Source organism: Petaurus breviceps, unplaced genomic scaffold, assembly GCF_028583685.1.
Source record: "Petaurus breviceps papuanus isolate PSGF00001 unplaced genomic scaffold, PetGlider_PUasm1.0 208, whole genome shotgun sequence".
Lineage (NCBI taxonomy): Eukaryota > Metazoa > Chordata > Mammalia > Diprotodontia > Petauridae > Petaurus > Petaurus breviceps.
In genome coordinates, this window is record NW_027185852.1 from 30,957,690 (window position 1) to 31,029,126 (window position 71,437).

At 46.9% G+C, this 71,437-nt stretch overlaps 1 protein-coding gene and 1 pseudogene across 6 annotated transcripts in view; both read left to right on the forward strand.

The window, feature by feature from the left end:
* The first annotated feature begins 13,621 nt into the window (after window positions 1-13,621).
* Window positions 13,622-14,912, forward strand: LOC138165223 (putative leucine-rich repeat-containing protein DDB_G0290503; annotated as a pseudogene).
* Window positions 14,913-41,739: 26,827 nt separating this feature from the next.
* The window catches only part of LOC138165421 (sodium- and chloride-dependent glycine transporter 1), a 53,645-nt gene continuing 23,947 nt past the window's right edge, over window positions 41,740-71,437 (forward strand). For 4 of the 6 annotated variants that reach the window (XM_069093757.1, XM_069093763.1, XM_069093760.1 and 1 more), the window contains exons 1-5: window positions 41,740-42,009; window positions 45,464-45,620; window positions 61,057-61,213; window positions 61,593-61,724; window positions 61,945-62,215. In XM_069093757.1, coding sequence (XP_068949858.1) covers window positions 45,591-45,620; window positions 61,057-61,213; window positions 61,593-61,724; window positions 61,945-62,215 — 590 coding nt within the window. In that variant the 5' untranslated portion in view covers window positions 41,740-42,009; window positions 45,464-45,590. Of the gene's footprint in view, window positions 42,010-43,650; window positions 43,856-45,463; window positions 45,621-61,056; window positions 61,214-61,592; window positions 61,725-61,944; window positions 62,216-71,437 lie in introns of those variants that run through there. The other 2 variants (XM_069093758.1, XM_069093759.1) reach the window with 2 other exon arrangements.

Consider the following 71,437-nt stretch of genomic DNA (forward strand, 5'->3'; position numbering starts at 1 on the left):
ATCACTTTGATGGCTGAAAGGAGGATGGATTGGAAGGGAGAGAGACTTGAGATAGGCAAACCCAGCATCAGACTATTGTGATAATCCAGGTGTGGGATGATAAGGGCCTGCCCTAGAGGGCCAGCAGTATCAGAAGAGAGAAGCGGACATATTCAAGAAATATTGCAAAGGTAACGTTGACAGGCTTTGGTAACAGATTGGATGTGGGGGTGAGAGATAGTGAGGAATCCAGGATAACTGCCAGACTGTGAGCCTGAGGGACCGGAGGAGTATGTTGCCCTCTACTGTAAAAAGTAAGAAAGAGAGCAGTGGATTTAGGGGGAATTATTATGAGTTCTGTTTTGGACATGTTTGGTTTAAGATGTCTACCAAACATCCAGTTTGAGATGTCTAAAAGGCAGTTGGAGAAGTGAGACTGGAGGTCAGCAGAAAGGTTGAGTCAGGATGGGTAATTTGAGAATCATCAGCAGAGAGATGGTAATTAAATCCATGAGAGCTGATGAGGTCACCAAGTGAAGTGGTATAGAGGGAGAAGAGAGGAGGGTCCAGGATAGAAGCCTGAGAGGCACCTGAAGTTAGAGGGCGTGATCTGGAGGAGGATCCAACAAAGGGGTCAGAGGAGGAGGAGCAGTCAGAGAGTTAGGAGGAGAACCAGGAGGGGACAAAGGAGATGTCCTGAAAACCTAGAAAGAAGAGGGTATCATAGAGGAGAAAGTGACCAACAGTGCCAGAGGCCACAGAGTGCTCAAGAAGAATGAGGATTGAGGAAAGGCCATTGGTTTGGGGAGAACTAAGAGACCATTGTAACTTTGGAGAGAGCAATTTGGGTATGATAAATGATAAGGTCAGAAGCCAGATTGTAAGGGGTTAAAAAGAGAGCAAGAGGGGAGCAAGTGAAGGCACCTAGTGTAGACGTCTACCTTTTCAGCTACAAAGGGAAGGAGAGATACAGGATGACAGGGAAGGGCCCTTGTTCTCACATAGCGGAACCAATTTTCTCATTAGAGTTTTATTTTCAACATCAAACATCTATTAGAGAAATTTGCTACAAAATTTTTTCTAGTTAACTACTTCCCTTTTAATTCTAAGTGTGTTTATGTTTTGCATGACTCCACATGTATGATGGGTATTATATTGCTTGCCTTCTCAATAGGTGGGGGAGGGATGGAGAAAATTTGGAAGTCACCTTTGTTTTTTTAATGAATGCTAAACGCATTGGATCATAGCACCCCAAAATTTGGGAGGTGGAACGGACCTTAGTGACTTTTAGCTAGCCCATACTCAAAAGAAATCTTTAATATAATCAATCCACATCAATGAGCTTGGCACACCCTCCTTGCCAAGTACATTATTAAGGACTTAGGATACAAAGGCAAAACCAAACAAAGCAGACTCTGAGCCTGCTCTTCCTTAAGAAGCTTACATTCTAATAGTAGAGACCACACGTAAACAATCGAGTGCATTCCATATATAGGCAGGATAATGTTCATCTCAGAGGAAAGATTCTAACCGTGGAGTGATTAGGAAAGGCCTCATGAGGAAAGTGGGGATTTGAGCTGAATCTTAGAGGAAACCAGGGAGTGGAGGGGAGGAAAGAGAGCATTCTAGGAACAGGGGACTTTTCCCAAGATGAATGAGACCAGTGGGGCTGAGACAAGGACTCGTCCAGAAGTGATCCTGAAGAGAAGGGGATGCAGGATGGAGTCTTGGGAGATTTCTACAGTTAGCGGGCAGCTAATAGAACATTGTAGTTACAGCTAGAAGACCTGAGTAAAAATCCTGCCTCAGCCACTTACTGTGTGCTGAGAGCAGGGGGGAGCCCTGGGCAGGTCATTTAATTCTCTCGGCCTTATTTGAAAGCTGGGTTCAACCTAGATGAAGGTTTAACAAGAGAGGGAAAGTAAAGGGAATAAACATTTGTATAGCACCTTCTTTTTTTTTTTTTAAAGCAATAGGGGTTAAGTAACTTGCTCAAGGTTACACGGCCAGTTATTTCTGGGTGTGGTGCTGAGTATCTGAGCCCGGATTTGATCCAGGTCATCCTGACACTGGAGCCGGTGCTCTTACTCGCTGAGCCACCTGGCCGCCCCTCGTATAGCACCTTCTAATGCAAGGAACTGTGCTGAGTGATTTTCATAAATATTATCTCTTTTGATCCTCACAAATATCATGTGCTATTACTCTCCCCATTTTATAGTTGGGGAAACTAAGGCAAACAAAGGTTAAATGACGACTTTCTCAGGGTCACATAGCTAGTAAGCATCTAAGCCTAGATTAGAACTCAGGACTTTCTGACTCCACTGCATCACTAATGATAGGAAGGATGGTGGTAAAAGACAATAATGGGGGAGTTTAGAAGGGGGAGGGTTTGGAGAGAAATATAATGAATGCATTTCTTTTTTTTTTTTTGCTTTTTGGAGGACAATTGGGGTTAAGTGACTTGCCCAAAGTCACATGGCTATTAAGTGTGTCAAGTGTCTGAGGCCAGATTTGAACTCAGGTCCTCCTGACTCCAGGGCTGGTGCTCTATTCACTGCGCTACCTAGCTGCCCTCTAATGAGTTCATTTCTGAACACATTGAGTTTAAGATGTTTACAGGGTATCCAGTTGGAGATGTCTAGTAGATGGAGATGCAAGGTGAAGTCAGGAGAGAGGTTAAGGCTGGATAAGTAGATATAAGAATCATCAGCATTGAAATAATTGTTGAGTTCATGGGAGCTGATGTGATTACCAAGTGAAATAGTCCAGAGGGAGAAAAGAAGGCCCAAGTCAGAGCCCTGTGGGATGCCCAAGGTCAATGGGTATGGTCTGGAAGGAGATCCAGCAAAGAAGACTGAGGAGTGGTCATGTAGGTAGGAGGATAATAAGCAGAGGAAACTAGTGTCTTGCAAACCTAGAGAAAAGAGAATGGTGGATGGGGTGAAATGCTGCAGAGATGTAAAGAAAGAGGAGAATTTGGGGCAGCTAGTGGTGCAGTAGATAGAGCACTGTCCCTGGAATCAGGAAGATCTGAGTTCAAATCCAGCCTCAGACACTATCTAGCTGTGTAACCTTGAGTAAGCCACTTAACCCCAATCGCCCTGCCTTCCCTCCTCCAAAAAAAAAAAAAAACAGAAAAGAAAGAAATAGGAGAACTGAGAAAAGGCCAGGTAGAGGGTTTGGTTCCCTAAGGAGAAGGGCCATATTTTCACATTCAATGTAGGTGAAGAAGGAGATAGTATCAGAAGATATTTGGATGATGTGAAGTGAGGAAGAGGGGAGAAGGGGGGAGCTTTGGCAACTTGATTTGTATAATACTGAATCTATAAATTAATTTATGAGATCTTTTTGATCCTAATGACATGGCCCATCTCAGAACAATTAACATCTCATTGAGTATTTTCTGCCCCTTTTTTACTGTTAAGGGTGTTTTGTAATCATATCCAAATATCAGATGCTCCCCCTTTTCCCATTTGGGCAATTTTATCAATAGAAAAGGGAAGAAAGAAGGGCAGTTATGCTAGCCACTGAAAAAAACAACCCCTTAGAGTATCCTCTGGACATCAGAGGATCTAATTTCTATACAACTGACATGAGAACTTTAAAGATTGATAGCTGGGGCGGCCAGGTGGCACAGCAAGTAAGAGCACCAGCTCTAGTGTTGGGAAGACCTGGGGATCGAATCCGGGCTCAGACACTTAGTACCCACCCAGAAACACCTGGCCATGTAACCTTGAGCAAGTTACTTAACCCTGATTGCTTTAAAAAAAAAAAGATTGATAGCTAAGAAACACTAAAAGCTAGAACTGTTTGGGGCCTATGAGACAATTATATATTCCCTAGTTGTAATGTCCACAGAAATGTGGATTTGGGTTTTTTACCATAACATAGAGTTGATTCATTTCACATAAAAGACCCTGTTTTAGATATATATGCCTTGATAAAGATCAGACCTCTGAATACATTGGAAAAGGGTTCTCAGAATTGGGTCCAAGAATTACTGCAAAGCTGGGTCACAGCAAGACTTCAGAATTTACATCGTCATCTGCTGCTTGAAATAGTGGATTAGAGGGAAAGTTCTGCTGCTTGGCCAAGCTGATGAGAGGAGAAACTTTGCTGTTTGGAAGAGGGTGTCATGGAGGGGTAGAAGTCCTATCATTGCTTTTCTCTTCACCTTCAACTATTTCCTGAGATGTGGAAATCCCTTAAAACTCAGCCAAGGGGCAGACCTGGAAGAGCTCTGCATATCCCAGGCTTAGGGGAACTACTTTCAGCTAACAAAATATGTTGCCTCAGAGTCCAGGCAAGGGAGACTTGTAGTCCAAGGCTAAAGGCTCTGTTTTTCCTGTAAGAGCTTAATTTAAAGGCTTAATACAGCCTTGGCAGTGAAGAAAAGGAGTGGAGTGTTTAGTAGCCCTGGAGAAATGGCCTGGAAGCCTAGCAGGAGAGTAGAGAGGCCCAGGAGAGTGGTTTCATTAAATTCTTGTTTAACTACAGTCCAAAGTCATAGGTTACTGGGACTGGACATATGTGACCCTGCCTCTATGTCTCCAGGCTTTTGTTTCACAAAACTGTAATCACTCTCTCCATGGACAACGTGTGTATTACTCACTGGGCTGACTTAAGCAAGTATCTTGGAGTTTTTGTAGACTCCTTTCAGTAGTATATGACTCTCTGTGACCCCTTTTGGGGTTTTCTTTGCAGAGATACCAGCATGGTTTGCCATTTCCTTCTCCAACTCATTTTACAGAGAAGGAAATTAAGGTGAAAGGGTTAAGTGTCTTATCCAAGGTCACACAGCTAGTAAGTATCTGAGGACAGATTGGAACTCAGAAAGATGAGTCTTCCTACCTCCAGGTCTGGGCCTCTATCCACTAGATCACCTAACTGCCAAGTCCCCTAGTAGCTTAAATTAAGTTCTGGAACAAAATGAGATACTCTAGGTCATTTTGTAGTTAACAAAAGGAAATTTACCTAGGCATTGCAGACGAAGCTGCCGTTTGTCCTTCCTTCTCAAAGAGGACCATGACATCAGGGAGGTGATGCAAGGGAATTGGACTTAAGTAAGGTAGGGCTGTACAAAGTCAACAGCCTCACTTTCTAGAGCCATCTTGGTCCATTGGCAAGATATACGACAGGCTGGAGATGGGCCCCTGCAGGAGAAGTAATTCATCCTTGGAGAATGAGACAGTTCTGTGGCCAGGTTGGAAGATAGGACCCAGAACCAAGGCCAGGATCTAGAACTGCCTGACTCCCGGCAGATTAGAGCTAGCCTATGCTGGGCACAGGAGACCTTCTACCTCCATAGCCACCTGGGGCCAAGAAGGGAGAAGGTAGGAGGTGGGCCAAGGAGTTGAGATGAGCACCCCTCCTGGTGCACATACAAATCAAAAGTGGCTGCCCATTTGGCTTCATCATCCAGCCCCTTCCCCTGCTCCCTGGTCATTATGGAGGGATTACTTCAACTGTAAGCCCAAGGCCCTGAGGAGTTGGCTACAGTGTTGGGTGTATTAACTGATACAGGAAGAAGGACAAGATGGCAGAAGATAGGACCCACAGAACCCACGGTTTGGGCCTTTAGCCCATCTCTCTCTGACGATGAGAGACAAGGTACTCCTGGGCACAGGGGAGTCACCAGGATGATCAATGAGGCCTCCTTGAGTTGAACTCATGTTGTGATTTGCCAGCTAAGCATCTGAGAGGCCGGATAGCTCCTCAAGGTTGTCTTGTACTCAGGAGATGAGAAAGTCACTTCAAGGTTGAGTCCTTAGTCCCCTGATCCAACCAAGTGTCAAGGAGGGTCTCAATACCTCAAAAGAAAAAAACTAGCTTCACTTGCATGGGGCAGAGAAGGGTTAGGATACTGCTTTTAGGAGAGGATTCTGGGAAGATGGGGGAGTAGGTCAGAAAATTCCAAGCTCTCCAGATTTCCTTCACAAACAAGACAAAATAATGCCTCAGGGTGAACGGAGAGCAGCAGAAATAAACAAGAGTTGGGGCAGAACAGTGGTCCTCCCAGAACAAGCAGAGAAGATCTGAAGAAAGATCCCAGGACTGAGGTTTGGCCCCAGTGAAGTGTAAACACCCACAGACTAGCTCCATGAAACTGCAAGCAGCAAGCCCTGGGGCAGCTGAGTTGGGTGGCAGCCTCAACCTCAGTCACAGGAATTTTCACCTCCTGGACAGGGTGGGGAGTTGAGAGACTGAACATGGGGGGAAGGGATGTGGCTGGGAGGGGGGGGAAGGAAAATTGAGGGAGCCTCTACTGACAAGAGTTGCCAGGCCTAGTCATGCTGCCGAGACATGGTCCTGGGCAAGAAGGAACCAGCACATGCCTGATGAGTGCAAAAGCAGTGGGGTGGGGACGCTGCTATCTCTGGGCTCTCACATAGAGCTAAGTTCTGGGTCTTGGTTCCAGCCCAGCCAGGAAAACTGAAGGTTGTAGTCCCTGGAGGGTTCTCAGAGCAAGAGCATTTCCAACCTAGTGTGTCAGAGGGGTGCTAGCTGTGGCTTGGAGGAGGAAAGGAGTGTGGAAGTTAGACCCAGGACAAAACTCAAAAAATAACAGTAAGAAGGACCTGAGGCCAGAGGCACCATCCCCCACTCTCCAAGACTAGACGTGATTATAATAACAACCTGCTTTTTTTTTTTTTTAATGAGCAAGCAAAGGAGAAAGAATCCAACCACAGGCAGATACTATGGGAATAGAGATCATCTTCAGAGAAGGGTTCTGAAGCAAAAAGCTTCTCCTTCTCCAAAGAGCTATGTCAAATGGACACCTGCCTGAAAAGAGTTCAAAGAACTCAAAAAAACCTTCAAAAATCAAATAAGAGAGATTAAGGAAACTTGTTTTTAAGTACGAACAATCCAAGAAAAACACGATTATGAAAAGAAAGTCAACCCATTGGAAAAGGAGATCCAGAATCTTAAGGAAGAAAATGACTCCTTGAAAATTAGAATTGGGCAAGGGAAAGCTAGAAAAGTTATAAGAGACCAAGAAATAAGAATGCAAAATCTAAAGAATGAAAAAATAGAAGAGAATGTGAAACATCTTAAAAGAAAAACAACTGGTCTGGAGATCAAGAGAAAATATAATAATTATTGGATTACCTGAAAGTTATGATCAGGAAAAGAATCTTCATACAATAATGCAAGAAATCATGAAGGAAAATTGTTGTGAAGTGTTAGAACAAGAGGGGGAAATAAAAATAGAAAAAATCCACTGATCACCACCTGAAAGAGATCCTAGGAGGAAATCCTACAGGAATATCATAGCCAAATTCCAACACCCTCAGGTTAAGGAGAAAATATTCTGAGCAATAAGAAAAAAAATTCAAATATGGCAGAACTACAACAATAATTACACAAGACCTAGCATCAGCTACATTAAGAGACTACAGGTCTTGGAACGTTATGTATCAAAAAGCAAAAGAACTGGGATTGTGGCCAAAAATATCATACCCAGAAAGTGAAGCATAATCCTGAACAGGAAAAAAAAAAAGGTGATTCAATGCATTGGCAAACCTTCAGTATTTTATTGCAAAAAGACCAGAACTTAATAAAAATTTGGCAAACAGGATCCAAGAGAAATATAAAGTAAATATCAAATACTAATTACAAAGGACTCAATAAGGACAAATTTTTTACTTTTTGTATGTGGAAATGTAAACCATATGTCTAAGATTGTCATTGTCATTGGTTAGCTCAAAAGAAAGAGTGGAATAGAGTTGCATAGGAAGAGATTGTAAATAAACAAAATGGTAGGAAAAGTTAAAAAGAATAATTATCTAGTACAAATGAGGTGTAAGAGGAAGAACTGATACAGAAGGATTAGATCGGGGAGGAGGGTGGGTAGGTCTGGAAGCCTCCTCTCATTGGGAATGGGTTAAAAAGTGAACAATATTATTATGGTTCATTCCATTGGTTCTAATTCTTCTTTACAACATGACTAATGTGAAAATGTTTCATATGAATGTATATGTAGAACCTATATCAGATTGTACCCCTTCTTGGAGAGGAAGGAGGGGAGGGACGGGGAGAAAATTTGAAACTCAAAAGCTTGTAGAACTGAATGATGTAAATTATAAATATTATATTATAAATAAATTATAAATAAAAATTATAAATAAAAATGATGTAAATTATAAATATTATATTATAAATTATAAATAAATTATAAATAAAAATTATGTAAATTATAAATAAATAAAAATAAAAAGGGAACCATACAGATATATCTAGAAGAGCATAAAAGTCTCCTAAATTCAGAAAGGAATAAAGGGATAGGGAGGAGGGAGAGAATAAGGAAGGGATGGGGAATAGGATAAGGACAGGTATAGAAGGGCATGTAGATTAACGGGAATGGGATAAAGAGGGAACGACACACACGTATATGTATATATATGTAGACGGGTACAAAAATCTCAATTCAGAAAGAAATAAGAGGGCAATTGGAGTGGGAGTGGGTTAAGGAATAGGAGGTCAAGGTAGCCAGTAGAAGTAGAGGAGTGAGAAGGATAGTGAGGAAAACAGGAAGGAGGAAAATATACAACAAGTAATTATAGTTTAGAATGTGAGTAGAATGAATTCACCCATACAATGGAAACGGCAGATTAAAAATTTGAATTCAACAATATTTTGCTTTCAGGAAATGCTATAAAAATAGTAGAATTTATTATGTAAAAAACAGGGATAGTAATCACGATCTCAGAAAAAGTAAAAACTGAAATCAGATGTAATCAAAAGATAAAAATAGGGAAAACACAGTCAGCCATATTAATTGATAGTTTTAGACCATATAAAATAACTAGCCAGTATGAAAAAAAAAGAGAGCATACCTGCCAAAACATACACAGTAACTATACAAATATAAAAACAAACCACCTTTTATACAAACAAAGTTATATCTAAATAATAAAGGTAAGTTTATTGTGCATGAGTAGGCAAAGCTAATGTAATTTTTATAATGACAATTTTATATATCTATTTATGTAATGCCATCTCAATTAAATTACTAAAAAAAAATCTTACTGAGTCAGAAAAAAATAATAACAGAGTTCATTTGGAAGAGCAGAGGGTCAGGAACTTCAAGGAAACTGGGGGGGGGGGGGGAAGGGGGAAGATGTGAAGGAACTACATTCAGCACCAGTCTTGAAACCATATTATAAAGAAAGAGCAATGCTAAAGTGTGAAATAGATCATTTAGATTATTTTAAATTAAAAATATACTGTATAAACACCTGGCCGTGTAACCTTGTGCAAGTTACTTAACCCCAATTGCTTAGGGGTGGCCAGGTGGCTCAGCAAGTAAGAGCACCAGCCCCAGTGTCGGGATGACCTAGGGATCGAATCCAGGCTCAAATACTTAGCACCACACCCAGAAATAACTGGCCATGTAACCTTGAGCAAGTTACTTAACCCCAATTGCTTTAAAAAAAAAAAAAGTCCTGTATAAATAAAACCTATGTAGTCAAGAATAGAAAGAATTCAGAAAATCGGGAGGAAATGTGATTGGGTTGGAATATTGTTGTAGTATAGGAAATGAGTTAGTGGATTTAGAAAAATATGGAAAGACTCAGATTTATGAAGGAAGATGTTATCTACCCTCAGAGAAACAGAAGAGAAGTGGAAATAAACATAATATGGTCTTACATATATGTGTTTGAGTGTATGTTTATATATGTGTGTGTATGTTTATGGATATCTATGTATATGGATGCATATATTGTATATATGTATGTATATATGTGTGTGTACATGTGTGTGTGTATCTGCATTTAATTGTAGACTTCTTGCTAGGGGCAGGGAGTAGAAGGGGGAAAAATAAACTAAAAAGTGCACAGCAGAGGACAAAAGGAAACATACAGGGGGCAGAGCTAAGATAGCAGAGTAAAAGTAGGGACTTGCTTGAGTTCTCTCCTAAAGCTGTCTAAATACCTGTAAAAAATTACTCTAAACAAATTCTAGAGCAGCAGAACCCACAAAATGATGTGCAAAAACAAATTTCCAGCCCAAAGCAACCTGGAAGGTCGACAGGAAAGGTCTGTTGCACCAGGCTGGGAGAGGAGAGCAGTCCAACATGGGCTGCGCTGGCAAAGACCTGGCTCCCCGCAAACCTGGAGCAGGACTCAGGGCACTGAATCACTGGCAGCTGAGACAGTTTCCAGACTTCTCAACCCACAAATGCCAAAGTTAGTAGGAAAGGTTTGTCAGACCTGGGTGAGAGAGGAGTAAGGTCAAGCCCCAGCCCTGGGACAGTGGAAGCAGTGGCTGCCATGATATTCTAGAACCAGAGGGTAAAATAGAAATTGGAAGAATCCACCTCTTGAAAGAAATCCCTAAAGGAAAATTCCTAGGAATATTGTAGCCAAATTCCAGATTTCCCAGGTCAAGGAGAAAATAATACAAGCAGCTAGAAAGAAACAATTCAACTGTTGTGGAAACACCATCAGGATAGCACAAGATTTAGTAGCTTCTACATTAAGGGGTCAGAAGCCTTGGAACATGATATTCCAGAGGTCAAAGGAGCTAGGATTAAAACCAAGAATCACCTACTCAGCAAAACTGAATATAATCCTTCAAGGGGAAAAAAATGAACATTCAATGAAATAGAAGACTTTCAAGCATTCTTGATGAAAAGGCCCAGAGCTGAATAGAAAATTTAACTTTCAGATACAAGAATCAAGAGAAGCATGAAAAGGCAAACAGAAAAGAGAAATCATAAGGGAATTATTAAAGTTTAACTGTTTACATTCTTACATGGAAAGATGATATTTATAACTCGTGAGACCTTTCTCAGTATTAGTGTAGTTGGAGGGACTATATATGTGTGTGTGTATACATATATATATATATATGTGTGTGTGTGTGTGTGTGTATGTGTGTGTATGTGTGTGTATGTGTGTGTGTGTGTATACACACACATAGAATACACAGAGAGAGAAAGGGGGCACAGGGTGAATTGAATATGAAGGGATAATATCTAAAAAACAAAATTAAGGGGTAAGAGAGCAATCTACTTGGGGAAGGAGAAAGGGAGAGGTAGAATGTAGTACATCATCTCACATAAAAGAGGCAAGAAAGCTTTTACAACGGAGGGGAAGAGGAGGGAAGTGAAAGGGAATGAAGGAATGTTACTCTCATTGGATTTGACTTAAGGAGAGAATAACATACACACTCAATGGGTATGAAAATCTATCTTACCCTACAGGAAAGTAGGGGGGAAGGGGATAAGAGAGGGGTGATGATAGAATGGATGGAAGATTGGGGGAGGGGGTAATCAGAAGTAAACACTTTTGAGGAGGGACAGGTCAAAGGAGAGAATAGAATAAATGGAGGGTGGGACAGGATGGAGGGAAATATAGTTAGTGTTTTACAACATGACTGTTATGAAAGTGTTTCGCATGACTACACATGTATAATCTATATTGAATTGCTTGCTTTCTCAATGAGGGTGGGTGGGGAGGGAGAAAGGGAGAGAATGTGAAACTCAAAGTTTTAAAAACAAATGTTAAAAATTGTTTTTGCGTGCAACTGGGAAATAAGATATACAGACAATTGGGTATAGAAATCTATCTTGCCCTACAGGAAAATAGAAGGGAAAGGGATGGGGGGGGGATGATAGCAGGGAGGGCAGATTGGGGGGAGGGATAATCAGAATGCATGAAGTCTTGGGGTGGGGGAGGAGAGAGATGAGGAGAAAATTTGGAACTCAAATCTTGTAGAAGTGAATATTGAAAACTAAAAATAAATGAACTAATAAAAAGGAAAAAAAGAAAACATACAAAGAAGCAAAGAAAAGATGGACAGCTTTGAAAACAATGTGGAGTATTTATTATACAGGTTTTCTTGAAATGGAAATATGTATATTGAATCCTTTCTTATGTTCTGCTGTGTATATGATAATTTTTTTCTTTATTTTTTATTTTTTCTTTAAATTTTAAAACTTAAAAAAAAGAATAGGGAAAAAAAGATATTGCTTCCACCATAGTATGCCCTGGTGAGACAATCATTTTTTGAAATTTTAGTCATCTAATAAAGATTGTGTAGTGGATAGAGTGTTGGGCCTGAAGTCAAGAAGACTAATCTTCCTGAGTTCCAATCTGGCCTCAGACACTTCCTAACTGTGTGACCCTCCACAAGTCACTTAATCCTGTTGCTTTAGTTTCCTCATCTGTAAAAAAGAGCTGGAAAAGGAAATGTCAAACCACTCCAGTATCTCTGCCAAGAAAACCCCAGATGGGGTCATGAAGAATTGGACATGAATGAACAACAACTTCAACAAATCAATTGATGAAAAATAGTTAGTTACAATAAAACATATTCATTTTTCTCCCAGTTACTGACAAGAACTATATTAATGATAAATGTACTTAAATTTCAATTGCATATGGGTTTTTTTTGTTTGTTTTTGTCTTTTTGGAGGGCAATTGGGGTTAATTAACTTGCCCAAGGTTACACGGCTAGTTTTTTTGTGTGTGTGAGTGTTGTGTCTGAAGCCGGAACCAAACTCGGGTCCTCCTGACTCTGGGGCCGGCACTTTACTCACTGTGCCACCTAGCCGCCCCCAATCGCATGTTACTTCATTTTTAACTTACATATAGCCTAACTTTTGTAAGGAAAGAATCTCTTCACTCGTCTTTCTTATCTTCTACCACTGACATACTGGCTACACTCTCACAGATATTCTACTGAATAACAGACCAATGTTTCCAACCAGTTAATATGAAAATCCACCAGAGAGAAACACAAACACCTATATGCAGTGGAAGGCACTGGAAAAATTCTTTCACTGGTCTTGACCCAAGGGAAGAGCCTTTGATTGTCCAGTCCTGTGGTCTCCATCCCCAGACCACATGGCTAGACCCATGGCCAATAGCAAGGAACTAGTATAGATGAAGATCTTCTCTGCCCATCCCTCAAGGTTCTCTCACATGCTCACTAGCAGCCTAAAGTTCAGCCCACTAAAGGGACTTTCTAGCACCCCTACTCCCTAAGGTGCCTGCTGTTACTAGATCAGTGGTTACTGAAGTCAAGTTGCATGTGCCTATCTTGTAGCAGATGGAACTATCAATTAGTCAGACTGTTCCTCAGGAACCATGTCCTTATAGGTGGGAGCCCTTTGAGCTAGCAGAGGAGACAGGGTTCCAGGGTCTGGACTGAAAGTCTTTCTCTCTGGCATAGTCACCACCTGTTTGTGAAGAACAGTAACACCAGAGTGACTCAAGTAAGCATGATTTCTATATACCTTTTCCATTTAGCAAGAGAAGCATCCTATACTCTCTCCATCTTGTTTAAGGGACTATATTACATCACTCAATCCATAATAAGCGACTCTGGGAAAAGGGTGAATGTATGACCCAGTGCCATTGTGTTCGGTTGTAATTAAGACCCAATAAGAAGCAAGCACCTACTTTTCAAAACTGATGCAATGAGTGTCTACTCTTGGGAACTTGGAGTTCCCCTGTATTTCTAGTATGACTGGGGAATTATGAGTAAAGAAAGAATCCAAACATGGTAAGGGAGGGGTCAAAAAGAGCAGAAAAGAAGGGGAATTCCCATTTTTCGTCATTTAGGGATCATGTACAAGATCAAATCTCTAGACCTTTAGGAAACATACAAAGTGAGGCCTCAAATTACAATTTAATTGGAGGCTCACTTTGAGAAGAGTTGTATGATTTGGCCAGATGAGAACCTGGGCAGCCGTTGAGCCCCCTGGCTTTGAAAACCCAGATGTTGGTGCTTCCCTCTCTGGTAAGTAACCAGAAGAGACTACAAGACAATCTGAAACGTTTAGATGAAAATTTAAAAGATGTGAAGAAGCTAGCAGTTGAGGAGGAAGAAATACCTCAGACATGGGCTGTGGTGTGAACAGAACAAGTGGATATGTCAAGAAAAGTACTTGAGGAAAAATTTCAGGAAATAAACGAATTTCTAAGTGATGAAGAAGAGGATGTACAGAGTCTTGTGGAACTGGGTGAGGAGGAAAATGAGATGTTCCAGAAGCTGATGGATCATGAAGCCCAGGAAGAAATCAAAAACATCCAGAAAAAGAACAGGAGCAGGCTTCAATTTCCCTGACGTAGCAAAGACCTGAGGGAGATGGTGACAACGTTGGAAGAAAAGTCTCAGATGTCAGAGGGGGACCTGTTACAGAATCTCGACTGCCCCATATGAATTATCAGATGATAGGAAGAGGACTTTCACATTTGCTGATATCTCCTCAGGACAGACATATGTTGTTTACACCTCTGGAAGTATCCACTACATGACTGAAAGAGAATTATCGCTTAGATCACGGAACATAGATAAAATTTCTCAAGAGAAACAAGTACCACCCATCTTTGTCTGTTACTGCTTGTCTATTGAAAGGAATATCTTACCTGCTGACCTCTTTGTTGAGTCCCAGTAGAATAGCATCAGGTACACTGACCACACTGTTCCAGAGTGTTTAAGGATGATTCTGGAACTCTATAATGCCATGTGTGTGAGAAGGAGCCTCATTGAAGGAGAGTGTTGGGAGCTGTTTTGACCTCTTTCCTTAGGTACATGTTAAGTTTATTTTGTTTTTGCTATGAAATTTGTAAACATGGTAGCATCTTTCATTGTCTACATTTCTTATCTATGTCTGTGATGATATGATCTGCTTTGGAAAATTATCTGTAATGACCTACTTCTCCCTGTCCTCCCCCAATCTTTGACATTTCCACCAAGGTCACCATCAATGGGAAAAGGTTAGACTTGGAGTGAAAAATCTGTTGTTGAAATCCTACCTATCAAATACCCATTAACTATGTGATTATAAACACACACACACATATGTTTGAGCCTCTGTAAAGCTTACCACATTATATATATTTAATAAATATTTGGATTGTAGAGGGTAAAAAAAATTACAATTTAATTCCTGTGTGTATTTGCTAGTAGGAAGTGTGTACGGGGGGAAGACTGTGGAGAGCAGAGAATGGGAGAGCAGCTCCTAAAAAGAATTAAATGATTATTTCTAACTAAAAGTCATTGATTTAGAAATAGCAAACTATTAAAGTCCTTGTGAGGGTCCTAATAAAACTCCAATAGGCATTTGAACTTACTTCCTCTAAATTACAATTCTATCCCTGCATCTAACCTTTTACCCCTAAGTGTTAAACCCAATGAAAACCACCTAGATTAATCTTGGGAATGTACAAAAGCTTCTTGACCAAATCTGTTACTCAGAGTTCCTGACAAACTCTCGTTGCAACTGCATGTAATACTAAATGGTGATTCTCCTAATCCTAAACACAAGGCAGAGATTTGTTTCTTTGAAAAACTGCTATTAAACTTGGGGGAGGGAGGAGGGTCACTATTGTCACACTTGGGCTCAGAAGAGTCGTAGGGGAAGCAAGCTACTCATAGGTACTCAGAAAGCCATCTTGTGGCCAAACAATGCGTTACGCCCCTTATGTTGTTCAGTCACGTCTGTCTCTTCGTGAGCCCAGTTGGGGTTTCTTGGCAAAGATAGTGTGATTTGCCATTTCTTTCTCGAGCTCATTTTATAGATAAGAAACTGAGGCCAGCTGGGTTAAGTGACTTGTCCAGGGTCACACAGCTAGTAAGTGTCTGAGGCTGGATTTGACTGCAGGCCTGGTGCGTTATCTGCTATGCCATCTAGCCTGCCCTAGGCCTACTGCATTCTATAAAGGTAGAAATTGGAGAAAGTTCCAGGTCTCTGGCACATCACAGGCATCTCCAATACTCATCACCCACATTAATTATCATAGTTATAATTTGCAATAATATTATGAATGTGATGAGTGGCCTTGTTTTCCTGAGTTTCTCAAAATGTGATGATATTGATAATAACATTGGTACCACTTTGTTTGATAAATAAAAATTTATTTGCCCTTAGCAAAAAACATTATAATATTTTCCAGTTCAACCATTTTCTGATATACTATCACAAGATAAGTCTACTAATTTTTTTTTTGTTCAAATGGCATAAGACCAAATTGCTGTATTTGTCCATGCCAAATGGATTCCTTATCCATTGCTATATAGAAATATCTGGGTCTTTAAAATAAACAATCTACACAATAGCTTCTGTAGATTAGTTAAATAATCAAAAAACAGATCTTAATTTTTTTCTGTCTCATTTTCATGGCAAGTATTTTTTTTTATTTTTGGAAACTATATTCTGCAAATTCATTATCCATAGCTATTTCCCATAAATGTCATCATTTTATCTTTCTGAAACAGGGTGTGAGTGTGAGGACCTTGTATTAATTTATTTATAGCACACCATTTTTCAAAAATATACAAGTTTCAGGGAAGAAGTTTTGTTACGAAGTTGATTTGTGTCACCTTCACTATTTTTACCAAGAAAAATGCCAATTTATTCTTAGAGCTCAAACATCCTTTGAAGTTCTTTGGTATGTGAAAGTCAGTGTGTTCTGTGAAAACATAGAAGTATTTTCTTCTTTGCTCCTACATTGTCACGCAATTTCACGAAGAACTTTTATTTTAATAGATTGCTTTTGGAAAAGTTGACTATTCCTGCATCAACTTGAAAGACCATGTCCTTAAATAAATTTCTCAATTCAAGAGAATGGGCCCACAGTCCATAGTCCATAAGGGGCTACATTGTTAACTAGTACTTATAGCCCCTGTTTCATCCCAACACTGAATGAATTCCATCACTACAGAGTTCAATGAAATTTACTTACATTATATAATTTTGATCAAATCTGTCAATTATATTAAAAATGTCTTGATGAAGTTTGCAAAGTAACAAATTTTCTATAACATCAATGAAGCCTGGGTTTTCTGAGGCCCAGGAAGATTCAAAAGGATTCCTAGAAATCATAGACTTCGGAGGACCAAGGATCAGGGAGACTTGGTGAGCTAGAATGGAATTTCTTGTGGAAGTCCCTAGGATTCCAGTTCTTTTGGCCTTGAAGGACTTATTCTCAAGACCATGGATATGAGCAGCAAAACAGAGAAGAAGAAAGAAGTGATCATCCATCTTCAGAGAGAGAATCCCTCCCCCTGAGTGTGGCAGAGAGCATGAGATACCCCTTAGATTCAGAGAAATGCAAAGTATCAACTGAAATCTCTTTGCAGATAACACACAGTGGTACAGAGATGAGAACGAAGCAAGAGCAGACATGTATCTGGAGTGGCCTGGAGAGAGCCAGGGATGGTGGAGAGTGTCTGAGGCCACGAATGCAACTGTTCCTGTTGGTGAAATCAGAATCCAGTTCATAACTTTTTTTTCTCCCCATTTTCCCAGAGTGCTGTGCTTTGGATATTCCTGCCCAAGGTAAATCTCGGTCCCTTTCCTTTACATTCCTCTGAGACCAACTAGCTTGAGGAGGAAAGAACAATCCAATTCTCATAGCACTGCATGTGACTAGGAGCATTTTTCCTTTAAATGTCTATTTCTACATTTTATGTTCAATAAATTAATCAATGAGTATTTTGTTAAGTATCTGCTTTGTATCAGGCATTGTGCTAGATGCTGGAAATAAAAGTACAAAAAATTAAACAAACTTTACTGAAAAGAAGCTTAAATTTTATTAGAGGCAGATAACATGAACATACATACATATATTTGTATGTACGTATATATGTTTAAATATATAAAATAAAGGCACTAACAATTAAATATTACAAGGCTATAAGCAATGAATTATTGAATCCTATGAATTAAGGTGACTGAGGTTGAGAAGAGCCCTGGGATAGATGGGAGTTTGAGTTAACTGGAGAGAATTTTGTAATTTTTTGTAATTCTTGAATATATTACAGAATATGATCCCTAGGCTACCAGTGAGTCTGGAGAAAGGGGGTAAATAGGAGATGATCAGGGAGACGGATTATGTGGGCATCTCCAGATACCTTTCAACTCAGAATCACTGCATTCAGCAAATGTCTTGATGAGTTGGCAAAATAACAATACTTCACTCTCTATTACATCAAATTCAACAACATGCCATATCTTTTAATCTAATAAGCATCTTTAACTACATCTGCTGCTTTATGCACTTGCAATGTAAAATGGGAAGCTTTTAGTTTTTCAATTAATTGATTGCATAAATCTCTTAGTGTTTATAGACAACTCTGTTTCCCACTATATTGTCTACAAGAATAACCATTTGAAATTGCTATGCAATTGACTTGCCAAGCATTACTTTGACTATATTGATATCTGCAGATAACATCAATGTTTCTGCTGCCAAATGAAGCTATATATCTTATTACTACCACTACTGTTTACCAAATTGCCAAGCAACTTTATATAATGCAAAAAAAATCATTTTGCTGTCACAGGAATTTTGAATTGAATCAAATAATTTTCTCTGGAAAAAATCCTGTTGTTGCGACAATGGATTCGGCATGCCCATTTTCAAGATGTTCCCATTTATTAGATTTCATGCTACTTGCAAACATTCATACAAAGAAAATGCGGGGATCTATACTCAGTATCTGTAATTATGAGTCTTTTTAATAGTCTTTTCTTTTTAAGTTTTGAGGTCCAGTCTCTTCTTTGCTCCCCCACCCACTGAGAAGGCAAACAATATGATATCAATTATACATGTGAAATCATGCAAAACATTTCCATATTAGCCATGTTGCAAACAAAAAAGTAAAAAAAACAAATTAGAGAAAGTGAGAAAATTATACTTTAATTTGCACTCAGAGTTCATCAGTTCTCTCTTTGGATGTGGATAACTTTTTATATCATGAATCTTTTAGAATTGTCTTGGAGCATTTTATTGATCAGAGTAGTTAAGTCTTTCACAATTGATCATCATTACAGTATTACTGTTACTGTACACCATGATTTCCTGGTTGTCATTTCACTTTTGCATCAGTTCATATAAGTCCAGGTTTTTCTAAAACTACTTACCTCATTCTTTTTTACAGCACAGTAGTAATCCTTCACAATTATACACACAACTTGTCCACATGAGCTTCATACTTCACTCTCTATTTCATCAAATTCAACATGTCATACCTTTTAATCAAATAAGCACCTTTATTTATATCTGCTTAGTCATTCCCCAACTGAAAGGCATCCCTTCAATTTCCATTTCTTTGCCACAACAAAAAAGAGCTGCTATAAATATTTTTGTACAAATAGGTCACTTTCCTTTTTCTTTAATCTCTTTGGGATATAGACCTAGTAGTGTTATTGCTGGATCAAAGAGCATACACAGTTTTATAGCCCTTTGGGCATAGTTCTAAATTGTTCTCTAGAAGTTCACTACTTGGGGTGGCCAGGTAGCACAGCGAGTAAGAGCACCGGCTCCAGTGTCAGGATGAATTGGAGATCGAATCCCAGGCTCAGACACTTAGCACCCACCCAGAAACACTTGGCCGTGTAACCTTGAGCAAGTTACTTAACACCAATTGCTTAAAAAAAAAAAGTTCACTATTTCACCAACAATTCATTAAAGTGTGTATTTTCCCTTCTCTCCTTAGCATTTATCCTTTCTGATAGGGGTAATGTGGTACCTTAAAAGTACTCAGTATTTTTTAAAATTAGTATTCCTCTAACCAGCAGTGGTTTATAGCATTTTTTTCATATAACTATAGATAACTTCGATTTCTTCTTCTGAAAACTGCCTATTCATATCAATTTATCAGTTGGGGAATGACTATTATTTTTATAAATTTGACTCAGTTCCCTATATATTTGAGAAATTAGGCCTTTATCAGAGAAACTTGCTGTAAAATTTTTTAATTTTACTTAATTGTCTATGGTATTTTTTTTTTTAGCAAAATGTAGTTCCCCTGATTATTTCTTTTAATTAGGTCTATTTTTTGCTTTTCCTTTGTCTTGAGACCTGATTGCTATCCCAACATTTTTTACTTCAGCTGAAGTGTAATAGATTCTGCTCAAGATCTTTATTTTAACTCTCTATGTGTCTTTCTGTTTCAAGTATGTCTCTTGCACACAACATATTGTTGGATTCTGGTTTCTGATCCATTCTGCTATCCACTTGCATTTTTTGATTAGCTTATCATATTTGCACTTACAATTATGAGTACTGTGTAGTCATATGAAAAAATTATCCAAATCACTAACAATTAGAGGAATGTAGATTAAAATAACTCTGAAATATGACTTTATACTCATCAGATTGGTTAAGGTGACAGAAAAGGAAAATGACAATTACTAGAGAGCATGTGGGAAATAGGGACACTAATGCATTTGTTAGTTGAGTTGTGAACTAGTCCAACCTTTCTGGAGAACAATTTGGAATTATGCCCAAAGGACTAAAAACTGGCATCTTCTCTGACCCCAAAATAACACTACTAGGTCTATACCCCAAGGAGATCAAAGAAAAGGAAAAGAAACAGTACGTACAAAAATATTTATAGCAGCTCTTTTTGTGGTAGTAAAGAATTGGAAGCTGAGGAGATGGCCATTAACTGGGGGAATGACTAAACAAGTTGTGATATATAGTGTTGACCCGGAAGTTTGATTAAAAGAAGCAAATAGACTAGGTAATATATAAATTCATATTGTTTATTCCCTTAAAGCTAACAGATACATGTACATGGAGTCAAAACTTAAATTCTTACTGTCTGATAAAAAGAATGAGAAGTCTTAAATACATTTTAGAACAATCCCAACTCAGAATGTCTATGTCACTCAAATTTATGATCTCCATATATGTTTAACCATAATATGAGAAAAGAATTTTCTTAAATGAATAGGTTGTAAATACAATAAGATAAGAGAGTTAAGAGTGTGTCAATTGAAATTACAGCCCAGAATATCTGTGTTTCCTTTATCATTAACATGACATAACATAGTATATGTCCATAAAATATTAAGATAAGAAAAGTCCCATTATTCAAGATAGTGTCTTGGGTTAAGGACCTCAATGGTCATAAACAGAGAAAAATGCTCTTAGTCAACTCCATCTGGCCTTGTAGTTACTGGCACAGGAAGAAGCATTCTCTGGGTTTACTCAGAGAAAAAAGGTCATGTTAGGCCAAGGTTCTTCTTCTGGTCGATTACCAGAATCAACCAGGCTTTGGTTCTTATGGGGGTTCAGATGATCTTAAATGATCATCAATAGATATGAAAGAATACTATTATGCTATAAGAAATGATGAAGGGGATGATATCAGAAAACCTAGGAAGACTTATATGAACTGATGAAAAGTAAAGCTAACAGAGCCAAGAGAACAATCTATACATTAGCAGCCATTTTGTAAAGATTATCAACTATTGGAACAGCTAGGTGGCACAGTGAATGGAGCACTGGCCCTGGAGTCAGGAGGACCTGAGTTCAAATCCTCAGACACTTAACACTTACTAGCTATGTGACCTTGGACAAGTCACTTAGCCCCCTGCCCTCCCCCTTCCAAAAAGCAAAAAAAAAAAAAAGATTATCAACTATGAGACTTAGTAACTCTGATCAGTTGAATGGATCCACCACAACTGCAAAGGTTCATGATGTAAAATGTTATCCACTTCTATCCAGAGAGAGAACCAGTGGTCTTGGGATGTTGTTGAAGCATATTTTTCCTCCTTCGTTTTTATTCCTTTTTTTTTTTTTGGAACATGGCTAATACAGAAATGTTTTGTATGACTTCATATGTATAGTGGGTATTGCATTTCCTGTTTTCTCAATGGATGGAACAAGGGATAGAGGGACAGAGAGAATTTGGAACCAAAAGTGAAAGTAAAATTTTAAAAAGGATGTAAGTTCCTTGAGAGCAGAGACCGCGTTTCTCTCTGTTTGGATTTGTATTCCCAGCACTTAGCACTTTACCAAGCACAAGGTTAAGTGTTGCTTATTGACTTGACTGGACTTGAATGTTCCATGTTACTGCTACTTAAACAGTCTCTACTCTCAAATAGTCTCTACGTTTACACTCCTCAGCTGTTCCAATGAGTTTTCTCTTCAAACTGCTTATATGTTTATCCAGCACAAAATTATATTATTTTATTTTTTAAAACTAGAGTTAGTTAAATTTTAAAATAATTAAATTTAAATGTAATTTTTGAAAATTCCCAATTATTATGTGCAGCCATTTTTTGAATTGTTTCCATTTTTGAAAATTGCAGTTTTTTGGAAACTAGCTGTAACATTAAACCTACCAAAATGAATGGTGTTTTAGAAATATATGAATAATGGCAGAGTAGAAACAGGACTTCCACAGGGTTCCAGCTTCCGCCTCCCCCAATTCATGTAAAAGGGGACTCTGAACAAATTTTGGAGCTACAGAACCCACAAAATGACACAGAGAAGCTAACCTCCTGCTGAGAACAACCTGGCAGGCCAGCAGGAACCAGCCAGCGCTGTGCTCTGGGAGCCGACCCCAGCCTCCTGCTAGTCCAAGGTTTTAGCCCCAGGGCAGGCCTGACCAACCACCGGCTACAGGGACTTCAGATCACCAGCAGCTGTGGTGGTTTCCACAATTATCAACACATAGATGCAAAGGACAAAGTGAGAGGTCAGTGCAGTGTGGACTTTGGGATCCAGTAGTTGGGAGTGCATTGGCTTTTGCCCCCAGGGCAAGAAGCTGCTGAGGAGCCATGGCCATGCAGCGCCTCTACCTGTCAGCTTTAGCTCCTGGCCTGCAGAGTGTAGGGGGACCAAGCTAACAGTCTGAGGGGTAATCACTCTTGCTTTAACCTGCTTGGATCTGGCTTATGGTCTAGGGTGGAGGTCCTGGGGTATGCAACCAGCTTTTCAGAGCATGTGGAGGCTTCAGAGAGGGCACCCAACTAATACCTTCGGCAGCTGAGAAAACCCCAGTATTTGGTATGAAGCTCCCCTGTCTGGTGGCAGAGTCCTACTGTGGCAAAAAGCCCAGGGGTCAAGTGACTGAGGGGCAACATGAGCAGGCAAAGGAAGCAAAATAAACCCCAACTTTACACTCCTATTTTGGTGACAAAAAGGATCAAAGAATGGAATAGGAGGAAGACAGTGAAGTCAGAACTTTTGCACTAAAAGCTTCAAAGGAAAATACAAGCTAGTTACAGGCCATAGAGGACCTTAAGAAGCAAATAAGAAAAGTGGAGGAAAAATTGGGAAGAGAAATGAGAACAATGCAAGAAAATTATGAAATAAGAGTCAACAGCCTGACTGAGGAAAATAATACCTTAAAAAATAGACTAACTCAAATGGCAAAAGAGGTTCAAAAAGGCAACGAGGAGAAGAATGCCTTAAAAAGCCGAATTTGCTAGATGGAAAAAGAATCTCAAAAGCTCACTGAAGAGAATCATTCCTTCAGAATTAGATTGGAGCAAATGGAAGCTAGTGACTTTATGAGAAATCAAGATGCTGTTAAACAGATCCATCAAATGAAAGAATAGAAATATATGAATCATGGACACTTATCCCAACTCCCACTCCCACTGATAAGTTGGGTCTCCAGAGACTTGGTCACAGTGCGCTCTCTCTCTCTCTCTCTCTCTCTCTCTCTCTCTGTGTCTCTGTCTATCTCTGGACCTCTCTGTCTCTCTCCCCGTGTGTGTGTGTGTGTGTGCACGCGCATGTGTGTGTCTATCTCTCTGTGTCTCTGTCTATCTCTGGACCTCTCTGTCTCTCTCTGTCTTTTTCCCCCTCCCTCCCTCTCTCTCTCAAGGATCCAGGGGTATGTACTTCCAAGAGTTCACAGTGCCATTGCCTCAAGCCCCACTAGTGTGCTTCCCCCAAAGATTATCAGTTGAGAAACAATGAAGTCAATTTTCTTCATTAATAGTTGGAAGTTTAGGAGAAAAAAGCCATTCCCTTAGTAAATCAATTATTTTGATATTTTGATTATTTTTATCAATTAAAATATATTAGATAATTAGTAAATAACCAGCGTTAGATAATTAGTAAATTTGTAACACTCTCTATCTCTTGAATTATCCACTATAATAGCATGGGATTTGGATTCTATGAGGTCACAGGAAAGAGTTTTTAAATAAATTATTCTTCTGCAATTATTAAAAAAAACTCAATGAAGTCAGCTAGCCTTAAGTAGATTTATAGAGGGCCATTTACTAAAGTGGTACAATTAGAGTAATTGGTACAAAATAGTTGGTACCAAACATCTATGACACAATCTCCCCCAAAAAACATACAGAGTTCAAAAGAAAGTGGTCTCAAAGCTAGAGAACATGTGTAAAGGCATAACACACAGCTCCCGGTGTCTGGAAGAGGTTCCCCTTGGCCAAGGCATTGTTTTGTTTTTGTTGGGTTCCATGGTGGATCCATGAATCTCATCTCATTCTGTCCTTGGCTCCCAATGTAGATACTGCCGCCAACTGATCCAGGGATGTGGCTAGGACACTGATGGGAAGGTAGGAAGCCCCAAATCCTCCCCACCTTGGGAAGCTGACAAAGTTCTTGTCCTCCTCCAGGAGCAGGGGTTCCAGACAGGGGAGTGGAGATGGGAGGAGGAAAGGAGACCGACGCTGAAGCTTGAGCCAAGGCTTCTCCTTCCTCTCTCAAGTGGCTCATCTAAGGTGGGTTAGCTGAGACAATGCTTGCTCCAGCCCCTCAAGTGAATCTAGTTCATACCACCTTGATAATTTATAGACGACCTCTGGGGAAGTTCAAATTTTCTTAGCCTAGTCTAACACATTGTTGTTTAATCATTCCTATTGAAGGATTTTCCATACATAGTCTAAATCTATGATTAATTGACTGACATATGTTTTTAACTAGTCATGATGTGAAATGGTTTTGACCCCACCCATACAAGTCTAACAGATAATACACACAAAAAATGTTATCTAACTTTAAGTTTAAATACTTCATATTCAAATGCAGCACACAGCACAGCAGCACAATTGAACTATGTCCTAATGGTGGTAGACCACAATGATGATGAAAGGTTATGCCCTTGATGACATTCAAAATATTCTGAATCTACACCAGGGCATTGATGGTACAGCTGTGAATTGATACAACCAGATTTGGAATTTTTCAAAGAAAGCAAATCAAATGTGCTCTTTGACTCAGAGATTCCACTGATATCCATACACCCCCAAGAAAATCAGTGACAGCAGAAAGAACCCATATACACAAAATTACTTATAGGTGCATTTTTTGTGTGGTAGCAAAAAACTGGAAATATGATAGATACCCATCTATTGGGGAATGGCTAAACAAGTTGGGGTATGTGAATGTAATATAATACTACTGTGATATAATAAATAATGTGATAAATACAGAATCATGAAAAGATTTGTATGAAGTGATATAAACCAGAACTAGTCAAATAATGTATATGGTGCTGGAAAAGCAAAAATGAAACCATTGCAATTGGATGTTGTGAAATTATAATGATCAAGCTGGGTTTCAATCATCGAAAGCTTTTAGGTCCACCACATCTGAGGTTATAGGACCCTATAAAGAAGGGACAGTGAAGATTAAAAATGTGTGTCCTGCTATACTAGATCACTGTATTCCAATCATTCTAACAGCAAACTGAGACTCAATATCTTGACCATCCATGAAACCTGAATGGAAGCTTACAGAAAGATAGATGCACATGATGGCAGAGAATATTCCAAAAGCACTGACTTATCTGACTCAGAAGTGCAGCCTGAGAAGCTTGGCTTAATTCTAGGACCTTCCTTCTAATTAGTTCTTATTTATCCTATTTATAGGTTATTTGCACATGGTTACTTACTCATTGTCTCCTCCATTGGACTGTGAGCTCCTTGAGGGCAGGGACTGTCTTTTATGTCTTTTTGTATCCCTGGCACATAGTTGGTACTTAAAGATGTTTGTTGATTGACTCGTTACTCTCCAAAGTTGGAAGAATGGAAGACTTAGTTGGAGGAAGCTCTGCAGGAGGGCACGGGTTTGCATTGGAAGAATGTGATATGGCACAGATAGAGCACTATTAAGCACTAAGTATATTAAACTTTTTTGGAGATCACTTTCTAACAAGAGAAGATAATACATAACAGCAGAACGGAAAGAGGAAAGGGGCAAATGGGAAATTTTTGGAGGCACGGATAAATTCTCCTTGTGTTCACTGACTAGACACTGCTAATAAGCCAGCACGAGATGGAGACAGGCAAAGATACAGTTAATTCACTCAGAGTGAGATATGCTACACCAGCAGATGATGGACTCATGCATTTGCCTGCGCAAGTGTGTGTGCGTGCGGTTGTGTGTGCATGTGTGTGCGTGTGTATGTGTGCGTGTGCGTACATGTGCATGTGTGTGCGTTGTGTGCATGCATGTGTGTGCATGTGTATGCGTGTGCGTGTGTGTGTGTGTTTTACAATTTTTCTGGTAATATTTCTACCATTCTCCAGGTTGGTCACTGTAGAGCCTCATAATACCCCTAACATAGGCCCTAAGGCAGGCAGATGCTGGCCCTGGTTTCATTGTTGATCTAGGAGTTATGAAAGTGCTGTTCAAAATTATTGGAAAATTCTAGGAAAATCTCTGTGGCTGTAGCTCCCAACCCACTCTTGGAAATTTCCCTGCTCTATGTGGATCTTCTATAGGGAAAATTCACTGGCAACACCTTTTTCTAAGACAACGTGATTTCTTTGTTAAACACACTGTTAAAACAGATTATCCTCAGGGCCATTTCTTCCTCTTGGCCTCCCCTGTGATTTTGCCTTCCTCCACATCTACTCCCTTACCCTGCTTTACTTGTTTCAATACATTTCCTGGGTGCTACAGACTCCTGACACAGGTTCCCAAGGACTTCTGGTGACACTGTCCTATCACCAACCTCTTGCTAATATCATATGTCCACAATCCAGAAATTTGAATCTTTCAACCTCTACTTATAAGACCAAAGGTGCTGACTTACTTCTGGAAGGCACTGAAGATTACATTCATAAAAGATTCCAATGGGATGAAACAGTAGAAAGACACTCATTACTGTTCTCTCTCTCTGTCTCTCTCTCTCTCACTGTCTCTGTCTCTCTCCCTCTCTCTGTCTCTCTGTCTCTCTCTCCCTGTCTCTCTCTCTCTCTGTCTCTCTCTCCCTGTCTCTGTCTCTCTCTGTCTCTCTCTCCCTGTCTCTGTCTCTCCCTGTCTCTGTCTCTCTCTGTCTCTCTCTCTCTCTCTCTCTCTCTCTCTCTCTCTCTCTCTCTCTCTCTCTCTCTCTCTCTCTCTCTCTCTCTCTCTCTCTCTCTCTCTCTTTCTCTCTCTCTCTCTCTCCCTCCATTCTCTCCCTCCTTCCCTTCTTCCCTCCCTCTCCACATACAGAGGTTACATCAACCATATGCAGAGGTTATATCAAATCAGATGATGGGATCTGTGCATGCTCTAGAACCTGGCTAGACTTTCAAAAAGAAATCTCTTTGTAACATCCTGAAGGTCCAGACCAGAGAGAGAACACTGGCCAGTTCCTCCTGGAGGCTGAGACTGTTAAGGCAGAACAGCTGAAGGTTTGTGATTTCTAAAATAAGCATGAGTTTTTCTTGAATAGTTTAGTTCTCCAAACCAATCTAGCCCCCTTGTGAAATGAGACTCTGCAGTAAACAGACTTTTCATTTATTTAATTACTTAAAGTTCTGTTCACATCTGCACAATTACAGAAAATAAGTCTGAAGGCTAGTAATACATAATAAAATTGCAATGAGTTAAAAAATTAAGCCATTTATTCTTCCTAACACATTTCCAATGGAAAACATGCTGTTTTGAGCATTTGTTGTCCAGTTAATTACTTTTCCTTTGACTTAAATGTTTTTGTTGTATTAAACCATGTGTGTTACAACTTTTAAAAACCTGTCAAGCACTCTACTACTATGGAGCATGCCACACAATCCTCTACAAATCTCTTTCCACTCAATCTGTCACTTCTTTGGGGTTCCTGAAGGACAGTCCTGCACCACCTCCTCCACTGGGTGATAGAAAGAATTACAAAAGTGATTGCATGTCTGGGATTGTAAACACTGGGAATCAGGGGTGTAGGACAGTCTACCAGCCTTCTCACCAGCCCTAGAATGAGCACAGGCTCCTCTGGAATTCCCCAAGCTATGTCAGTCATGCCAGGAACTTCCAGCCTCAGAGTAGTTGCTGAGACCTGAGATTCTGTATGCAAAACAAGAGTGGCCAAGAGGTGGGAAAGATGACAACAGCCAGACACCTGATTCCCAGTGAAAGGGGATGGGGTGACTCCTCAGAAGTTCTCTGTCCACTTTGGTCCTGCCAGCCAACTACCATCACTGTGGACATTGGGACAGGTCATAATTGAAAAGAAGATGATGAACCCTGGAAAGGCACCTTGTCTTACAAGTAAGTAATACCCCTCCATTCAGCTAAAGATTTTTCAGTCCCTGTAAAATTATTTAAGGTTCATTTGAACATCTGCAAATATATTTCATAAGCATCATAATAAGCAACAATCCCTAATCCAACCAGGATGATTATCCCAACATCACAGGTATTCATCCCACATTACATAGCACAATGTAAAGAATCACTTGACAGATTGTTTCATTGCCAAGATTCTAAGCAGGACATGTCACAGGAACATACATACTCTAAATGCACCCAGAAATGAGCATACAGTAGCAAAGAACAAAAACAAAACTATGTATCCCTAATGGGAGGGAATCAATACTGACAGGTCCAATTAGCAACAGTAAATTCATAAAATTAGCACATAAACAAACATGAATAGCAATAATAAAAAAGAAAACAGAAACTATTCATGTTTAATTTTCTATTTCAAATTCATTATTTATTTTTAACATTCATTTTTTTAAATTTTGAGTTTTGAATTCTGTTATCCTCACACCCCTTCCCACCCATTGTAAAGGCAAGAAATGTGATATCAATTATGCATGCGAAATCATGCAAAACATAAAATACACAACATATCTCACTGTATGCAGTTATATGCAAAGCATACATATTCATGCAAAAGGATTCATGTTGCCATCTGTTGGCAAAAAGAGCGGCTCCTCCTACTTCTCTCATCTCCAGGGAGCCTGGACCCAGTTCAGTATCTGCTTCTCAGCTATTCTATGGAAAGTATTCTACAAGCTTTGGAGCATTGTACACGTTTGTTGTGATGAGATGAGGATAATGGATGAGCCAAGCCAGCTGACAGGACAGTGGATCATTAGCACCTTCAAACCTACCGTTTTACGGTCCCAGAGCTGGCAGGTGGCCTTTACTGGCTGTTGGATTTCTCAGACAATGTTGCATTGTCTCTCTACCTGAGGTATCTCCCTAGTTGAAGCTTGAGGCAGACAAGGAGCTGCCTCTGACCCCAGCCAAGGCAGGAGTAGAGGCTGAGGCGCCTAATGGCTTTTTCACATAACCCTTTGCTGAGCAAGTCCCCCCTGCCCCAGTGAGTGAGTGTCCCTCCTGTGCCCGCTTCTATCCTGCTCACCAGAGGGGTCCCACTAACTCCAGTATGGTCAGCATATGATTGTGCTGAACAGTTTTGTAGACCCTCCCACCATCAGCCCGATGGCTCTCAGGGGGCTCTTCTGGAAGCAAGCCAGCTGCTTGGTTTCTCAAGTGTGTGGTAGAGATGAGCTTTCTTCTAGTTCTCCACCCTAAAGGTTCCCTGAGCACCAAGGTTTCTAGACTTCTCTGTTTCTGCCAAAGCTAAGATTTCCCTGAGGAGTTTCCTCTCAAAGTCTTTCTCTCCTTGGTCATTGAGAATTGACCTTTTTTTATTTGGAGGAATGGGACAAGTTTCACAGCTATCAGGGAAAGCAATAGCAGCTGGTCATCAGGCAGGGGAATAGCAATGGACTCTGGGAATCATGGCAGCCAATATGACTACAACCCAAGGGAGACTTCTTCATAACTGGACACAGGTCAGGGAAAGCTGCGGCCATACCTACCAATCAGATGCTGAAACCTCAATTCCTAATTTTAGTCTGTCCTGAGAACTGAGTCAGGAGAGCTGAGGTCTCACTGGCAATGGAAAAGGGGCACTTGGATTAGACAGGGAGCCAGGGCCCTCAGTTAGGAAACATTGTGTGAAGCTGAAGGTGGACAGGGAGGAAGGTCACAGGGGCTGGAAGAAGGCCAGGACACCTTTCTGATCACTAGCATGCTACCATTGAATTTCGTCTACTCTTCCTGTTCACCCTGACCCCCCTCCCCCAACCTCGCTACCATTTTCTTCCTTTCCATAATCAGTGGGTGCAGGAGGTAGGCTTTAGGATCTGACTGAGCTGCTTCTCTGCAAATTCACCATGTTGAATTAACCTTATGTCCACAAGTAAATTGATTGGTTGTGAAATATCGATATATAGTGTCTAGATTGAGATAGAAAATTTTCAGGAGAGCAGGGATGAGGGTCCTAAAGTTCCACATTGTCCTGATTTTTTTTTTTTACAATCCTGCACAATCATTTTGTAGCATCCTCTAGATTCATTCAGAACCTGGGAGAGTAGTTTAGTGGGGTTGGACTTTTTACATATGCACAAAGAAAATCTGTGTACAAGTCAAAGGACCTGGATGGGAACAAGGCTGATGCCTATGGTGGAGCTTTGTAGACAGTTGGAGTTTGGACCAGCCATGGGAATGGGTCAAGAATGGCACAGCCTACTTGACCGGAAGCCAGCCCTCTCCCACTCCCCACTTAGCCTAGCTCTCAGTTCATTCTGGGCTGCTTTCTCTCCAATACTGGGAGAGAAAACTCAAGGTCTTAGCTGCACTTTGTACAAAAAGAAAAGGTAACAGTCACAAGAAGGTAGAAACAGAGACTGAGAAACAAAAACCCAAAGACCACAAGAGATGAAGACGAAGAGAATCTGAGACAGAAATGGCCAATTTAGTCCAGGAAGGATATTGACAGAAAGCACTGAATCAGAAACAGAGATGGAAATACAGAGGGTGAGAAGTTCTGAGTCCCCTGCCCTTGGTGTGCAAGGTCTGCTCCTCCCTCCTGTCCCACTGAGGATTAGAGCAGCCACCAGACCTTGACGGGGAGGGCAGTGGTGGCCAAGGGTAATGAGCTTAGACCCTGTGACACAGCTAATCCCTGGTGGCAGATGACAGTGGTCACAGACTCAAGGCCATTACTTGACCCTCCCCAGATACTCCAGAAGAATCCAGGATTTCGTCTCAGCCTTTCCAGCCTGGATCATAAGGCTATATATTTATCCCAGAGAAAGAAGGTTGCTTGCACAAAGACACACAGGTGGTGATTGGCAGAGCTAGGATTGGGGCCTAAGTCACAACATCATGTTCTCTCCCAGTCTGAAATGGGGATGGAGGCTAGATGGGTGATCTTGGAGTTGTTCCCCTAGCCTAATGAACCTTCAAACAGCTAAGATGTGGGTGTCCTGGGAGCATGTGATGCCAAGGCCCTTTGTCCCCTCTGTCCCTATTGTGGGACCACAGCCCCACCATGGCAGAACTTATGGGGTCTTCCACGCTCCAAGCCCCTGCCCTGATTCTTGTCAGCTTTCCACCCCACCCCCCCCCCACCCCGTCCCAGATGGAGTCTCTGTGTGGCTCCTCCCCCCTTCTCTGCTCACAGCTACTTCCTCACCCTCCTTCCATTGGACTTAAAGGATTTTGATGGATAAAGGAATCTGACCCTGGCCGGAGACTCAGGTGACCAGTAGCCCTTGGTGACCCCTGAGACTTGAAGACCTGGGATTTGGCTTCCCGTGCTGAACTCGGACCTTCAGAACTATCTGCATCTCCAGATAGTTAATCAGAAGGTCCTGGGATCCCTTCAGTCCTGAGCCCCTGCCTATCCCAGGCAATGAGGCCTCTAGGCTGAAGACCTGGGCTCAAGCCCCAGGCAAAGTCTTTTCCCATTCTGAGCCTTATTTTCCTCCTCTGTGAAATGGACTGAATCATCCTTGGTTTTTGGTCCCTCTAAGGGTTTGGAAGCCTGAGGAAGGGGAGAGTACACAACAGAGGAGCCTAAGAGAAGGTGCCAGGACCAGCTGGTCTGGGGTAGGGGCACAGCTCCTTGCCCCAGTGATCCAGCCCTAGGGTCCTACCTCAGACTCCCTCAGCCAAGGTTGGGAGTCATTATCCTAACTTAGGGGGATGTGGGGGAGGGGTGTAGATGGGAGGGGTTTCTGACTGAAGGAACCGGATCTCCTCTCCCCATTCTCCTTCATTGGGTCTGATTGGCATTCCAGGAGAACCAGCTTTATAGAGGGACCCATTCTGGGTGCTGGGCTGGGCTCCCAAGGGGGCAGTACCCTACCTCCATACTCTGTCAGATGGTTTCTCTGCCTCAGTCTTTCCCTATTGCAGCCCATCTTCCACTCAGGTGTCCATTATCTGTGGACAGCCAGGGCTGACCAGAGTGCCCCCCAAGTGGCTCCCTATCACCTCGAGAACCAAATATGAAATCCTTGGTTTGGCTGTTAAAGCCCTTCAGAACTGGACCCCTTCCTTCCTTCCCAAATGCCTTAAACCTGACTCTGCTCTTCAATTCAGTGACTGTTGGGGCCACAGGAAGTGGCTTCCCCTGTCCCTTTCTGAGCCCACAGCTGGTTGGGTCTGAAATGTGCCTAAGCACACCAAGGAGGCAGGTGTTATGAGGGTGGGCCATTAACCACATAGTTCAGAGGAATCCCCAAGAAGGATGGATGGCCTGACCCCTTGTCTAGCAAGCTCTCCACCCTGACCTGGTTCCTCCTTCCATAGGCCCATCCCCCCATCAGGATACCTGAGTCCTTTATCCTGGGCCCCACCCAAGACACAGGAGGCTTTCTAGAATGGAAGGGGAGGTCTGTGGGGGGCAGATAAGCCACTAGCAGTAGGGTTGAGGGGGCTTATCTAGCCCAGGCAAACCAGAAGGCCCCACCCTCTTCGTCCCTCCCCTCTCCTGGCCTGCTTCTCAGAGTGCTTTGATGACTTTGGGTCCTTACCCAAGGACTGAAGGGTTTGGGCAGGAGCTGAAAGGTGCAGTGGAGGGAGGGTCTGAGCAGTGCTGGTGCTGACAGCCCCCCTCACAGGCCTTGTGCAGAATCCCCAAGGGATGGTTAGATCCCAGAGAGAGCCTGGGCATTCTGCTTTACCTGCTGGTCTTAGCCGAAGGAAGAAAAATGGGGGTGGGAAGAGAACCTCAGGGGCTGGGGGTTTCTGGGCAGTGTCAGAAGTCAAGGAGGTTTTAGAATAGATTCCCCCTCTCCCCCATTCCTCCTGGGGGCAGGGTGTTCTCTGTGTGTCCCAGTTCCCCAGCTGGGAGACTGAGCAGAGCAGCGATTCTCTCTGGGCTCCTGATGGCCTAAGCTTGGAGCTGTACCAGATTGTAGGGGTCTTCAGGGGACAGAGGGCAGGCAGAGGGGCCCAGGCTCTTGGCATTCATACCATGAGACAGAACAAATCTTAGTCTCCAGGGACTCAGAAATAGGTTCGGGCCCCAAAGCCTCTCTCTCCAAGAGCACAGTAAACAGCAGGCACTTACTTAATGTTCACTGAACTGACCACAGGCTTAGGAGTGGGTGGAGCAGGGCCAGCCGAGGGGAAATTGGCCCATTCGGTGCCTTTTCTTAGAGCTGTTATTATTGGGGAGACAGGTAAGGGGCTCTTAGAGATTCTAGCTCCCGAACAAGTTCCTGGGGGCTGCCAGGGGGTAGAGGTCTGATGGGAAGCGTCTGGGAGACCTAGAAGGCCCAACTAACTGCCCAGTCTAGATACCAGATGCAGGTGCTGGCAGAGGGGTTATGTGGGTGGTTCCCATCTCAGCCAAGATGTTCACATTGGAAACAGACAACTCAGAAGTGGTGCCGCCTCCCCCCCCGGCACCCCCCCCCATAGAAACCCAGGCCTTCCAAGACCAGAACCCTTTCCATTGGCTCACATGCCACTCACAATTATATTACATGGCCCATAGTTACACAGTTGCATAGATCCACTCTCTCTGTCTCTGTCTCTATCTCTGTTTGTCTCCTCCACCCCCAGCCCGTCATAATTCCTCACACCTGCATAGATGTTGGAGCCTGAGAGCTGTCCTTCAGCCCCTGAGGGTTCTGCATTGGGAGCTGGGAACAGCCAAGAAGGGGGAACCGGATTTCCTCCTCCCTGGGAAGGTCCCCAGCCTAAAGGGCTGGAAGCTTGTGACTCCTTGTAGCAGCAAGCACCCCAAGCGTCCTCAGGGTTTGCAGCTACCACAGGTTCTTGGATCTGCTTTGTTAAAGGAAAGCAACTCAAAATGGGTTAACAAGCTTACTTTAATCAGTCAGACATATATCGTTTACCTTGTTCAGGAGAAAAGGTCAGCACCCTGAACCTCAAAGTATACAGGCAGAATTATCAAGACAGAAACATCAAGTAGACAGATTTCCAAATTGTCCAACCATTACATCCATACCCAGTCAACATCTGGGTTTCCACATTCTGGGTTTTTCAAAGCCGGGGGACTCTCAACAACGGCTTCCCAGAATTCAGATCAAATCACAGAACACTTCTCAAAGTAAGTGCCAAAACAAAGCTACACATCAGGTCTTATATAGCCTTCTCCTGGCTCAGAGAATGTAACAACCTTATTGACTCACTGGCCAATCAAGAAGTATCTACTGAAAAACAAGCCTCCCACCCCAGGCTTCAGGTGCACTTTAGCCTAGGGGCAGGGAAGATCTTTAAAATTTACATTCACATTACACTCCTGAGTTCTGTCAACGCTTCCCTCCCTATGCATCCAAAGAGCCGGTCCCGGGGGATGGGTGAAGAAGTCAGAAGAGGTACAGAAGAATCTTACTCTTCCTCTGGCAAAGCTCTTGGCCCATCCAGTGTCCCTCCCTCCTTCCTAACTTCTTTCCCCTAATATCTTAGCATGAAGGAAGGAAAGAAACCCCGAAGTGACCACTCTCTACCTCCTCCCTCTACCCCCAGAGGATCCCAGACATCCCCTCCCCCAACATCCCAGAGAAGGCTGGCTTGGAGCCAGGCATCCCTGGCTCTGGAACCCCAGCCTAGTGATCCAATGGGCCTGGAGGAGATTCTCAACTTTTGACCTATTTGCATCCCCCTCCCTCCCATCTGTAGGGCCTCAATCGGAACATAACATGTATTCTAGGAGTGGTCTGGCCAGGGCAAGGAATAGAGATAAGGAAGACAAGACTCATATAAGGGAAGTGACTGGACCAGGGTGTTATTTACTTAATTACTCAATGTCAATTAGGATTTTGAAGTCACGTCTCTGATGGCTGCAAGTTCAAAGTTCTTTGCCTCAGTTGTTAGACAATTACTAGTACAACCCCACAGAAGACAGACTGGGGACAGAGTTCACTGTTCATGATGGACATTGCTCTCCCTGAAAAAAGGAAGGAAGGCAAGACAGGAAGGCAGGCCCCTAAGAACACGATAGTGCCCCAAGGAGGGCTCATAGATTCCAAATCACCCAATCAGTCTTCTCCAGCTGGATGCTGGGGTTTAGCACGGGGCTAGGCACTGATGTCCAGTTATTGACCCATGGGCTCTCACAGTTGTTTAGCCAACCAGAAAAGAAAGGCAGGGAGTGGGGTAGCAGGAAGTGAACTGGTCTGGGGGGTCCTTGGACTACACAGGGGGAAGGGCTTCCCTGTTCCTCCCTAGCTCTTTTGGGGTTTCTTCCTCAGCCTCTGCTCTCATAACCAATCCATTACCAAATCTTGTCACTTCAATTTCAGTGCTGTCTCCCCACACCCACCCCCTGGCCCTAGGCTATTGCAACAGCCTCTGAACAGAGCTCCAGGGCTCTACTTTCTCCCCAATCCAATCCATCCTTTATGACGATCACCATCCTTTCCTTCGTGGATAACTTTTCTGTTGAAAAACTTCAGGTGATTTCCTACTGCCTGACAAGTAAAACTACCTCCAGAGTTTAGCACAGTACCTACCACATAGTAAGTGATTGATAAATGTTTATCAGTTGATGGATAGAAGAATGAAAACTACAAAAGACAAAGACTAGTGAACAGGGCTTCCTAGAGAGGGGCTACTGCGCTCTTCCTAGTAGAGGGGATAACCACTGTGTAGGGCTGTTAAAGGGGAAAGTCTTGTTTAAGTCTGGGCTGGATGGGATGCTAGTAAAGACCCTTCCAAAGTTCAGATTCTGGAGTTCTGAGGCTAGCACTGTCCAAGGCCACTAGTCCTGAAATCAAATACAGACTCCTCTATTTGGCATTGAAAACCCTTCATTACCTACCATGTGCGTGAACTCTGAAATTCCCTTTTCTCATCACAGTCTGTTGTTCCAGCTTTCCCTCTGCCTTGCAAACCCCAAACCCTGATTTTGTCTGCACCGTGATCTCCAACCCTTCCACCCTTGAGTTCTTTCCCAGGCCATCACCCCTGCACTGGCTGCAGTGTCCTCCCTTCCCTATCTTGACCTTTTGGCAAATCAGCTCAATCCTCCACTCTCCCATTCTGAAGTCCCTTGTTCTTTCTCCGGCCTAACCAAGCCCAAGTCTTATCTCACTTCTACCACCCATCACCTTCACTCCTCCTCATGTATTGCTGAATGACGCTAGAGAAAATCATGAAAGCATGCCAACTGGATCTACTACAAATTTATGTTACACAGCCTCAACTGGGCCCTCCCCACTGCAAGGCAAACCTTTTGTATGGATCTAATTAACTCACTATCCTACTCATCACAGCAGTTTTTCCAAACCTTTTCATCCCTCCTGAAACTTCCCCTGGCTCCCCCTTCCCCAACCCCCTCAACTGAGAAACTTGCCTCATATTAAAAAAAAAAAAAGAGTCCTTCCCCAAGATCTCCATCTTTTTCATCTCATATAGCTCATGTGCCACTATCTCCGCTTTCACTCTCCTTTCCCATTAAGAGATGGCCCTTCAAGTTTTAAAATCAAATGTTTAAATATATACATATATACTATTATCAATATTATTTTACATGTAACTGGGAAATAAAATATACAGGCACTGGGGCATAGAGATCCACCATGCCCTACTGGAAAGTCAGAGTGGGTATGGGAGAAGATACAGGAGAGAGCAGATTGGAAGAGGGGATATCCAGTGGGATCACTATTTTGGGGTGGTGGGTAGGGGGAAAATGGGGAGAAAATTTGTAACTCAAAATCTTGCGGAAATGAATGATGTAAACTAGAAGTTAATAAAGCATTTGATTTAAAAAAAAAAAAGAGGTGGCCCTTCTTACCAAGGCAAGCCTTCTACCTATATAAGCGATCCCACTCCATCCCATCTCCTCCAACAGACTGCCTCCTGTCATTTCTACTCTCTCACTTGTTGTCAATCTCTACTTGTCTATTGACTGTTCCCCTGTATCTACAAACATGCCCATGTCACCCCCATCCTCAAAAAGACCTCACCTTTCTCATCCATCTCCATTATCATCCCCCATTGAGAAGGCTGGCTACAACCACTGCCTCCTCTTCTTTTCTTCTCTTTTTACACATTCTGCAATTACTTTCTGACTTCTGACCTCATGATTCACCCAAAAATGCTTGTTCCAAAGTTACCAGTCTCTCAAACTGATTTTCCTTAAGCACAAGTCTGACCATTAAATACGGTGGTTCCCTTTCACCTCCAGTGTCAAATAGAAAATCCTCTGTTTGGCTTTTAAAGCCCTCCCTAGCCTGACCCCTTCCTACCTTTCCAGTCTTCTTACAGCTTATTCCACCCACTACCAGTGACACTGGCCTCCTTATTTTTCCTAGAACTAGACACTCCATCTCCTGCCTCCAGGTATGGTCACTGGCTGTGCCCCCTGCCTGCAGGACTCTCCCTCTTCATCTCTACCTCTCAGCTTCCTTCAAGTTCCAGCTAAAATCCCACCTCCAGGAAGCCTTTCCCAATCCTCCTTGTCCTGATCTGTATCTTGCCACTGGATCCAGATGGCTCCAGAGGAGAAAGTGAGGCTGGTGACTTTGCACAGCCCTCTCTCACTTAAATCCAATTCACTTATAAATCATGACATCACCTTGTTGATGCCAGCTCCTTCCCTCTGCTGCTAATCTCCAATTTATCCTGTATACAGCTTCTGTGTACATAGTTACCTGCATGTCTGCTCTCCTAGACTGTAAGTTCCCTGAGGGCAGGGATTGTCTTCTTTCTTTTTATCCCCAGCACTTAGTAATGAACTTGGCACATAGCAGGTGCTTAACGTTTGTCGTCTGAGGGACTGACCCAGTGCTTCCTTAGCTTTCCAGTCTTCTCCAACACAACTCCCCTTCATGTGCAATTATTGTTCGTCCTTCGTTTTGGAAGAGGACCAGGGACATCACTGGGTGATGACTTGCTGCTGAATTGGATTTCAGTGAGGCAAAGTTGCAGAAAGTCACCAGCCTCACTCTCTCTTCCAGAGTCATGGAAGTCCAGTGACAAAAACCAAGATGGTGTAATGGAAATGCAAATTTAAAGATCTTCCCTGCCCCTAGGCTAAAGTGCACCTGGAGACTGGGGTGGGAGGCTTGTTTTTCAGTTGATACTTTTTGATTGGCCAGTGGGTCCAAAAGGTTGTTACATTCTCTGAGCCAGGAGAAGGCTATATAAGCCCTGATGTGTAGCTTTGTTTTGGGACTCACTTTGAGAAGTGTTCTGTGATTTGACCTGAATTCTGGGAAGCCGTTGTTGAGAGTCCCCCGGCTTTGAAAAACCCAGATGTTGATTTGGTATGGATATAATGGTTGGACAGTGTGGAAATCTGTCTACTTGATCTATTTCTGTCTTGATAATTCTGCCTGTATACTTTGAAGTTCGGGGTGCTGACTTTTCCCCTGAACAAGGTAAACGATATATGTCTGACTGATTAAAGTAAGCTTGTTAACCCATTTTGAGTTGCTTTCCTTTAACAAAGCAGATCCAAGAACCTGTATGGGCAGCAAACCCTGAGGACACGATTGGGGTGCTTGCTGCTACAGATGGCAATCGATAGCCCAGGATGCAGTGCGTGACCTTGGCATCTTCGATGCCTGACCAAGCTCTAAGAGCTCCACAGTGGCTGCTTCAGTTGCTTTCATGGCCATCACTGGAACAAATTATTCTCAGCTGCTCATTCCTCTGAGGGAAGTCTTCATTCACACGCTTGGAGTAGACACCCCACTAACTTACCAACAGGTTTGAGACCTGTTGATTATCCTCAACTGGTTTAGCCCATTTGAGGAGATGGTGTTTCCAGGGTGTGGCTGCTGCCCATTCGACAGCCTCTTGGAGCCCCAGGTGAGAGTTGGTGACCAAGAACAGGATGACCCAATTACCACCACCTCCCTGCCAGGTCTGCTTGCTCTTCCTCACCCACAAAACCTTGTGCCTTTCTACTCACCATCTCCCATACCTGTACATCTATCTGTTCCTCCATCCTGGAGCCTCAAGAAAATTCTCAGTGGCCTTTAAGGCTCACTCAATTACTACCTCTTGTGCAAGGCTTGCCTTTCCAGCTTTCCCTCTAGCTGCTAGTGCCCTCCTCCCAAACCAGCTGGTACCTATGATACCTGATGGGTGTGAGCGTTGCCTCTCCTATTCAATTATAAGCTGCCTGAAGGCAGGCACATTTCTCCAAGTTCCCCCTGGCCTAGATACCACAAGGCTTGTTGGTGGATCCAGGACAACTCTAATCAATTACTCATGATAGTGGCATGTCCCAAAGTGTTGTGAGACATAATTAAGGATTTGTGCAAATAGGTGAGTCAGCCCTGGAGCAAGAGTGAATGAAAACAGCAGGACCCTGGGCACACCCCCTAGGCTGGGTCTCCTCAATGGGAGAACATGGACAAGACTCACCCAGTCTGGGACCCCCAATGGGACGGGCCCACAGCAACCAGGAAAGGAAACGCTAACATCTGCCTAGGCCCTCAACCCCCCAGAATGATACCTCTGGCCCTCCCTCCCTCCCATAGGTCCTTCTAGTTCTCTCTCCTCCCTGTTCTAGTTCCCCCCCTCCCTGTCAGCAACTCTACACCTACCTCTGCTCCTCAAGGTTAACACTCTCCCCATACTCTCCTTCCACACTAATGTGCTCCCTGTGCCCGCCCCTCCACTGCCTTCCGTGCTGCTAGCACTCTGGGTGTGCTAAATCCTCACATACAAGTAGTGATCCTCCCTTCGAACTAATTCTCCATCCACCCACTCTCAGACTCTGAAGCTCCAGTGGCTCCCCAATACCAGAGATCTCTGGGCTCCTCACCCTCTGTTCTCACCCCAACACCAGGCTGATGGCAGATTTCTGAGTCCTGTTAAGGCCATTTCTTTGTGATGTTTCCCTGGTGAAGAAGCTAGTCTAGCTTATCCCCTTAATAAAAGGATTTGTTCTGTGAAGTTTGGTTGGATTCAGTCAAAGGGCTACACTTGAGGACCTAGAGGACCATGTGTAGCCTCGAGGCCCAAGGTTCCCCACCCCTGAGCTAGACTCTACTATTGCTGGGAAAGAAGCATAGATATATCCCTTCTTTGTCCTGTGCCTCAATTTCCTCTCTTGAAAGTGTGAGGAGAGATGATATTCTACACCCTAAGCTGACTCCCTAGGGAAAAGGAAAGGGTGCTCTCTCCACCTCTGGTTTCCCATGGGCAACTTGGGGGGAGAGGAAGGAAAATAACCATGGAGCCACCACCCCATCTAGGGCCATCACCAAACCCTGATGGCTCTTCTAGAAAGGTGTGGCTCCTGCCTCCCCACTGGCCCAGGGGGAGCTAAAAGAAGGGAGGAACAGGCCAGCCCACTTGTGGGGAGGAGAAGAGAAGGAGCTGTGTCTGAGCAGGAGGGAAGGAGAGGAGGGGCATGGCCCAGGCCCCAGAGCTCTGCCCTGGCATACACCACTGCATGCTTTCAAAAGCCAAGCCCTAACCTACCTAGATACACCCACATGAGCACACACACATACACACACACACACACACACACACACACACACACACACACACCTCAATTTAGTTCATGGTCTCGGCCTCTCTACTCCAAAACCTTTCACTTTCTGATTATCAGATGTGGAAACTCAGACCCAGAGAGGGAAAAGGACATCTAAATCAACCAGCAAATGAGTGGTCAGGTTGGGATGAAAATGTAGGGCTCTGGACTCTGTACCTTTCTCTTTTTCCCCACATAGTCTAGAGCCAATTCATCAAGCACTACATACTTCACATTTCTGTAACCTAAAGGTTTGGAAGCGCCTTCCTGGGGGAAGGAGATGGTCTTGACATAAGGGCCTAAGTGCTCAAATTAGGAGACTCAGAGAGGAGCAATGCTTGATCCTCATCTTATACCTAGGAGGGTCTGTCTGACAGAAAGGCCAGGATCCTGGACTCTGTGGGGCCCTCAGTGAGGCAGGAGGGGAGCTCTGAAGTGTGGAGGACTTAACACCACCCAGCCTTCACTCCAGGTCAAGCTCGATGAAGCTGCTAAAGGGATCTTAGGGGCGGAGAAATGCAATTGGCCCTCAGAGAAAAGTCACTTCTGACCTCTCCAACTCAAACTCGGGCCCCCTCCTCACACACAGTACACAATGGTCGCCTTCCCTTCAACTCCCCGGAAGACTACAGCCCAGGCATTGTGGAAATGGTGGGCTATCTTGCCCCTCAGGCCTGCCCAAAGAGGCCCCCACGAGTGCCAGTCGCTTTTCGGAGGAGGGGAAAGAGAAAACAGAGGGGCTCAGCAGGGCTGCCCCCCCTTCCTGACTGCAGGGCCCAAAGGGAGTCAGCTGCTGGCTTCTCTGCGCTCTGGGTCCCAGGCCTCTGTGGGGCCCTAACTGCAAGGGCGGAGGGGCCTCCAGGGCCAACTTCCAGAGGCACTGGGAAGGATCAATCTTCTGGACGCCCAAGGCCCGGAGAGCGGCAGTGAAGGCTGGTAACCTTATTCCTTGGGAGGAGGAGCCTGGGGGAGACAGACGGACCGGCGGCGGGGGAGGGAGAGGGGGAGAAGGGGGACGGGTTAGGGGGGCGGGCCGGGGAGCTGCGCGGGGGAGGGGCTTGGCTGGGGCCCCGAAGCCGTCTCGGTTCTCCAAACTTGCACCAAACTCCGGGCCCCCGCCTCCCTCCCCACCCCCAACACACAAAACATAACAAGCTCGGAGAAGAGTAGAGCAGTCGGGGAGACGGACACCACGGCAGCCTCCGCCTGGGCCAGACTGATGCAACTCTCCCTTTAAGAAATCCACCTGGACAGCCCGCGGCCCGCCGGTCTAGGGGCTAGAGCGAGGAAGGACAAGGAGCAAGGACCATGGTAAAGGGAGATGAAGGGATCGAGGGACGCTGGTGTGTGTGTGTGTGTGTGTGTGTGTGTGTGTGTGTGTATGTCCCGGCGTCTGGGGCTCTGCCTGCCAGCCCCCGAGGCGGGTATCTGTGCCTGTCTCTCTGGGTTGTGTCTTCCTCGGTGTTGTGCGTGTGCGTGTGTGTGTGTTTGTGTATGCGTGTTTGTGTGTGTGTGTGTGTGTGTGTGTGTGTGTACCAGCCATATGTGCCGCTCCTGCCTCGCTGTCCTGTCTGTGGCTCCCTGTGTGCCGGGTTCTCTCCGTATCGCGTGAGTGAGGGCATCAGTGTTCCCTGATAACGCGCCCCCCCCGCCCCGGCTGCGTGTGTGCGTACCCGCCTGCAACCAACGTGTCTGTGGATGATGTTGGATACCCAGGACGCGGGTCTCCGTGGGTACCTGTGCGTCTCAGAGCTCCCTGTGGCTCTCCTTGCAAGTGTATGCGAATGTACGCGAGTGTGTGCGCGTGTGCGTGAATGTGCGTGAGTGTGAGCGTGTGTTTGTGTCTGTGTGTGTGTGTGTGTGTGTGTGTGTGTGTGTGTGTGTGTGGTCCCACGCAGTGCCCGTCACCAAGGTAGCCGGGGGAGGGAGCAGCCTGCTACTGCCGCTTTCCGCGCCGGCGCCGGCTATGGCTTACTCTCGGGCATCTCTGGAATCGGAAGGGGCAGGCAGGCAGCTGGCAGCGGGTGGGGGGGGGGGACTCTCACCCCCTTCGAGAACGTGTGTGTGTGCGCGCGTGCGTGCCCCAGTTCCGTCGGGGTTCCTTCGCCCAGCCACTGGTCGGGCGCCCTGCATCGCCCTCACCCAGCCCAGCCTAGTCAGGTTTCCCTCTCCCGGGTCCCAGCTGCCCGCATCTCTCCGTCAACCTCTCCCTTCTCCAGCCACAGCCACTAGCTTGATGCGCTCCAAGAGACACGGACAGAGACATTTGGAGGGCCTAATCAGAGTCAGGGCCAGGGCCAGGGCCAGGGTCAGGGCCAGGGCCAGGGCCAGGGTCAGGGTCAGGGTCAGGGTCAGGGCCGAGGCCGGGGCGGGGGTCTGAGCCGGCGCCTCCCGGAGCAGCCACAGGTGAGGGCGGGGAGCCGCCCGAGCCCCGCCCCTCCCTCCGGTCTCCCCGCCCTTCCCTCTCTCCCCGTCCCCCTTGGGCTGGGGCGGGGCGGAGCGGATTGAAGGGGGCGGAGCAGAAGCGGCCCGGTACTTTTCCACGGCATGTGCCGGAGGCGGGGCCGGCCGCCGCTCCCACTCCAGCTGAGGAGGCCCACACGTGGCGGCTGATGTAACCCCGGCTCCCCCGCGCCGCATTTAAAGGGACAGCGCCCCGCCCTCCCTCCCTCCCCCGAGCGGAGGTGCAGGGAGCCTTCTTCAGGGGCGCCCCGAGGCCCCCAATCCCGACTCCCCTGTCCTTCCTCACCCCCCAGCCAGCCTGCACTGCTCGAGGAGGCCGCGCCCCTCTTCCTGACAGCTCTTAAAGGGCCCGCATCCCCCTTCCCTGACCTCCTGGGCCGGGGAGCTTGCTCTTCTCCACCCCCACGCCCAACCCCACCCCGCTCCCAAAGCCCAGCCCAGGCTGGCCCCCTGGAGAAGGCCTAAAGCTGATGAGAAGCTGGGGGATGCGAGGGGGGTGGGGGGTGGGGAGCGAAGGCGCGGGACCAGGGAGGACAAGACAAAGGGGGCCTGCGGGGTCTGCACGGCTGCGGCAGCAGCAGCGACAGCGGAGGCGGCCGGGATGGGGCGGCGATGGTGAGCAGGCCAGGGGGGCGCCGGCACGCCCACTCTGGCCGCCTTCGCCCCAGAGAGCAGTCACCCAGCAGACCTCCAGGTAGGGAAACTGAGGGAGGCCTGGGTCCCCGAGCCTTCAGCTACCTAGAGCTCTTAAGGAAGCAGGGTGTGTTTGGGTGTCGGGCTAGAGAAGACCCTGACTTCCTATACCAGCTCCGGAAAGGCCAGCCCTGGGTAGGCAGGGGCTTGGCACCGAAAAGCTAGAAGGTCAGTGAGACTTAGACTTAGAAGACCAGAGGCAGGAGGGACGCCTGGGTAGGGGCCCCTTCGCTCCTTTCCACGTCAAGTGCCCGGGGTTGAGGTGCCAGTAGCAGGACTGGAACAGCCAAAGGAAGGAGGACAACATGGATTTGCATAGGAAAATCAACTTCTCCCCCTTCCCCTGTGTCCTACAGAGTGAGAGAGGAAGCTATCCATGGCCCAGTGCAAGGTAGCACGAGGGGCCCCACACCAAGCCTCCTGGGGGTCCAAGAGGGACCTCTCAGTGGTCAAATGTCCAAGCCCATCTGGCTCAAAGAAACTGGAGTATTTTCTTCCCCCAAGAACAGGGCCTTTTGGAATCTGGGACAGGTCCAACCTACATAGTCACTTGCCTGTGGTTAGTTCCTTATAGCCCTATCCAGCAACCCCATGCTTAGCTCAGGGTAACCACACTAGGGTGGCAAAGTAGGCAGGGCTCTAGCCTGGGAGTCAGGAAGGCAGGAACAGACACTTACCAGCTGTGTGGTTCCAGACCAGTCCATTGACCTCTCTGGGCCTGTTTCCTGAGGGGCATGCACTCAGTGCCCACTTCAGGTCTCCTCCAGCCCTCCCTCTCTGGTGCCCTCAGCCTTCGTTAGGCCTTCCTCCATCATTCTTCAGCCTCACCTCTCCTGTTTCCCAAGCTCCTTTCTGCTTAGCCCAAGACTGGGCAGCACAATCCTGAGGGTCTGGGACACTGGAAAGGAAGACCAGTGTTGGAACCACCATTCAGCCACAGTTCTCATCCCCTTCCCCTTCAGCAGGTGTGACATGGAAGGCCCTGGAAGTTCCAGAAGAGCAGGGCCCAGATCAGACAAGAGCCCCCAGCAGGGGCAACCCTGGGCAGAGTTTGAGAGCAGAGGATGGGGAGGAGCTGCTGCTCTGAGCCACATCCCCCTTAAGGGCAAGAATTAACAGTGATCCAGGCCGCTAATAAAGGATTTGGCCATAAGCCCAGGTCTGGTTTTTCTGGGTTGTTGGTGTGTGGATGTGTGTGTGTGTGCTTAAAAATTTTTCATAGAATTGGGCATTTGGAAAGTCAAAAATATACCTTTATCCGTCAAGAGTAAAGGGCCCATGGGTCTGATATACAGCCTCTGAGGTCCTTTCTACCTCTTTATGGGCCTTGTTTCTGTGATTGAGAGAGGCAAGAAGAGAGAGGAGGACCAGGAAAGAGATGCCCTGTGCTGGGGGGCATGAAGGGCCAGATGTGTTTCCAAGCTGGGGAGGATGGAAACTGCTGGCTGGAGTGGCTGTAATGTCAGGACTGTCCAATTCCTCTGTTCCATCCCAGTGCCTGGGCTGGAGATCAGCCCAAGAGCTTTCCAGGCCCCAGGCCCATCATGCTCCCTCCCTTGATGCAGCCCATGTACTCACTGCCCTCTGCCCTCTTGTGCTTTTCCTTTAGCTCTTGATGCCAGTGGCCTGAACAGAGCTGGACCCCAAGACTGAATAGAGCTGGAACTCAAGACCGTGAGTGCTGCCCGGGACTCCAGAGCCCCATACCCACGGCAGCCTGATTTCCTGGGGCCACCATGGCAGTCAAGAATGTCAAAGGCATGCAGGTGAGTACCATTGGATCCAGGTGAAAGAGCAAGATGACAGCTGAGGCTTCCCCCCAATTCTTGGGCTGTTTAATCTGGTATTGCCTGGCTGGCAGCAAAGCCTAGCAGAGAAGTCAAGCCCTTATTGAGCAGGTCTGAAAGTTCAAGTTCCCTAGCCACGCAGGGAGGGAGGGGCCCTCTCTAAGAATCCAGGCAGAAACAGTGACTGGGTTCCTGGCTTTTGGTTTAGTCTTTTCTCCATCTCCCAGTCTCCTCTGTCAAAAAATTAGCATTGGATCACTAATTGTATATCCCTTCTTTGGGCCTGGCATAGGGCAAATTGCCTGATCTTTCATTGCCCTGAGTCCTGGTGTGGACCTGGACTATCAGACTGGATTTGGGAAAGGAAGAAGGTGGGTTACAGGAGGAATAGTGTTCTCAGAGCCAGGTGTGAAGGGACAGCGCCCCGGGAGGAGTGTAACAGAAGCAGACAGATGAGACTAGTTCTGTAACCACCACATCCCATGGGACTCTGGGACTGTTTCTCTCATTCTGGGGTTCAGACCAGAGAGGCCTCTGCAAACACTTTCCACCCCCTTCTCCAGTATTTGTTTCTTCGGATATTTCCCCCTCCAGTTAAAGATTGACCTTGGCGGGGGGAGATGCAGCTTAATTGAGGTCAGACCTGAGACTGGCCCTAAAACCAAGAGTGGCTACTTGGTTACAGTCAGGCCCATCCTGACCTTAGTTTATAAGGGCTATTCCAGAGCAAGTCTGAGATCTAAGGATACCAGGAGGCTCAGGGCTGCATGCATGTGATAGTCTGGGAGTTGACCTGATCTGTGGAGGGGAGGGAGACCCAGTGAAACTCTTGGAATGCAAGCCAGGGGCCTCAGCTTAGGCTGGGGAGCCCCAGTGGGGAAGAGGCTCCAGCATTTAGGTGTGGGAAAGAGTAACTTTGGGCACCTGTATAGGAAGAACATGAACCAGACAAGAGTATCCCCATGCCAAGGACCCCTACGGCAGGCCCAGTCATTGGGATCTCTACTGGCTCCTGCCAGGACAGCCTTGCTGGTCTGCTTCTGTTCACAAGCCCATTCCCAGAGCTCCCTTCTCTGCCCAAGTTAGCAGTATGGGGCCTGGCTTCTGCCCTCTGCCCTCCCCACAGCTGGGCTCCCTGCTTACAGCCTGTATCCCAGGGACGGGAGGTCCCGCTGGGTGCCTCTGAGATTCTAATCCTGTCTTGGCCTCCGTCCCTCCGAGGATCCTGGGCAAACCTCTGTTCTCAGGCTTCCCATTTTGGACCTGTGGAGCTGTCCTTCCTCTCGGGTTTGTTCAGTCTCAGCGCAGAACTTGGCAGCCAGCCTTCAAGCCCAGGCCAGCAGGCCCCTTCTGCCCCAGGTCTCTGGCTTGCTCTGCTCTGGCCCTCTCTGGTGACAAAAGCTTGCCCCACATGGTCTCCCAGTCTTCCCCTGCTTCCCCTTCCCCCTTCCCTAATATTAGCCTAGTGGTTCTGGGGCCCCCTCAGAGTCAGGATTAGGGTCGGGGATGTCTCCCGGCCAGTCCCCAAGTGAGGCTTTAGTCTCTACTCAGCAGCTGGAACCAAGCCAGATGAGTAGGGGAGAGAAGGCTCCCCTGCAGGGTGCCTTGCCAACAGCTGAATCTGCTCCGTGTGGGAAGAGGGGAGCCACAGTAGGCCCCTTAGCTGTGGGTAGGAGCAGCTAGATCTGCTCTCCTCCTTCCAGCATATTCTTTGGATGCCAATTGTGCCTCTGACTCTCTGTGATCTGGGACCCAACATTCTGGGCCTTGGTTTTCCTGCTTGTGTCCTGAGAAGTCGCTCTTCTGTTGAAATGGGCACAGAGATGCTAGCAGTGTGGCAGGGATAGGACGTTAGGTGACCCCCAGCTGCCCAGGCTCAGGTGCCTGAGGTCACCGTAGGTCCAGCGAGTTCCCAGTAGGGGCTACAGATCTTTGGGTCTCTCCCACAGAGGCAGGGGGCTGTTGAGAGTGGGCAGCTCTGAGGCATGTGTCTGTGCCTGAGTCCCACGTGCCCCCCTCCCCATGCCTCCCAGCCCAGATGGGCTGTGCCAGGCTGGCTCGGCTGCCTCGCTCACGCCTCAGTGGCTCCCAGGACATGGGCTCCCGAGAGGCCAGCTGGCCATGGAGCCTCTAGGCAAGGGGAGCAGCTGGACAACTTGGGGGCAGATGCAGAGGGTGAGAGTGAATCAGAATGGAGGGGGGCCTAGTGAGAACACAGTGAGGCCCTTTCCCAGGGAGCCCTGGGCGTGGGGGTCTGTGGCATCGGAGCTGGAGGGAGGGCTCCGGGCCAGGGAGAAACTTGAAGGATAGACTGGACTCTCCGGCCAGAAAGGGCCGGGCTGGTAACTGACAGGCCGTCCTCACCCTGTGTTCATTCCACAATTGGGAAAGGTGAGGTGTGCTCTGAGGGGACAAGCCTGGTGCTATGAGTTCTTGATAATCCCTCTGCAGAGGCTTCTGGGAGTTAGGGGCTCATGGCAGACGGGGAAATAGACTGCTTCAAACCTGGTGTTCTGGACCCCAAAAAATCTGCCTTCTCAAGCCCACTCACCCCTGGCTATCCCACCCAAACCAGGAGACTAGAAGGATGGGGGCTGAGCAGGAAGCTTCTTCCTCCCGGAGGGGAGCCGGTTCAAGTATGTCCTTTCCTTCCTCTGGGGTTAGGCCAGTGAGGGGGTTTTGCAGCAGCTCTGCTCCTGCTTAGGGCACCTGGATGCAGTTCAGCCTGGGCTCAGAAGGTCCATAGCCCAGATGGCCAGTCCTCCTCCCTGGTCCCAAGCACCTGTTTGCTGGTTTTCTCCCTCCACCCTAGAGAGAAGGTCCTCCAGAGCCCTGGCGACCCACTGGCTCTGGCCGTCCTCTCTAGGGACCCAGGGAAGTGTGACAGAGCCCAGGGCCCATGGGGAGGGGCAGGTGGGTCAGGCTGAGGGACTGAAATAGCCCCAGAAATGTGGCCACAGGCCGTTCCAGCTGGACCCCAGCCCAGCAGGCAGTGAGCCTGAGTGAGGCTAGTGCTTCAGTGAATGAACTACAGATATGAAGAAACCCAGTGTCCCTGGGGAGGCAGGCTCAGAGGAGGAGGGTCCATCCCATGGGCCTTCTGCCCCTGAGACCCAGGCCCAGACCTTTGCCATTCCCTGTGGTCATCTCTCCCCTCTCTGCTGGCTCCCCCTGTGCCTCCTGGCTTTTCTGTGAGCACACAACACCCCAGGCCAGCCCTATGATGCCCATTGGCCTTTGCATCTCAGTTCAATGTATTCCCCTCCTGTTGGTTCTAGGGCCTCTGGGCTCCATATGCTTCTGGCACTGTGGCAGCCCTGATATGGTAGGGCTAGGGGTCAGAGTGGTCTGCATGGCACAGAAAGGCAACTGGGGAGACTCTACTTAAGAAAGTGGGCCTGGGAGCAGCTGGATCCCACTAATGAGGCCTCATTAAGGCCAGTGCCCAGCTGGGCTGCTGCCTCCTCCTGTCCTTGGGCTAGGGCTGTGTGTTCTGGGCACCTCGCCCAGGCCAGGGCAGCCAGAGCCCAGCGCCTACCCTGGACCTCATGGGTGACTGGCCCTTCCTGAAGTCAGTAACCACGCCAGGGGCCGGAAGCAAGAACAAGTCTGACCCAGGAATGAGCTGGGGAATCAATGAGCACTCTTCCCCCTCCCACTCCTGGCCCTACCTCAGTGGCTGGGCACTCCAGCCCCAGGGGAGGCACCTGGGGGCAGGGGAAGTGCTTCTGGATTCAGTGTAACAAGCTCAAGACTTTGGGGGCCCTCATTCTTTCAGTCTGGATTTTTGAGGGAAAGCCCTTACAGACCTTGAAAGGACTGGTTTCTTCCTTCCTACCCTGTTTGATAATGTATGCCAGTCTTAGTTCCCCCAGACCTCTGCCTGTGCCGGGTAGCTGGCAAATACCTAGTTGGTGCCTCAGGACCAGAGAGGAGCTGCAATTTTTGTTTCTGGCTGACCTTCTTTCTGTCCAGAATTGAAAAGTGGCTATGGTTCACCACTGGGCAGGGAGTGAGTATTTCTAGCAGTTTCTACAGGTTGAGGGTGGCACTCTGAGTCCTCTACTGAGAATGGGGAAACAGAGTGGAAAGAATAGAGGGCTTGGCATCAGGAAAGCCAGCCCCCTTGACTCTTGGCAATCACCCTTCCTAACTATGTAGATGAGTGGCTTTGGGACTTGAGGTTACCATAGGTCTTGGAGACTCAGTTTCCATATCTATAGAATAGGTTGTATCATATGGCCTTCAAGGGCCCTGTCAGCCCTCAGTCTAAGACCCTAGGGGGGGATGGTGGCAGTGGTGGGGGGTGCCGGCACCAGCCCTTGGCCCTCAAGGCCAGGGCCCTTCCTCCTGGCCACGTTTTGGGTCCCTCCTGCAGGACTGAAGGGCCCCCTCCACTCCCAGGGCTCGCTGCACCCCGTTGGGCTGGGGGCTTGGGAGGGCAGCAGAGCCTCTGCGGGTGTGAGTGTTTGTGTGTTTTTTGTTCCAAGAACTTGCTGGGAAACAAGGGAGCACATCAGAGGCTGCTCTGACTCGTCCGGGCTGCATGGGGACTGGAGGGGGGGAGGGCCAAAGAGGGGGGGGCCGGAGAAGGCAGAGCTCGGGAGGAGATGAGGTGAAAGTAATTCTGACGTTGGCCAAGCGCGGCAGAGGGAGTACCAGGGAGGCGGGAGGGCTGAGCTGGCAGAGGTGTGAATGAGTCTCGGACTGAGCCGCCCCGAGCTCCCCACTGCTCGTCCCAGGATGGCGGAGGCCCGTGGTGGTCAGGGGGCTCCCTTCTCCCCAGAACAGGTCAGCCACCATCCCCCTTCCCGGCCTCAGCTGGCCTGGGCATCCTATGGGGTTGGGGGGCCGGGAGGGGAAGGGGCTGAATGAGTTGTCTCTCGGGAGGGGGCAGGCACAGGGAGGGAGCTACGGCCCACAGAACTGACCCAGAAAGTCGCAACTCGGCAAAGAGTGAGAGAAGAGGTGGATTGTGTGTGTGAGAGTGTATGTGTGTGTGTGGGGGGGAGTGAATAAGGGAGGAGGGGGGGCTGTGAGGGCTCCCCCTGCCCAGGGACCTGCTGAGAATCTGCTCTGTGTATCAAAGGGGCATTGTCCTGGCTCCCGGGGAGACGGGCCGGAGGTGCCCAGGAATTGGACTAATCAATACAGCCTCATTGTCTGGGCCACGGCAGTTACTCCTGTGGGGAGGGGGATGAGGGCACCAACGTGGTGCCCACAAATTCAGTGGCGGTGGGGGGATGGGTGGCAGGCGTCTCAGAGTGAGATTTGGGGAGATAGGAGATGACCTTCCTCTAACAGAGTCCCTCTAGGAGGGAAATGCTCTAGGAAAAGTCCTCTGATGCTTGTTTCTGGGGTCTGGGCAAGGGCCATGGTGCCAAGCATGATGTGGCTAGTGGGAGTGAGGGTATTCCATGAATTGTCCCCTCTCTTCTGTGTGTGTGAGGCAGGGGCCAGGAATAGGGGAGTCTGATTCACTCTCAGGAAATAGTCAAGAATAATGGCTCAAGGAGGTTTGGGTTGGGTCTTTAGAAAAGGATGCAGCAGCCCATGTCCTCCAGCAGTCCCCAAGGGACTCCAGCACAAGCTTTGCTGGAACAAATACCCCTCAGTCATAGGAAGTGCTCCCAGGTCACCCTGAGCTAGCACAGCTGGGAAGAGAAAGGTATATGCATACCTCAGATGCCTAGAGGGTCAGTCATAGGATCCTGGAGCCTTCCCCACCAAGAGCTGAATTAGGGATGGGATGATGGTACCTTTTTAGGCTTCTCCGGCTGGCTTCCCACAGTGTCCAGGGCCTGGCCTGTCATGGCACTGACTGGCACTCCTGGAGGGGGAAGGGAGGGCAGCCTTTTGTTTTCTCTGTTGGGTCTTTGGTGCCTCTGTCCCTGTCAACAGAGCTCTGAGAGGAAATGGAAAAGGAGCCATCTCTGCGACCTATGTTGCCCATGGGCCGGCACTGGCACAGGGTCCAAGATGCTGCCCCAGGTACCTGTGGGCCGGAGGACAAGCATCTAGACCTTCTGTGGGCCAGGAGCTCACCACACCCCCACCAATCTCATCCTAGCTTACACGCCAGGCAGGCACCCGGGCGTACTCCTGCTAACCTGCCCAGTGGTTTCCCCGAGGCAAGAGTGAAGAAAGTCTTTGCTTCTCCTCTCCCTACCATGATGGCTCAGTTTGTGGATGGGGGAACATGGCATGTGACGGATAACATATGTCCATCTGTGGCCTGACTTGGCTTCCCTGGAGGCAGGAATCAGGACATTAGAAAAACAAATGGTGAGAGGCAGGATCCCTAGAAATGGCTGGTGGGAAAGAGAAGCCAGATAGACCTGGCCCTAAGAACCTTTCTCTCAGATCCCTCCTCCAGGACCCAAGAAAAACGCCAGCAGCCTAGATGGAGCTCCAGGGAAGGATGCAATGTGGGGTCCTGCCCTCTCTCTTTTGTAAAGTTTGTCTTGGATGTGACTTCATCTCATGAGTTGAACCAGGCTGGAGAGTCATCACCGAGGGCACATCAGGCCCAGACAGGGGAGCTCCAGGAACCCTTCCTTTCCATTCAAGAGAGGGAGGAGGGAACCACCCTCTGGGCCAAAGGGCATAGATTGATGGGTTCTGACAGTTTGCCCAGTGCCTGCCTCTTAGCAGGCCTGAAACAGAGCAGCCAAGTCAGCCTCCTTCATAGATGAGGAAACTGAGGACAGCTAGTCCCCCTGGAGCCAGGACTCCCTGTCCACCACTCACCCCACTAGGTCTCCTTTGGTTAGACAAGGGCTTTCCTGTGATGAGAGAGAAACTCCCCCCAGGCAGAAACCTGGTAAACTAATGGACAACAGAGATTCAGGCTCAAAAAACCCCAAAGGGGGCAGAATCAAAATCTCAAAATTATTGGACACCCCCCCTCCAACTCTCCTGGTCTAAGAGTGTGCTGGAACCAGCTCAGATCAGGTTCTGGGAGCCTATTGGTAAGGACCATTTGTGGAGGGGATCAGTAGCACCATCATGATTTGGGGAAAATGCAGTTAATTTCAGACTCTTAGAAAGCACCTACTGTGTGCATGAAAAGCACTGTTAGGTGCTAGGGATACGATGACATAAAACAAACAAGACAGTTCCTGCCCTTAAGGAGTTTGTGCCTCCCTTACTGCCTCTGCCCATGGGACCAACAATTACACAGCGAACTATTCTAGCCTTCCGAATTGAGGGTGGCGGAGAACAGACACTGCAAATTCCTATGAAGCTATTTTGGTGATTCTGCCCTGGAAATTGGGCAATCTCATTCCCCAGGGAAATGCTCAGCAAGAGCAATGAAGAAGACTAGGTCTCAGTTTCCCCCCTCTGTAATTTGGAAGGCCTCCCTATCCCATGCCACATGCTGTTCTGAATCCCAGTGGTTGGGCCATGGTACCAGCCGTAGCCTCCCTAGAGAGTGCAGAGGAAGAAGGGGGCAGGGGTGATCTCAACTAGGTGGCACCATGGGAAAGAGTCCTGTACTTGTAGTCAGGAGAGACCTAAATTCAAATTTTGCTGTGTGACTTCGGGCAAGTCAGAACTTTCTGTCTCAGTTTCCTCATCTGTAAAGTGGAGCTAATAGCATCTACGTCCCTGCTTATTGTGAGGACCAAAGAGATTAACATACATACAGGATTTTGCAAACCTTAAAGCTCTATCTAAAATGCTAGTTTTTATCCTCATAATTTCTGAGCACAAGGAAAGCCCTACGGTGCTTGTTCCAGGATAGCCAGTGAACCTGTCATCCTGTACCCTGTCTCCCCCCACCTCCATCTCAAGCTGGAGGGCACTTGGGCTCTGGGGCTGATGAGGCAGAGGCCACCAGTCTTATAGTCCTCTCCAGGGCTGAGGATTGTTTACAGGAAGGGAAGATCAAAATTCTCTTACTCACTGAAAGGTTCAGGTGAGAGATAGTTATGCCTCCTGTCCAAGGTAGGAACCCAATGGCAGCCAATGTGGCCTTGAGCAACCGGAAATTCCCAAAGGGCAGGACTGTTGCTTTTATCTCAGTGTCTCTAGGGTCCAGCACAGGGCTAAGATTGACAGATTGATTGGCCAAATGATTGATTATATGTCCTTGGCATCAGGAGGCAAAGGTTCCTTTTATCTCTGGAATCATAGCACTTTCCTCAGTTGGGTTGGGTTGGGGTTGGTTCCATGGAAGTGGAGGAAATATTGGTGAATAAAGGGGCCACCCCATTTTCCTAACTGTGAGTTTGAAGAGCCTGAGCAGAGAGGGCTAAACCCAAGAAGTTCCAGAGACAGGCAGTGAATAGCCCACAGAGAGGCAGCTAGCTGTTAAAATGAAGGGGATGTCTTGGGGAGAAGAGAAGAGAGGGGGGATGTGAAAACCTTTGAATGAGCAGAGGAAATAAACTTGAGGAGGCCAGGCAGGGAAGAGGGGTATGCCAAGGGGACAGAATGGCTGACAAGACAGTGGGTGGCATCCAGTCTTCATGGTCTGGGGTAGCATGCCCACTGCCAATCGGGGGCTCTCCTTTGGCCACATCTGGGTTTAGAGCTCAGCAGTGGCCTTTGCCTTGAATCCCACCCTAACAGAGGCCCCTCCAGCCAGTGTTTTCCCCTACCATATGGCAGGGAACAAGCTGGGACAGCAAGGAAAGGCTCAGAAAGAAATGTGTGTGGTCTGGGGAAAAGTGCTGGAGACTCTGGAGGGGGCCCCAGGGGAGCTTGCACCAGGGCCTCCCTAGAGAGAGGACGGATAAATGTCCAGAAAGCTGCTGATCGAGGAAGAGCTTTGGGGATGAGCGTTCTCTCCTGGTTTGCTGGTGAGGAAGCTGAGGAAGGCTGTTCAGGTGGGATTTCCCTAAGTGTTCGCTTGATTGACATTTTGATCCCAGTGGAGCAGTCCAGTACTCTGGCCAGAACACCACAGTGAGGTGGGCATGGGAATTGTAACGGGGACCATGGTTCCGTAGCACCTGAACATTGGCAGATTGCTAGTTCTGTGGGAGGCTGGAAGTTTTTCCAGGATCCTAAACTTCTTAGCAGTGACAGCAGTCCAAACGAGCTGCCTTAGGGGGTTGGGGAGAGGGGTCAGGAGTTGCCCACAGGTTGAAGTGTTTCAGCAGATACTGGCTGGCCACTTGTCTGGGATGTCAGAGATGGGAAGAGCTGGCACCCTGAGGAGGGGTGACCCTATTCCTCAGCTCCCTCCCTCCTGCCCCCCCCCACTCTTGGATTCCTGGATCGTCTCATATTAAAATTTCCTCAGTCGCCTCCTGCCAGATATGTGCCCCCCCAAATGCCCATTTCCAGGACCCTCCTCGTGTCCTCATCCGCATGACTGGGCAGGTTAGCACACGGCTCGTTGGTGTGTGTGCTTCTAGTTAAACTGAACAGCGGGCTCATCGGTGCTCAGCCAGGCAACTCTGATGTGATTACCCACTGCTGGCACACGACTCGTGGTCCAGTGCCACCCCACCCCCCTTCACTGCCCTCTCTCCTGGCCAGCCTTATAGGAGAAGCCTGGAGCTAAGGAGCCCTTCCATTCTTCCTGGCTACAAAGAGGAGGAGGCACCTTGTAGCTCCTCTCAGTGTCGGGGAGCAGAGGGGAATTGATCAACTGCAGCCCCTGCCCTCAGGCAACTTCTGTTCTAAGCGGGGGACAAAATAGATACAAGATAGTTTGGGGTAGGGAGAGGTAGGAGAAGAGCTCAAGAAATGCTTCAAGCAGAAGGTGGTGCTTGAGCTGAGTCTTGGAGGAAGTTAGGGATATAAGGGGCAGGGGGAGAACATTCTAGACTGGGAGGGGGGCAGCTGGTGAAAAAGAGCAGAGCTGGGAGATGATGCCAGGGCAGGAGGGACAGTACAAAGGCCAGTCTGCATAGAGCAAGTGGAGTGATCATGTGTAAAAAGACTAGGCAGTAGATTGGGAAAGGTTTTAAATGCCGAACTTGGAAGGTTACATTTTATCTCTAAGGTAATATGCAACCACTGGAGTTTATTGAGTAGAAAAGTGATATGTTAAGACTTGCTCCTTGAGAAAATCACCTTAGTGGCTTATGGGAGTGGGGAGAGGCTTGAGCAGGGACCCACCAGTAGGTTATTGCCAGAGTTCAGGCAACAAGGAGCCCACAAGGGTGGTGGGGGTGCCCCCAGGACTCTCCTGGTCTCCCCGTCCCCACTCTTTCAGCTGAAAATCTTGTTTTATATTTCACTGAAAACTGGGGCTACTGGCCAGGCCGCCCTCTTCTCATTTCTGAGCATTCAGATGGCTTCCCCCACTGCTCACTCCAACTCTATCTTCCATGAGGAGATGGTGTTTTTTCTTCAATATGTGTCTCTGCTACCTTTCTTCTGACTCTTAACTTTCCAGTCCCGTTCTCAGCCTCATCATTCAATTGAAACTGCTCCCTCCAAAGCTTCTGTTGCTGTTGTTGTTGTCATTTTTCAATCCTGTCTGACTCTTCATGACCCCATTTGGGGGTTTCCTGGCAAAGAAGCTGAAGTGGTTTGCCATTTCCTTCTCGAGCTCATTTTACAGATGGGGAAACTGAGGCAAACAGAGTAAAGTGACTTGCCCAGGGTCACACAGCTAGGGAGTGTCTGAAGCCAAATTTGAACTCAGGTCCTGCTGACTCCAGGCCCAGTGCTCTATCTACTGTACCAACAAAGTTTCTAATGGTCTCTTAATGGCCAAATCTAATGGCTTCTCATTCCTCCCACTTCTTGACTCCTCCAGAAACTTTGACATTACTGATCACTCTCTTCTTCTGGCTAGTCTCTTTTCTCTAGGTTTTTGTGACATTACTCTCTCTTAGTTCTCCTCCTACCCATCTGATCACTCCTCAGTGGTCAGACAATCTTCCAAGATTCAAGACAGACTTCATCCAAGTCACTCCCACAAACCACAAGTATCTTCCAAGATTCTGTCGCGAGCTCTTTCCTCTTTTCCTTCTATCATATCTCACTTGACCTCATCAGCTCTCATGAATTCGACTCTACAGTGCTTAGATGATGTTCAGACCTGTTTATCCAGCCCTAACTTCTCTGCTGACCTCCAGTTTCACATCTCCAGATGCCTAGTAGACATCTCAAACTGGACGTCCAGTAGTCATCTTAAATTCAACATGACCAAAACTGAAATCATCTGTCCCCCAAGCCCTTCCCTCTCCCAAATTGCCCTATTCCTACTGAGACACCACCACTCTCCAAGTCACCGGGGTTCACAGCCCGGCTACCACCCTCAACTCCTCGTGCTCTCTTGCCTCCCCTGTCTCTTACAGTGGCCTTTTGGAACATCTCTAGTGTTCTCCCCTTCTCTCCTCTGACACTGCTACCCGCCTGGTTTGTGATAAATCTCATTTCTGGAAAAGAGCAATAGCCTGCAAGTGGGTCCTCCTGCCTCAAATCTTTCCCCATTCTAGCCTAGCTTTTACACAACTGTCAAATTGATTTTCCTAAAGCACAAGTCTAACCATATCACCTTCCTGTTCAGTCAACTCCAGGGACTGACTGCCCATTTCTTTTCTTTTTTTTTTTTTTGGAGGGCATTTGGGGTTAAGTGACTTGCCCAAAGTCACAGGGCTAGTAATTGTGTCTGAGTGTCTGAGGCCAGATTTGAACTAACTCAGGTTCTCCTCCAGGGCTGGTGCTCTGTTCATTGCACCACCTAGCTACCCCAGCTGACTGCCCATTTCCTCCAAGATCAAATGTAAAATTGATTTGGCCTCTTTCTACCTTTCCAGTCTTCCTCTCCCCCACTCATCACTTTGTGATCCAGTTGACATTGGCATTTTGGCTGTTCCTCAGACAAGACCCTCCATCTCCCCACTCCAGGCATTTTCCCTGGCTGCCTCTCATGCCTGGTAGTCTCTCCTCCCTCACCTCTACCTCCTGGCTTCCTTAGAGACTCAGCTAAAATTGTACCTTCTAGAGAAGCCTTTCCCAGCCCTCCTTTCATCTTAGTACCTTCCTTGTGTTGGTTATCTTCAATTTGGGGGCCATCTCCAGTCATCCTGATCTGTATCTGGCCACTGGACCCAGAGGGCTCCAGAGGAGAAAGTGAGGCTGGTGACTTCGCACAGCCCTGCCTCACTTACATCCAATTCACTTGCATGTCACGGCATCACCTTCCTGATGTCATGGTCCTCTTTTGCTTGTACATAGTTATTTGCAAGTTGTCTGCCCTCATTAGACTGGGAGCTCCTTGAGGACAGGGACTGTCTTTTATCTTTCTTCGTATCTCCAAGCCCTTAGCACGGTACCTGGTACATGGTATTGATGACTGACTAATGAAATCAACAAGTGAGAGAGTGTAGGAGAGAGAAGAGATCCCAGAGTACTCAGGATCAGATTCAAATAGGAAGCGATGGTGACACTAGAGAACGTGAGGACTGAGCAGACAAAAAGGAGGAAAAGTAAGAGAGGGCAGTCACACAATAGGTGAAAGTATCCAGGAGGAGAGGGGGTCAACAGCAGAAAACATCGCTGAGAGCTCAAGCTAAGACTGTTGAATTCGATGTTTTTGGTTGTTTTTGCTTTTGTTTTGTTTTCATTTGACAAGCATTTGTTTTATTAGCCCATCACCTCTCTGTCACAAGGCAAGTAGCCACCTGTTTCATCATCAGTCCCAATGACATTAGTTGGTCATTGCATTGACCAAAGTGCCCAAGGCTTTGAACATTTTTCATTTTCACAATGTATTCTATAAATTTTTCTAGTTCTGATTGTTTGACTCTGCATCTGTTCATGCAAGTCTTCCCAAGTTCCTCTGAAGCCATACCCTTCATCATTTCTTATAGCATAATAGTACCCCACCACATGAGACGACTACGTGGCACAGTGGATAGAACACTGGACTTGGAATCAGGAAGGCTCATTTTTCATAAGTTCAAGTCCAACCTCAGCTTGTGTGACCCTGGACAAATTACTCCACCCTGTTGGCCTCAGTTTCCTTATCTGTAAAATGAGCTGGAGAAGGAGAAAACCCCAAAATGGGGTCACAGAGAGTCAGACCCAACTGAAATGACTCGACAACAAAAAATCCCATCATATTCAGATATCATAATTTGTTCCGCCATCCTCCGATTGACGGGCATCCTCTGAATTTCTAATTCTTTGTCACCACAAAGAGCACTGCTATGAATATTTTTGTACACAAGGGTCCCCTGCCTTTTGATTTTATTTCTTTGGGAGTGGTCTCTCTGGGTTAGTTGGTGTGCAAAAGTTAGTAGTAACTTGGCCGTAATTCTGGAGTGGCTGGACCAATTCAGAGCGCCATGAACAGGAAGTGCATCATTTAAGCCTATTTTCCCACAACCTCTTCAGCATTCCCCATTTATTGATGGCTTTGCAGTAGAAGCTCAGGGTTACTTCAATCTCTATGTCTCTATTAGGGATTTTTTTCCATATGGCTATTGATAAGCCTGGATGTTTTCCCCCTTGAGAACTGGAAAAGATGATTATATTTGGCAATTAAAGATTGTTGGTAGCTTTGGAGAGAGCAAATTCAATTGAGTTATGGGCTCAGAAGCCAGATTGCAGAGGGCTGCAGAGTAAGTGGGGTGGAAGGAAATGGAGATAAGCAGCCTAGACAGATTCTGTTTCCTAGGAATTTGGACGAGAAAAGGGAGAGCAATTCATCAATCAATCAGCATACATTTATTAAGTGTTTACAAAGTAGTAGGCACTCTGCCCAGTGCAGGGTTCTGAGGATCCCAACTCTGGAGCCAGAAGCACCTCAGAGACCATCTAGGCCCGCTCCCTCATTATCCAGATGAAGTAACTGAGGTCTATGGAAGTTAAGTGACTTGCTCAAGGCCACATGGGCAATAAGCATCAGAGGCAGAATTTGAACCCAGGACCTTTGACTCCAAAGATAGCTTTGTGGGGATAATCTGATCCAGTGAGTGATTTTTTTTTAAGGATGAGAAGATATGGGGTCCTTTGTTGGGGATGTAGTGGGAGAAATTGAAGGCTGGAGAGAGGGCGTGATAGTGGGATAATCTGCTCCTCCCAGAGGACCATGGACAGACCCAGCCTCCAACCCTCAGAGATTCTCCACAGGAGAAATGGGCTTCCTCCCAGACATTGTCTCTACTCTTCAGAAGTTGTGTTTCTGGGGGCAGCTAGGAGGCACAGTGAATAGAGCACCAGCCCTGGAGTCAGGAGGACCTGAGTTCAAATCCAGCCTCAGACACTTAATACTTACTAGCCGTGTGACCTTGGACAAGTCACTTAACCCCAATTGCCCTGCCCTCCCCCCTCCAAAAAAAAAAGTTGTATTTCCCCCATTAGAGACTATTTCTCCCCTCAGACATCGTCTTTCCATCTTTAGAAATTGCATCTCCCTCTCAAAAATTGTCTCTTTGTCCTCAGTGATTATCTTCCCTCCCCATTTAAAGACTGTCTCTTCCCCTATCAGACACTGTCTCCTCCCTTGGAGATCCTTTTCAAATCCCCCACCCCTGGGCCAGGGCCTCCTCAGAGGCAGGTCCTCCCCTCTCTCCAGGGGCTCCTTCCTGCCTCAGAGAGGGCTTCCCACTACTTAGACCCTATAATCACTCCCCCACACTGTCTAGTCCCAGAAGACAAGTGCCCCAGAGGCCCTTTTCGGTTTTGTCTCTTTCCCTAATGTCCTCCTCAGAGCTGACCTCCTCCTGACCTTCTCTTAAGTAGCCCCTAGCTTCCCTGCCAGGTCTGGACTGGACCCTCCTGCCCAGGGCCCCTTCCTAGGGCACAGCTGTGCCAACCTGCCCATCCTGCCTTTGACATCATTGACAGGCTCTGGCCAGCCCTGGGCTGGAACCTACTCATCAGGGACCCTTGCCTATGGGCCAGGTCCTGCTGTGCCAGCTGGCTTCTCCTGCCTTCGACCATAGCCACTGAGCTACTCTGCCAGCCCAGGGCCCTCGGGCTCAGCTGCACCAGCCTGCCTGTCGTGCCTTTGACCAATTTGTCCTGCCCCTGAAGCCCAAAGCAGGAGGAAGGGGCGCGCTCCCCCTCTTCTCCTGCGTGCCCAGCTGGCCCACGTGCTCAGCCTGGCGATGTGCTAGGCAGACAGGCCTGCAGGCGGACCGATAGACTGGGGGGAGGAGGGGACGCGCACGCTGGACACAGGACCCTTTGTTGCCAGTCCCAGCAGGGCTGCTTGGTATGACACTGAGCTGCTTACCACTCACGCCCCTGAGAGCTGTGGAGGATGGAGGCCTGGGGGGGCCCATAGGAATCAGGCAGGCCTGCCCGGGGTGTCCTGGGCTGACTGGGATGAGAGACTGGGCCCTGTCTCCACATGGCATTGCCTCCTCCTGTCCCTCATTTCGTTTCTTTCCTCCTGGGAGCTGGCAGGCAGCAGGCACGGGGATCAGGCTAGGCCCTGGCCAGGGCTGACTCTGGCTTCATACTGATCGCGCCTCCTCTCCTCTTTCCACAGAATGGTGCTGTCCCCAGTGAGGTGGCCAAACGGGACAAGAACCTCAAACGGGGCAACTGGGGCAACCAGATTGAGTTTGTGCTGACCAGTGTGGGCTATGCCGTGGGGTTGGGCAACGTCTGGAGATTCCCTTATCTGTGCTACCGCAACGGGGGAGGTACCCAGTGGGCACTGCTTCCTCGGGCCCAGGCCTCTCCGTGTCTCCTCCATGGGGTGGAGACCACCCACCCAGAGTGCAGGCTCCTTCCCCACAGCCTGGCACAGATGCCCCTCTGCCTGGGGCACAGACCACCTCCAGCTCCTGGCACAGATACTGTCTCGGGGGGAGGGAAGTGGAGAGGAGAGAGAGAGAGACGGTGTCTGGCTCTCAGGGTTGCTCCAGCACTCCCCACCCACAATACACCCCCACTCACTTGGGTCCTCATTCCATAGGGAAGGAGGGGGCTGTGGCAGAGGCAGGGACACTGGCCCCAGAGCTCTCCCTCTTTCTTGGGCCTCCCTCCCTGAGCCTGGCCTCTCTCCCCACGCCCTCCCAGGTGCTTTCATGTTCCCCTACTTCATCATGCTGGTGTTTTGTGGCATCCCGCTCTTCTTCATGGAGCTCTCCTTTGGTCAGTTTGCCAGCCAGGGCTGCTTGGGGGTCTGGAGGATAAGCCCCATGTTTAAAGGTGAGGATCAAGGGCAGTGTTTACGTGCCCCAGGAGTACCGCCTCCCTAGCTGGGGTATGTGTTCCTTGTTTGGCCCCCACACCTCTCCCCATACAGGCCTTCTCTTTCCCCTTGTTGCCCTTGGCCACTGCCTGGGCTTGGCTCCACATGCTCCCTCCCAAGCTGCTTGCTTCTCTCCCCCCAGCCTGCCATGAAACCTCTCGTTTGCCTGCCCTGCAGGTGTGGGCTACGGCATGATGGTGGTGTCCACCTACATCGGCATCTACTACAACGTGGTCATCTGTATCGCCTTCTACTACTTTTTCTCCTCTATGACCCCCGTGCTACCCTGGGCATTCTGCAACAACCCCTGGAACACACTCGACTGTGCTGGGGTCCTCGATGCTGCCAACTTCACCAACAGCTCGGACCCAACCCAGGGGCCCCTCAACCTCTCCCAGATGCTCAACTACACCCTTAAAAGGACCAGCCCCAGTGAGGAGTACTGGCGGTGAGTCTCCATCCTGCAAAGATCTGCTAGGCATTAGGGAGGCAGCAAGTGGGCAGCCTCAGACTCAGGGCAGGCCCGAAGCTGGAGCCGGACGGGCAGAAGGGACAAGGAAGGGAATGAATAAGTCAGGTGTGCTCTGGTGACAGCAAAGAGACTGGCTTGATGGGCTAGGGCAGACAGAGCCTTTGGAGAGCCATGGAGAAGGGGGCAGGAGAGGTTCTGGGGGAAAGCCTGACCTCGAGGAAGGAGCACTGGCTGGGAGCTCCAGGCTAGTGACCTAACCTCCCAGAGCCTCAGTTTCCTCGCCTTTAAAATGGGGGTAATAATCGAGTTTCTGGGAAGGACTTGCCAACTTTACAAAGCTCAGAGCCCCACCAGAGGGTGAAGGGCAAGCAGCTTTTCTGATTGCTAGAATGGGGACAGAAAAGTCCAGCCTTCACAAAGGAGGCAGGCAGGAGCAGAGCCCACATTGAGGCCTGACTGCAGCTTAGGCATGGGGTGCTGGCGTGGAGGGAGCAGGGGCACAGAGCCTGAGCCAGAGCTAGCTGTGCAAGGAGGGAAAGGGAGGGGTATTTCAAAGTAGCATTCTTTGTCAGTGCATCCTTGCTTCAGATCCCCCAGTGGGGAGGAGAGGTTTGATTTGGAAAGGAGCTAACTTGGGGGCTGGGGTGGGCAGGTGGTGCTGGGTAGGGTCCCTGTCCTTGCTCCTGGCCCTCCCACACCCACTAACAGGCTCACAAATCTGCCCTGTTAATCCCCTGCTGAAAAATGTGCTACGTGGCAGAGCTCAGACTCATTGGTCCTCCCTGATACTCTCCAATCCCATGGAGGGAGCATTTGGTTTTCTACTGTTCTCATGAATGAATCAGGCCTTACAATTCTTTGTGTTTGTGTCTCATCCCCTTATCTCTTCATCTAAGCTCCAGATGGGCAGGGATTCAGCTTTATATGAACTCTCTATTTCCCTCAATGCCTAGCATAAGGCTTAGCGCACTATGCTTAATGAAGGTTTCTTGGATGGATAGATGGGTGAATGGATGAAGGGATGAATGACAGGTGGACAGATAAGTGGATGGATAGATGGATGGACAGATGGATGGATGAATGAAGAGACAGACAAGGGGGTAGATAGATGGATGGACAAATGGATGGATAGATGAATAGATGGATAGGTGGACAGATGGGTCTTCAGGTCTTGCACAAGGCCTTTTGGCTTTTCTGCATAATAATAACAATAATAATAGCTAATGTCTATATAACTCTGCCAGCACTATGCCAAGTCCTTTTTACAAGTATTATCTCATTTGATCTTCATGGCAACCCTAGGAGGCAGGTGCTTTTATTTTCCCCATTTTACAGATAAGGAAACTGAGGCAGAAAGTGGCTAAGTGGTTTACCCGGGGTCATACTAGCAAGTCTCTGAGGCCAGATTTGAACTCTGGTCTTCTGATTCTAGGCCCAGCACTCTATCCCCTCTGCCACAGACCCTAGTCTGCGCAAAGGCTATACATTCCCCAAACCTTTAACCAGGTAACCAGGCCCCATGTTTCTGAGATGGGGAGAAAGAGATCACAGAATCACAGAATAAGATACAGGTCTCATCCTCAAGGAGAAGATGGTACCATCCAGGAAGAGATCAAAGTGTCCAGGGGCCCTGGAATTAGGGAAGGCTGTGGGAGTTCTCTTAGATAGGAGGCATTAGTCACAGAAGCTGCAAGGCCAAGAGAAGAGACGAGGGTGTCAGCTGGCTCAGTGGTGGCAAAAGTGGAGAGGAAGGGACAGAGGGGAGAGGCATTTCCAGGGAAGAAGCGATGGCACCTTGGAACTGATGGGATGAAGGACAAAGATGGGTCAGAAAGCCCAGTCTGTGCCCATAGAAACATGGTGGAGGTGCAGGGCAGCTGGGAAGAGGTGAGAGGGAGGGGAGACTGGCAGAGCTGGAACTGTGTGAGCCCCTTCCCTCCCCTGTGTTAGCACCTGTATGCACACACATCCACAGTGTGTGTACAGTGTGAATACATTATCCGTGTGTGTACACAGTATCAGTGTGTATGTATGATATCAGTGTGTGTATATAGTATCAGTGTGTATATATGATATCAGTGTGTGTGCATACACAGTATCAGTGTGTATATATGATATCAGTGTGTGTGCATACACAGTATCAGTATGTATCCAGTATCAATGTATATACACAGTATCAGTGTGTGTATGCAGTAATAGGGTGTATACACAATATCAGTGTGTGTGTACACAGTACCACTGTGTGTATGTGCAGTATCAGTGTGTATACAGTGGAGGACCTTAAGGAGTCACCATGAGAGTCCTTTGGGTGACGGCAGGAAAACCCACAAGAGTTGCCTGGCAGGCTTTGGGAGACCCAGGCCTCAGGACGTTTGGAGGTCAGAACTTCATGGCCTAGGTAGGCCTCCTGGAGCCCAGTTCCCTTCCCAGACCCTGGCCTTGCTTCCTTCTCTAATCTGGGGATTGAACGGAGGCTGATCTCTCCCCACCAGATCAGGCCCGGCTTGGGCAGTCCTGAGGACTAAACAGAAAGGCCCCAATCTGCTCCCTCTGAGGAGAAGCACGATTGAGGCTCCCTCTCACTCCCCAGCAGTGGCAGCTGGCCAGCTATTTGTGGTGGGCTTCCAACCCATGCACAGGATGGAGTGGGCAGAGCCTTCCTGGGTGGGGAGGGCAGGAGTAAGTCACACAGTGTTCTCTCCCCACTCCTTCCCCGACCCCAGCCATTATCAGGCAAGTGAAATCCAGGGAACTTGAGCATCAAGAGAAGGTTCCAAGGTGTCATAGACAAATGGGTAGCCTGTGCCATGGGAGGAGGGTCATGAGAACTGGTATCCCTAGAGATCTTTAAGGTTTGAAAGGACTTTACAGACCCATCATCTCCCTTGTGACACCCTCCCACCCCCTTTTCTCAAAGGACTCACAAGTTGAGAAGAAAATTGACTTGCCCAGAGTCTTGCAACTAGTGAGTGGCAGGATTCTGTCCCCTACATCCCACTCCCAGCCCCACAGGCTTATGGCAGAAGGGCACAGGATCTCAGTGGACACACCCATTTTCCAGATGCAGGCATGAGGCCTGGTTGTGCTTTGCCTGAGGGGCTAGGGAGGTGGTAGAGGGGAGTCTCAGTCCAGCTTCCAGAGCCCTTCTTTTGTTGTCTCGGGGTCTGCTTTGTTCTGCAGTGTTGGGGAGGGTGGAGAAGAGAGAAAGCTGGTCCCAGGCCGAATTCCCCGGGCCTGGCTCTTCAGGTAGGTGTGGTCAGGAGCCCAGACTAGGTTCCCTATAGAGCCAAATTTCTACCCTCAGAGGGATTAGAGACAGCTGTTGTTTGAAGCAGAACACACCCATTCAGTTTTATTGGGGGAAAAAGATTCCTTACTCTATCTAGAATGTGTCTTCTAGTGCCTAAAGCAGGGGTGGGGAACCTGCAACTTTGAGGCCACATGTGGCCCTCTAGGTTCTCAAGTGCAGCCCTTTGGATTCAAAGAGCCACACTTAAGGACCTAGAGGGCCACATGTGGCCCCAAAGGTCACAGGTTCCCCACCCCTGGCCTATAGGAACCTGGAGGGTCAGAGTAGGAAGCACCAACTCAGAAGTTTAAGTCCTTCTTTCAGAAAAGACTCTAAGGAAGCCCAGGGCCCAAGGTCACATTGCTGACAGTGGCAGAGCTGGGCAATGAACTTGGCTCTGTTGGGCTCTAGAGTGAGACAGAGACCACACTAGGCCCATGGGGCACCAGACTGTGGCTTAACTTGTCGGGGGAGGGGGGATGTGGAAGGGAGATGGCCTGGAGACAAATCCAGCCAGCCAAGCCTGTGGGGCACATGACTCCTTGGGCTACTGACCAGGGCCTAGTGTCCAGCCTGGTCAGGGCCAGCTGCCCTGGGCAGAGTGGCCACCTCATGCCCCCTGCTGGGCAAAAATGCAAATGATATGAAGGAAGGAAAGGAGGGAGGGAGGAAAGAAGGAAGAGAGGGAGGAAAGGAAGGGAGGAAGGAAAGGAAGGAAGGAAGAGAGGGAGGAAAGGAAGGAAGGAAGAGAGGGAGGAAAGGAAGGAAGGAAGAGAAGGAGGAAAGGAAGGAGGGAAAAGAGGAAGGAAAAGAAGGGGGAAAGGAAAGAAGGAAAAGAGGGAGGAAAGGAAGGAAGGAAAAGAAGGAGGAAAGGAAGGGAGGGAGGAAAGGAAGGAAGGAAGAAAAGGAGGGAAGAAAGGAAGGAAGAAGGGGAAGGAAGGAAGAGAGGGAAAGAAGGAAGGAAGTCAGGAGGAGAAGAAGCAAGAAGATCCTTGAATGAGGATCTTCCTGAAGTGATCCAGCTAATAAGGACTGCTGAATGAGGGCTTCTACTTCTTAGGGCAGTGGGAGTAGAGAGCAGAGACTGGTATGGAGAGAGGTTTGGTAGGTGGAGCCAACAAGAGTCAGACTGAGAAGATGACAGGGTTGGAGGGGACTGCTCCTTATTTTGCAGATGAGGCCTTGAACCACAAAGGCCCTCTAACTCCAGCCCCCTTCCCAGTGTCTGCAATGCTTCCATCCCCTGCCCAACCACCTGCTGAGCCAAAGTGCTGTCCTTGAGAGGACCAGTCAGGAAGGATGAATGCTGCCACCAGTTTGGGCCCAGGGAAGTGAGAGAAAACTCCAGATTCTTTCTGCCAGAGCCCCCCCCCGCCAAGAGCTCTGAGGAAGCTGTCCTTCCCAGTAGCCCTGAGCCTTTTCCAAGGAGGCAGCAGGTGGTGTATTGGAGACCTAAGTTCAAATCCCGGCCTCAGACATTTACCAACTCTGTGACCCTAGGCCTCAGTTTCTTAATCTGTAAAACAGAGGTGATAATCAGACTACCTCCCTCCCATGGCTGTTGTGAGGATCTAATGAGGTAATGCTTGTAAAGGATTTTATAAACCTTAAGTTTGGAACCAAGTCCTGCCCTTTGGTCAGGTTGAGGCCAATGTGGCTTGACCTTAGCTCATGGGACAAGGCCTGGAAGGGTGGCGTGGGCAAGGAACCTTACTTGGCTGCATGTTCCAAAATTAAATGTGATCTCATGGTGTGTCAAGGCCCCCTTCAGAGCCCCTCAAGACTCCCTGACCCCTGACCCAAGTGAAAACAGACTGTCCTCACTCTGATTTCTGGCAGCCCTGGTACTCCTCCCATTCTGCTTTCGTCCGGCCTCTCTCTTTCTCTGCATACTGTTCCGTATTGGTTCTGTGGCTTTTCACTATTATTTAACATCGTGTTATTTATCTTATCTCCCCTTAGCTTAGATTCTAAGCTCCTTCAGCATAGGAATCTTAGTATCCACAGTGCCAAGTTCAGTGTCCTGTGCTTAGGAAGCCATAATGTGTGTTTGGATCCAATGGAAGGGCCATATCCAGGGCGAGAGAGAGGGTTTGTTCTCCTATTCTCAGCCTGGGTCAGATCCTGTCTGAGGTCACGATCAATATAAAAACAAACTCCTAGCAACTATACCTATCCCGAAATGCTATAGGTTACTTTACGAAGTAGTGAGTTGCTTATCCCTAAAAGTGTTGAAACAGAGACTAGATGCCCGCCTGTTGTGGAAGAAATTCATGTATCAGATGATGGGTTGGCTTTGATTACCACCAAAGCCCCTGAGACTCTGTTTCTGGAGTATGTCTGTAACATGTGGCTCAGGGTCTGTCAAAGCTCTGGGTTCACTCAGATTGGGTTTGTTCTCAGGGGCTGATCCTATCAGGCCATTTTCTCTCTATGCCCTCAGTGTCCCACCTAGAGTGTACTCTGGTAGATCTCCAAATATACTAATTTCTAGGTTTTCACATTTGTGGGTAAAAAAGGGGCCTTCATTTCCCTTACAGTTACTTATGGTAATAAAAGCATATGGGTAGAGGACAGCCTTTATTCCCCCTGTCAGAAAAATGTCACAGATGAAAAAGAACTCATAGGAGCCCATAATGGATAAAGGAAACATTCATAGTAGTTGCCCTCAGAAGGAAATAGACTTAGAAGTGCCACTGAGGCAACCATTTGAAATGTAATCATTCCATAAAGTATTTATTAAGCACCTATGTGCCAGGCACTGTGCTAAGTGTAGAGACACAAATACAAAGAATGAAATAATCCATACACACAAGGAGCTTACATTCTGATGAAATTAAGCATTCTTATGAAATCTCTCTCACACACAAAAGGTCCTATACAGACTTATGGTGTGACCTGTGGTTTGAACTCTCCCTGGTGGGCAGACATACACTGGGGCTGTTGGGCAAGCAAACTCCCTTCCTATGAGATAAACGTTCTCTGTGAATACCTCACTATAACGATAGAAGATGGCAAGCCTAAATTGGTCCTTTTTGCACTGCCCCTCTCGTTTCCCCTATCCCCCCACTGCTTTTGGTTCTACCCTCTAGGGCCTGGCAGAACAAGCCCAATCTGTCCAGCAGTGATAGCCCTTCAGATACATAAATGAGAACAGCCGTGTCGCCATAAATGCTCCCTTTTCCAGGCTATAGAAATATTCACAGTTCCTTCAGCCAACCCTGAATGAAGGTTAAATTCCATCTATGCCTACCAAATTTGGAACGAATGTAAAGCCCGGAGACATAACTAGCACATTCGATGATTAAGTCAGGATTCAAAAGGATCTCAACAGGCTAGAAGAATAGATCAAATTGAATAAGAATACGTTGAATGTAGAGTAGCCTTTGATTCAAAAAATAAACTGCAGAAATACTGACTAGAGAGCTGTAGCATGAACAATATCATGAGACAAAGATCTGGAGTTTGTAGCGGACCACATGCTCACTGTAAGTCCACAGTCAACAAAGATGACATGAGGGTGGACTTTATGAAGAGATCAACTGTGCTAAGAACTGAGGACACTAAAGCAGTAGCAAAACTACCCCTGCCCACAAGGACACCTCAGGCTAACTGGGGGAAAGTACATAGACATATACAGCCTCTGCATGGCACAGTGGAGAGAGAACTAGACTTGGAGTCAGGAAGACCTGAGTTTGAATCCTGCCTCGGACACTTACTAGTTGTGGGACCCTGGGCAGGGTCTGTCTGCCCCTCTGCCTTGGTTTCCTCATTTGTAAATTGGGGGTACTAATAGCACGTGCCTCCCAGGGTTATTATGAGGACTAAATGAGGTATTTATAAAACTGCTTGTGAACCTTAAAGCACTATACAAATGCTAATTATTATTATAGATCTACAACCAGGGAAATCAGACAAGGTTTTATGTAGGAGGTGGTACATGAGCTGAATTTCTAAGGAAATGAGAGATTCTAAGAGGTAGAGGTGAGGAGGGAGTGTATTCTAGGCATCAGGGACAGCCACCACTAAGGCACAAAGAGGGAGGTGGCATTTCTGTGTTTCCCTCCCTTTTAACCTGCCCCTCCCTATCCCTGGTAGTTTTCCTGCTGAGCCTGATATATTTCTACACTAACTGTGTCTGTGTGTGTGTGTGTGTGTGTGTGTTCAGCCTTCCTTGTTTATTTCAGATAAGAGTGAGCTTCCTCTGATGCCCTCTCCCCTCCCCCTTCCTCTCTGCTCCTACACTCCTCTGAACCAGGTCTTCATCTACCTCAGTGCCCTTTGAAGGCATTAAGGTTCTGAAGGAACACTTGCTACTTCTCTTCCTCTTAGAATGTCGTCAGCACTATACTATCATATAGTTCCTCAAATAAATTTATCTTTCTTGGTTTCTCTGGACTCTCATATTCATATTTTAAATATCCTACTCAACTTTCGGTGTTTTCATTAGAAATACTTGAAAGGGGGCAGCTAGGTGGCACAGTGAATAGAGCACCAGCCGTGGAGTCAGGAGGACCTGAGTTCAAATCCTACCTCAGACATTTAACACTTACTAGTCATGTGACTTTGGGCAAGTCACTTAACCCCAATTGCCCTGCCCTCCCCCCTCCAAAAAGAAAAAAAGAGAAAGAAACCAAAAGAAATACTTGAAAGTCCTTTATTCCATTTTAAGATCCATTTTCTCCCCTGTAGGATAATACTCAATTTCGCAGGGCAAATTATTCTTGATTGTAAGTCTGTATCTTTTGCCTTTTGGAACATTGTATTCCAAGAACTCCTCTCACTTTTGGTAGAAGCCTCCAGGTCCTGTGTAATCCTGATTGTTATTTCTTGGAACTTGAATTGTTTCTTTCTGAATATTTGCACTATTTTTTTTACATGGAACCACTGGATCTGGGCTGTGACATTCCTGTAACTTTTTTCTTTTGGGGTTCCTTTCAGTAAGTGATCAGTGGATTCTTTCTATCTTGACTTTGTTTTCTAGATCTAATGGCTCTAGAGAATTTTCATATATGATTTTTTTGAAATGTAGGTTTCAGGATTTTTTTAAAAACCATGTTTTTCAGGGATTCCAATGAGTCTTAAAATTACCTCTACCTGACTTGGTTTTCAGGTCAGCTGTTTTTGATAACAGATATCTCACACTTTTTTCTAATTTTTAAATCTTCTGATGTTTTGGTCTAAGGTGTTTTGCCCTCTCATGAAGCCAATGATTTATGTTTGGCCTGTTCTACTTTACAAGGAGTCTATTCCTTTGGACAGGTTTTTGGTTTTGTTTTAACTTTTTAAAAGAATTTTTATTTTGAGTTCCAAATTATCCCCCTCCCTCCAGCCCCTCCTCCGTCCATTGAGAAGGCAAGTAATATGATGTTAGGTCAGGCTTATTTCTCTTCTAAACTACATGTTCTCCTGCCAATGTTCTCTTCCAGAGCTTTTCTCTTTTACTTCATTTCTTCTAGGTATTCATGTAGAAAATCCACTTTTTCCTTTAAGTCTCTGCTTATAATTATTATTGAGTTAGATTTGCAGTTTTTGGTGTTGGTTGATGTTTAATTTATTTATCCCTCCAGCTTTAGTTTCTGAACTGGGGCTTTTTGCCAAGGCCAATCTTTGCTCCCTGCTGCACTTTTGGGTGGGATGGTATGCCCTGTTTCTCCTTGCCCTGGGTTCTTTCATTGAGGTCTACCTTCTGGGGTTCAGCATCTCTGAATTTTTGAAGTTCAGAGCACTACTCTGTCATCAAACAAAAAAGTGTTAGGCATCTCAGAGCCCAGTATAAATTCTACAGCACTGGGTTGGGTGGCAACCACACTGTCCACACTGTGCTGGTCGCTGCCTGCTGTGTAGCTAATTCCCAAAGGTTCTTACTCTAGGACTTTCTGCCCATCCTGGGGTTTTCTCACAGGAGC